Raw genomic sequence first — 72089 nt, 5'->3', positions numbered from 1 at the left:
CCTTTATAGTGAGTTTTATACCTTTTTATGTTTTCATATTGTTAGTGTCAATTTGTTTCAACTTAAAGGACTCCCTTTTATATTTCTCATAAGGTAGATCTAATGGTGATGAGCTGCCAGAATACTAGGATGCTGTTTTGGAAAGGGAATATTGTTTCTAATTTACCATTTCAATCTTGTACTGAGTTGGAAGTCAAGATAAAATCAAAAGATTGAAGTCTGAATATTGAAGGTAGAATATTGAAGTCTACTGCTATAAGACAAAAATTTCAAGACTGGCATACAGATCTAAGGTCTGTACATATCATCTTATGCTCATTGGCTTTGAATACTTGCCTGAAAGATTGGCATTTGGGATAAATAAACCCTGAAAACCAAAGGCTTGGTTTATTAGCCTCTATCCAGAGACCTCAAATTAATAACAATAGGAAAGAGCTGCTAATGTTAAGAGGATTTCTCCCCAGTGACTTCCTCAGAAGTGAGCTTCGAGAGCATTGACAGGAACAATCTTCCCAGGGAGTAGAACTAAGAAAGTCAGAGTAGTTGGCAGTCATTATTTATAGCTTTCTCCTTTCTGCTAAGTCAGTTACTAGTTTTATATACACTTTCTGCCTTTTTATTTATTTTATTTTATTTTTGATATGGAGTCTTGCACTGTTACCAAGGCTGGAGTGCAGTGGTGTGATCTCGGCTCACTGCAACCTCCACCTCCTGGGTTCAGGTGATTCTCCTGCCTCAGCCTCCTGAGTAGCTGGGATTACAGGCACCTGCCACTATGCCCAGCTAATTTTTGTATTTTTAGTAGAGACAGGGTCTCACCATGTTGGCCAGGCTTGTTTTGAACTGGCCTCAAGAGATCTGCCCGTCTCAGCCTCCCAAAGTGCTGGGATTACAGGCACGTGCCACTGTGCATGGCCTCACTTTCTCTCTTAAAAAATTTCTGATATCTCTAAATCATTCAAAGAAACAGTTACTGGAATTATTAGAGTATGTGTTCCATCAAAAGGAAAAAAATAAATCTAAGAGGATTTAAAAATTAAGCAACAAATGAAACAAAACATTTTAAAATAAAAAGTTGAATTCATTGAATTTTCCTTTCTTTTTCTTTTCTTTTATTGATCTTACAGATATATTTGTTTTATTGAAAACTTGTATATAAAACATTTGGCGCCCCAGATTTCTTACCTTATAAAAAATTATAACAGATGCTTATTGTATCAAAAATGCTGTATACTTAGAATACCAAATTCTGAATGGTAAAATCTTCAGTTCTTACCCACCACTTTGATTTTTGAACTTAACTAAAAGGCATATGTGCTCTCCTGCCAACTATATCCAGACAGGAGATTAGAGTATTGTTTTCTTGAGGAAAGACTGCCAGATATTCGGGGTGGCTCAATGAAAAGACTGGCTGACTTCTCATTCAACCCATAATGAAGCTCATGGGTTAACAAATGCCATCCACCATTAATGTGGAGCCTTCAAAACACTGTTTTAATATTTTACTCTGAAATATAAAATTAATTACATATCACTAGACATTCAGAGAATAACTCCAGACTGAAAGGCAGATTAAAACAAACAGGCAAACAAGTAGAAAAATGTAATCTTTAGATTATTGAGAAGAACTCTAAATAAATTTATAAATAATGTCCTCAGACAGGTAATAAAAATGCTGAGAACATGAAACAACAACAAGGTACCCTAAAAGATAACCAGTCAAAGAACAAAAATCTCCTAAAAAATAAAATAAGCAACAAAATGTAAGATTAAATAGAATGGTGAATTTAAAAGTTGAAGAAAAGTTCAACTTAAAAGTTAATGAAATTTTCTCAGAAATTTTCTCAGAAAGCTGGACAAAATGCCAAATAATTTGGAACATAACAGATAAAAGATAGGAAAATTTGAGGATTTATCTTGGAGGGCCAATAGCTTACCCCACTAGTAGTCATGGGAAGCAAAAACAGAAAAAAGTAGGGGAGAAAATTAAATGACAAAAAAGTTTCCAAAAAACTCTCAAGGGCATCCAAATCAAGATTGATAGGGCATACCAAATGCCAAAGACAATAAATTTTTAAAAGGTTTATATCAATTTTATATCATGTGAAATTTCAGAGAAACAAGAATAAGGTGAAGATCCTAAAAGCTTTCAATAAAATCAACCAGCTATATACAAATAAATTAGAATAGCTTTAGATTTCTCAATATCAATACTGGAAACTGGAAAATAATAAGGCCAAGTCTTCAAAATTTTTAAAGAAAATATTTTCCAAGCTTGAATTTTATACTTAGAGGAGCTATTAATCAAGTATAATGAGGGAAAATAAAGAAATAATTATATATGTTAAAACTCCAAGTTTAACTCATATTGCCCTACTCTCAGGGAGTTCCTAGATTAGATGCTTTAGCAAAATGAGAGCATAAACTAAGCAATAGGAAGACCTGGGATGAAGAAAACAGAGAATTCTGCACAGGAAAACAACAATGAAAATTTCAGGATAACAACTATGCTGAGGGTCAGAAAAAAAAAAAAACCTGACTGAAGTAGAAGGATGGATTATTCCAGGAGAAAGGACAACAAGGAAAAAAAGTGAAATTGCTGTATTATTTGATGTGTTTCAGCATTGGGGAGAGAATTCTATGAGTTCTATAAGTAAGGGAAAGTTCTATAAGTAAGGAATATGACTATTGATAATGTAAGCACTAACTATGACCCCATTGGGATGATAGGGAAAGGGTATGAGGTAAAGGGGGCCATATCAAGGAGTCAAAAAGTAATGACAAAACGGATAAATCCAGAAGTAGCAGCATACACATATTTAGAAGCACAGGGGAAATAAAAAACAGCAAAATAGTTGAAGAGTTACTGTCTGAGGGCAGTAACTGGGGGTGGCATGTGGTTGAGAGGAGAAGTGCTTTTTTGGATGTATCTTTTGGTAATATTTGATTTTTAAAAACCATGTGCAACTATTAAAACAGTTGCAACTATTTTTAAAAATACAGATATATTTGATATTATTCTAATATATATATAATGAAAAACTATTTTCAAAGACATGACAGAGGAATATAAAGAAACTCTAAGAATAAAGAGTCTGAGATAGTAAAAGTAAGACTGAATATATCAAAGAACATAATATTAACTTAATTTTATAAAGACACATGAGAGGGAAGGGGATAAAAAGCAAATTACCATTATCATAAACATTAAAACAGATGGAAGAAATAAGATGAGAATGAAGAAGTCTTTAGCTTTCAAGTTTAAAACAGAAACTCAGTTCTAAGCATCCTATTACTGACATATAATTAAAACTCGAAAAATTTTGTTTCAGCAAAATCACTGGTAGAAAAGCTGACATTTTATATTCTTTAAGTTATTAGATTATATTTTGATTTTGAGGAAAATGAAATTCAAGAGACTAAGAAAAATGATACAGAACAAAGCTACAGGCAGCTCACCAAAATGTTGCTGATAAAATTAATATGAGACATAAAATTCAATAAAAAGCATTATCTGGATAAAGAACGATTGCCAAAGGTCTCTAGAAAGAAAGTTCAGAAAATAGGAGAGTAAATAATAACGTTTAATAAATATGAAGAAGGCAGAGGAAAAAAAGGTGCAATGAGTGGTTTAGATATTGTATTGTACCTCAAAACCAAAGGCTCATTGGTAAGTGGGGTAGACCCAAAGAAGAAACGTTTTAATGAAAATGTTTGTAATTATTGATATATTTCGGTTTAAATCTACCATGTAGTTCTGTGTTTTCTTTTATATACCATTTTATTCTTGTTTCTTTTTTTCCTTTCTTACATTCTTCTAGATCTAGAATTATTACTTACTCCTGGACTTTTTTTTTTTAAGTGTAGAAATTTTATTAGTTTTTCTGCTTGTTTGTTTATGCAATCAGTGTTATCATCAGTTTATTTTATTTTATTTTATTATTATTATTTTGCTTTAAGTTTTAGGGTACATGTGCAAAATGTGCAGGTTAGTTACATATGTATACATGTGCCATGCTGGTGTGCTGCACCCATTAACTCATTATTTAGCATTAGGTATATCTCCTAATGTTATCCCTCCCCACTTCCCCCACCCCACAACAGTCCCCAGAGTGTGATGTTCCCCTTCCTGTGTCCGTCCACGTGTTCTCATTGTTCAGTTCCCACCTGTGAGTGACAACATGCGGTGTGTGGATTTTTGTCCTTGCGATAGTTTACTGAGAATGATGATTTCCAATTTCATCCATGTCCCTACAAAGGACATGAACTCATCATTTTTTATGGCTGCATAGTATTCCATGGTGTATATGTGCCACATTTTCTTAATCCAGTCTATCATTGTTGGACATTTGGGTTGGTTCCAAGTCTTTGCTATTGTGAATAGTGCCGCAATAAATGTACGTGTGCATGTGTCTTTATAGCAGCATGATTTATAATCCTTTGGGTATATACCCAGTAATGGGATGGCTGGGTCAAATGGTATTTCTAGTTCTAGATCCCTGAGGAATCACCACACTGACTTCCACAATGGTTGAACTAGTTTACAGTCCCACCAACAGTGTAAAAGTGTTCCTATTTCTCCACATCCTCTCCAGCACCTGTTGTTTCCTCACTTTTTAATGATCACCATTCTAACTGGTGTGAGATGGTATCTCATTGTGGTTTTGATTTGCATTTCTCTGATCAGTGATGGTGAGCATTTTTTCATGTGTCTTTTGGCTGGATAAATGTCTTCTTTTGAGAAGTGTCTGTTCATGTCCTTCGCCCACTTTTTGATGGGGTTGTTTGTTTTTCTCTTGTAAATTTGTTGGAGTTCATTGTAGATTCTGGATATTAGCCCTTTGTCAGATGAGTAGGTTGCGAAAATTTTCTCCCATTTTGTAAGTTGCCTGTTCACTCTGATGGTAGTTTCTTTTGCTGTGCAAAAGGTCTTTAGTTTAATTAGATCCCATTTGTCAATTTTGGCTTTTGTTGCCATTGTTTTTGGTGTTTCAGACATGAAGTCCTTGCCCATGCCTATGTCCTGAATGGTAATGCCTAGGTTTTCTTCTAGGGTTTTTATGGTTTAAGGTCTAATGTGTAAGTCTTTAATCCATCTTGAATTAATTTTTGTATAAGGTGTAAGGAAGGGATCCAGTTTCAGCTTTCTACATATGGCTAGCCAGTTTTCCCAGCACCATTTATGAAATAGGGAATCCTTTCCCCATTGCTTGTTTTTCTCAGGTTTGTCAAAGATCAGATAGTTGTAGCTATGCGGCGTTATTTCTGAGGGCTCTGTTCTGTTCCATTGATCTATATCTCCGTTTTGGTACCAGTACCATGCTGTGTTGGTTACTGTAGCCTTGTAGTATAGTTTGAAGTCAGGTAGCGTGATGCCTCCAGCTTTGTTCTTTTGGCTTAGGATTGACTTGGCGATGCAGGCTCTTTTTTGGTTCCATATGAACTTTAAAGTAGTTTTTTCCAATTCTGTGAAGAAAGTCATAGGTAGCTTGATGGGGATGGCATTGAATCTGTAAATTACCTTGGGCTGTATGGCCATTTTCACAATATTGATTCTTCCTACCCATGAGCATGGAATGTTCTTCCATTTGTTTGTATCCTCTTTTATTTCATTAAGCAGTGGTTTGTAGTTCTCCTTGAAGAGGTCTTTTACATCCCTTGTAAGTTGGATTCCTAGGTATTTGGTTCTCTTTGAAGCAATTGTGAATGGGAGTTCACCCATGATTTGGCTCTCTGTTTGTCTGTTATTGGTGTATAAGAGTGCTTGTGATTTTTGCACATTGATTTTGTATCCTGAGACTTTGCTGAAGTTGCTTATCAGCTTAAGGAGATTTTGGGCTGAGACAATGGGGTTTTCTAGATATACAATCATGTCATCTGCAAACAGGGACAATCTGACTTCCTGTTTTCCCGATTGAATACCATTTATTTCCCTCTCCTGCCTAATTGCCCTGGCCAGAACTTCCAACACTATGTTGAATAGGAGTGGTGAGAGAGGGCATCCCTGTCTTGTGCCAGTTTTCAAAGGGAATGCTTCCAGTTTTTGCCCAGTCAGTATGATATTGGCTGTGGGTTTGTCATAGATAGCTCTTATTATTTTGAGATACGTCCCATCAATACCTAATTTATTGAGAGTTTTTAGCATGAAGGGTTGTTGAATTTTGACAAAGGCCTTTTCTGCATCTATTGAGATAATCATGTGGTTTTTGTCTTTGGTTCTGTTTATATGCTGGATTACATTTATTGATTTGAGTATATTGAACCAGCCTTGCATCCCAGGGATGAAGCCCACTTGATCATGGTGGATAAGCTTTTTGATGTGCTGCTGGATTCTGTTTGCCAGTATTTTATTGAGGATTTTTGCATCAATGTTCATCAAGGATATTGGTCTAAAATTCTCTTTTTTGGTTGCGTCTCTGCCTGGCTTTGGTATCAGGATGATGCTGGCCTCATAAAATGAGTTAGGGAGGATTCCCTCTTTTTCTATTGATGGGAATAGTTTCAGAAGGAATGGTACCAGTTCCTCCTTGTACCTCTGGTAGAAATTGGCCATGAATCCATCTGGTCCTGGACTCTTTTTGGTTGCTAAATTATTTATTATTGCCACAATTTCAGAGCCTGTTATTGGTCTATTCAGAGAGTCAACTTCTTCCTGGTTTAGTCTTGGGAGAGTGTATGTGTCGAGGAATTTATCCATTTCTTCTAGATTTTGTAGTTTATTTGCATAGAGGTGTTTGTAATATTCTCTGATGGTAGTTTGTATTTCTGTGGAATCAGTGGTGACATCCCCTTTATCATTTTTTATTGAGTCTATTTGATTCTTCTCTCTTTTCTTCTTTATTAGTCTTGCTAGTGGTCTATCAATTTTGTTGATCCTTTCAGAAAACCAGCTCCTGGATTCATTAATTTTTTGAAGGGTTTTTTTGTGTCTCTATTTCCTTCATTTCTGCTCTGATCTTAGTTATTTCTTGCCTTCTGCTAGCTTTTGAATGTGTTTGCTCTTGCTTTTCTAGTTCTTTTAATTGTGATGTTAGGGTGTCAATTTTGGATCTTTCTGCTTTCTCTTGTGGGCATTTAGTGCTATAAATTTCCCTCTACACACTGCTTTGAACGTGTCCCATAGATTCTGGTATGTTGTGTCTTTGTTCTCATTGGTTTCAAAGAACATCTTTATTTCCACCTTCATTTCGTTATGTACCCAGTAGTCATTCAGGAGCAGGCTGTTCAGTTTCCATGTAGTTGAGCAGTTTTGAGTGAGTTTCTTAATCCTGAGGTCTAGTTTGATTGCACTGTGGTCTGAGAGACAGTTTGTTATAATTTCTGTTCTTTTACATTTGCTGAGGAGAGCTTTACTTCCAACTATGTGGTCAATTTTGGAATAAGTGTGGTGTGGTGCTGAAAAAAATGTATATTCTGTTGATTTGGGGTGGAGAGTTCTGTAGATGTCTATTAGGTCTGCTTGGTGCAGAGCTGAGTTCAATTCCTGGGTATCCTTGTTAACTTTCTGTCTCATTGATCTGTCTAATGTTGACAGTGGGGTGTTAAAGTCTCCCATTATTATTGTGTGGGAGTCTAAGTCTCTTTGTAGGTCACTCAGGACTTGCTTTATGAATCTGGGTGCTCCTGTATTGGGTGCATATATATTTAGGATAGTTAGCTCTTCTTGTTGATCACTTTACCATTATGTAATGGCCTTCTTTGTCTCTTTTGATCTTTGTTGGTTTAAAGTCTGTTTTATCAGAGACTAGGATTGCAACCCCTGCCTTTTTTTGTTTTCCATTTGCTTGGTAAATCTTCCTCTATCCTTTTATTTTGAGCCTATGTGTGTCTCTGCACGTGAGATGGGTTTCCTGAATACAGCACACTGATGGGTCTTGACTCTTTATCCAATTTTCCAGTCTGTGTCTTTTAATTGGAGGATTTAGTCCATTTATATTTAAAGTTAATATTGTTATGTGTGAACTTGATCCTGTCATTATGATGTTAGCTGGTTATTTTGCTCATGAGTTGATGCAGTTTCTTCCTAGTCTCGATGGTCTTTACATTTTGGCATGATTTTGCAGCGGCTGGTATCGGTTGTTCCTTTCCATGTTTAGTGCTTCCTTCAGGAGCTCTTTTAGGGCAGGCCTGGTGGTGACAAAATCTCTCAGCATTTGCTTGTCTGTAAAGTGTTTTATTTCTCCTTCACTTATGAAGCTTAGTTTGTGTGGATATGAAATTTTGGGTTGAGAATTCTTTTTTAAAGAATGTTGAATATTGGCCCCCACTCTCTTCTGGCTTGTAGAGTTTCTGCCGAGAGATCCGCTGTTAGTCTGATGGGCTTCCCTTTGAGGGTAACCCGACCTTTCTCTCTGGCTACCCTTAACATTTTTTCCTTCATTTCAACTTTGGTGAATCTGAGAATTATGTGTCTTGGAGTTGCTCTTCTCGAGGAGTATCTTTGTGGCATTCTCTGTATTTCCTGAATCTGAATGTTGACTTGCCTTGCTAGATTGGGGAAGTTCTCCTGGATAATATCCTGCAGAGTGTTTTCCAACTTGGTTCCGTTCTCCCTGTCACTTTCAGGTACACCAATCAGACATAGATTTGGTCTTTTCACAGATTCCCATATTTCTTGAAGGCTTTGCTCGTTTCTTTTTATTCTTTTTTCTCTAAACTTCCCTTCTCACTTCATTTCATTCATTTCATCTTCCATCACTGATACCCTTTCTTCCAGTTGATTGCATCGGCTCCTGAGGCTTCTGCATTCTTCACGTAGTTCTTGAGCCTTGGCTTTCAGCTCCATCAGCTCCTTTAAGCACTTCTCTGTATTGGTTGTTGTATTTATACAGTCGTCTAAATTTTTTTCAAAGTTTTCAACTTCTTTGCCTTTGGTTTGAATTTCCTCCTGTAGCTCGGAGTAGTTTGATCATCTGAAGCCTTCTGCTCTTAACTCATCAAAGTCATTCTCCGTCCAGCTTTGTTCTGTTCCTGGTGAGGAGCTGCATTATGTTGGATGAGGAGAGGCGCTCTGCTTTTTAGAGTTTCCAGTTTTTCTGCTCGGTTTTTCCCCATCTTTGTGGTTTTGTCTACTTTTGGTCTTTGATGATGGTGATGTACAGATGGGTTTTTGGTGTGGATGTCCTTTCTGTTTGTTAGTTTTCCTTCTAACAGACAGGGCCCTCAGCTGCAGGTCTGTTGGAGTTTGCTAGAGGTCCACTCCAGACCCTGTTTGCCTGGGTATCAGCAGTGGTGGCTGCAGAAAAGCAGATTTTCGTGAAATGCGAATGCTGCTGTCTGATCGTTCCTCTGGAAGTTTTGTCTCAGAGGAGTATCCGGCCGTGTGAGTTGTCAGTCTGCCCCTACTGGGGGGTGCCTCCCAGTTGGGCTACTCGGGGGTCAGGGTTCAGGGACCCACTTGACGAGGCAGTCTGCCTGTTCTCAGATCTCTAGCTGCATGCTGGGAGAACCACTGCTCTCTTCAAAGCTGTCAGACAGGGACATTTAAGTCTGCAGAGGTTACTGCTGTCTTTTTGTTTGTCTGTGCCCTGCCCCCAGAGGTGGAGCCTATAGAGGCAGGCAGGCCTCCTTGAGCTGTGGTGGGCTCCACCCAGTTTGAGCTTCCCAGCTGCCTTGTTTACCTAAGCAAGCCTGGGCAATGGCGGGCGCCCCTCCCCCAGCCTCGCTGCCACCTTGCAGTTTGATCTCAGACTGCTGTGCTAGCAATCAGCGAGACTCCGTGGGCATAGGACCCTCTGAGCCAAGTGCGGGATATAATCTCCTGGTGTGCCGTTTTTTAAGCCTGTCGGAAAAGTGCAGTATTAGGGTGGGAGTGACCTGATTTTCCAGGTGCCATCTGTCACCCCTTTCTTTGACTAGGAAAGGGAACTCCCTGATCCCTTGCGCTTCCCGAGTGAGGCAATGCCTCGCCCTGCTTCGGCTCGCGCATGGTGCGCTGCACCCACTGTCTTGCTCCCACTGTCTGGCACTCCGTAGTGAGATGAACCCAGTACCTCAGATGGAAATGCAGAAATCACCCATCTTCTGCGTTGCTCACGCTGGGAGCTGTAGACTGGAGCTGTTCCTATTCGGCCATCTTGGCTCTCAATCTATCTATTTCTGGACATTCTATAGTCACCCCTTTCTTTGTTTGGATTTTATTAAAAGACAAATTTAAAAATTAACGGTAATACTAACATTTTTTCCTGCCAATTAAGAACAAATATTGTTAACATCAATTTGAAGTAAATGTTATTTGGCAATGAATTCATTTATGTACTATCCCAATGTAATTTAAGAATTGTAGCACATATTTAAAGCCAATTTATTCTACATTGACTTTGAGTTATTGTATATTATTGAAAAAAAAACTAAAACGAAATCCTCAGAATTAAGTATTCAATCTCTGAGGTGAGAGTGAGCATCTTACAACTAATAATATTATATCTGTAATTTCTCTAACTTATGCTGTCACATTATCACTTTGAAATCTTTCAGCTGTTACTATTTTTTATAGAGCCTGACACTAATGGATCTGGACTATTCTTTGTTTATATTGAGTATTCTATATGAATTTCTCTGAAACAAATTGCATTAAATTTTACAATGAGAATATTAATGTGGAATGGTTTAATTTCTTAAGGATGCTTATATAGGCTAGAGTAGCTTCAACTTTACTATTAGGAAAGTCTATCGACTAAAAATCTTTTATGTTGAAAAAGTTCTTGAAGCTTCATTTGATCCAGTCTGATGCCTCTAGATAGGTACTATTATTCTCATTTTGTTTCTGGAAGAACTGAGACCTAGAGTAATCAAATTGCTAGCTTAACCTCTCACAACTAGTAAGTGACAGAGGGTAAAGGGGTATCTGAGAATCTTATAGGGACACTACAATTTTCTTCTAGTAAAATATGCTGATCCTTTTTTTGGTGCATGTTAGATCAAAAATCAAGATGAAAAGTAAATAATTTTAGTTAATCTGTTTTTCCATATCTTCAAGGTCAGTGTACCATAATTCATTTCTATCCCTCCACCAAAATCAGAGGAAAAGAGAAATACATAATCTTTAGTAGAAATTACTTCATGTGAAATGAGCGTTTCATGATTTCAATCTCCTCCTAACATTTACTGATTCAGTAGCAGAAGAGAGTAAGTTCAGGATGGAATCTATTTTCAGATGTCTTGACACAATTCCTTCAATCTCTTGGAGGAGACTTCCATAGTTAAATCCAACCATGTGCAGTTTAATAGTTCAACACATTCTAATATACATGTGTTTTAAATAAATACTGACAAAATAGCTCTGAAGGACAAGTTAATGGTCTTAATCTCACATTTATTTGCAATTACACATTAAATAGATATCCAATTTTAGTTTTCTTCTTCTCTAACATATAAAAATTCAACAAGAAAAACTAGGATGCAGTTCAAATATTGGTGATGAATAATACCCAGTTAGACTAAGCTTATTTACAAATGAAGACATTGACTTGGATTCCAGTTCTATTCTGTATTATGCTACCCTTGGGAAATTTGCTTTAAAAGAACTCCATTAAGTACTATTTGTTAGTGGCTTGCAAACTCGTATGTGTCAAAAGTTTTCACATGTGTTGTGGTCTGGAATGAGCAGAGCCAAGCCCAAATTGAGGCATGAATATCTTTGTAAAACTTTCTTTTTTTTTTTTTTTCAAATACTAAAGATTAACAAATAGGCATAGTGGATGATTTTGTATCTCTATGGTAAATCAGTGCTTAATAGTTAACACTACTTTCCCAAATACTGGTATTACTCATAACCATTCTCACAAAATCTATTTCAAGTATTTTGTTCACATTTTGGCTTTGGTTAGTCTTCAAGAGTATCACTTATGGATATAATAAAATATTTCAAAATTGATAATGACAGGAGACAGATAAATTCCTAGGCAGACAGGGATGGGTCCCTGGTGAAACCTGACCTGCAAGCCAAAGACAGTTTAAAGCCTGAAAACTGGGCTGCTGGTTCTGGATAGAGTCCATGACTGGAGTGAGAACTTTTTTCTCTGTCTTACCCTCTCTCTCTGGATTGTTTCCTTCTGAATGATGCCTTTTAACCAATTGAATGGTGCTTTTTCCAAAGACCACCCATGGACCAATCAGCATTCACTCCCCCATGCTGAGCCCATAAAAATCCCGGACTAGCCTTACAGGGAGTGACCCACTTTCTGGCCCCCTCTTGCAGCTGAGGGTGACCTGCTTTCCGGCCCCCTCTTGCAGTTGAGAGGTTTCCTTCAGTCACTCAATAAAATTCTTCTTTGCCTTACTCACTCTCTGGTGTCCATGCACCTTACTCCTCTTGGTCGTGGGACAAGAACCCAGAATTCGCTGAGCTGTGGGAAGCAGGAACGAGAGAGCTCTAATATGCCCCTGTTTGCCGGGCTGTGGGTGGCAGGAAGAGAGAGCTGTAAACACCCCCATTTGCCCAGCTGCAGGTGTGAAGAAGTGAAGCTGCTAGGTGCTGCTCCCTCCTGCTCACCAAGCAATGGAAATGAAAAAGCTGTTGGGCACCATTCCTTCCCACTCACTGAACTACAAAAGCTTCAATATTTCTTGGGAGTCCAGACCTTGGGACTCCCCAAGCAAGAGCTATAACATCCCTTGGGGCTTTGCAGTTGCTTGCATCTCTGAGTTTTCAGGTGCCATCACATTCCCATCTAGATGCTGGTGCCCAATGCAGAAGCTGCTCATAGCATGCCTGTTCCAGCCGCGGGTTGAGTGTGGAGCTGTGGTGGGTGCGAGATCAGGGCCAGGGAATGAGCTGAGTGCAGCCTGCCAGTTCAAGTGGGCAGAGTGAGCCCAGCAGGCCTGAATGAGGCCCTGGGCAGAGGTCATGGTGGCTGCAGAGATTTCTGGCTGGTGAAGTGGCACCAATGGAATCCTGTAACATAATTAGGTGTTTGCTGGTGTGACCTGGTATGGTGTTTCTCAAAGTAGAATCCCAAGCCTTTGTGGTCCACAGATATAATCCTATGAGAGTTTTTAAATTTTGTATTTTATGTGGATGAAAATCTTTAAAAAAAAAAAACAATATATTTGGGGTTATTTGCATGTCTGCCTTACCAATTGTGGTGATTTCAGTGCTCCTGTCTGCTTTTGTGTTGGTCAGGAGCTCATCTTAAGTAATGTTTGTGTATTCATAGGGCAATAGGCTCTTCGCATCACCGGACTCAGTGGATATATTTTCAAGGTTAAAGAATTCTCAAGTTTGAGATGTACTGGTTTAGTTCATTAGAAATGAGGACAAAGCTGAATTTTTAATCTGGTTATTTTATTGCTCTTGAGTCCCTTACATATTTTAGATATTAACCCATTATCAGATGTATGGTTTGCAAATATTTTCTCCTATTCTGTAGGTTGCCTCTTCACTCTGTTGATTGTTTCCTTTGCTATGCAGAAGCTTTTTAGTCTGCTGTAATCCCATTTATCTGTTTTTGCTTTTGTTGCCTGTGCTTTTGGGGTAAAATCCAAAAAATTCTTTGCTCAGACCAATGTCATGGAGCTTTTCCCCTATGATTTCTTCCAGCAGCTTACGGTTAAAAAATGGGCAAAAGATTGAAATAGGCATTTCTCAAAAGAAGACATACAAATGCCCACCAGACACAAGAATATATGCTCATTACCACTAATCTTCAGGAAAATGCAAATTAAAACCACAATGAGATATCACCTCATACCTGTTAGAATGACTATTATCAAAACGATGAAAAACAAGTGTTGGAGAAGATGTGGAGAAAGAGGAACCCTTGTACACTGTTGTTGGGAATGTAAATTAGTACAACCATTATGGAAAACAAAACAGAGGTTCCTCAAAAAACTAAAAATGGAGCTACCACATGATCCAACAATTCAACTACTGATTATATATCTGAAGTAAATATGATTAGTATGTTGAAGAGATATCTGCATTCCAATATTCATTACAACATGATTCACAATAGCCAAGCTATGGAATTAACCTAATTGTCCATCAGTCAATGAATGGATAAAGAAAATATGGTACATATACACAATGGAATACTATTCAGCCTTGAAAAAGAAGGAAATCCTGTCATTTACAACAACATGGATAAATCTGGAGGACATTATGTTAGTTGAAATAAGCCAGGCACAGAAAGACAAGTACTGCATCATTTTGCTTACTTATGGAACCTAAAAAAGTCAAAGTCATAGAAGCAGAGAGTAGAACAATGGTTACCAGGGGCCAGGTGGTCAGGGGATTAGAGAGATGTTGGTCAAAGGATACAAAATTTGAGCTAGGTAGGAGGGATACGTTCAAGAAATCTATTGTAAAACATGGTGACTTTAGTTAATAAGAATGTATTGTATATTTGAAATTTGTTAGGAGAGTAGATTTTAAGGGTTCTCAACATAATAAAAGGATAAGTATGTGAGATTTAAAAAAAAAAAAGAAATAAGGACAAAGCTGTTGCCTATTGCACAGACCAGTACTTCTTTGGAGAGGTCTATGACTTGGCAAATATTTAGTCATACATTTTTGGGGGGCTGTTGCTATCTTTTCTGATAATTGTCTGAAACACATTTTTTTAAATTGGGCCATGTAAAACTGCCTTGATTAAAAGCATGAGTCCCTGTTCTCAGTTTACACTATCTTCCCAATAGTATTTTCTCTCTTCCCTCAAAAGTCTACCTGTGATTAAAGACTACCTTTTGCTCTTAACCTTTCTAAATGACTCTAAGTAAAAGTGATTTTTTTTTGTTTTGTAACCATTTTCTTGATATTCTATATACCATTTTCTTTGGAATCCAAGTGTAGTCTTACTTATTTGTTTCCACTGTTATTGGTAATGATTCATGTTCTTCCTGGTGGCATCTATTCAGGAATATTATGGCTAGAAAGGATTCATCAAACTATCTGGTTTATTTCATTGTCAGATAAATTATTGCAAGTCTTATGAGAAAGTGAAAGACTTTCCCAAAGCCAAAAACTATCCAGCAAGAACTTACATCCATAGCTTTCTTTCTTTTTTTTAACTTTTAATTTCAGGTGCACAGATGTGGGTTGGTTCTATAGATAAACTGCATGTTACCAGGGTTTGGTGTACACATTATTTTGTCATGCAGGTAATACACATAGTACCCAACAGATGACAGTTTTTCAATCCTCTCCTTCCTCCCATCCTCCATCCTGTAGTAGGCCCTGGTGTCTACTGTTCCCTTTTTTGTGCCCATGTGTACTCACTATTTAGCTCCCACTTTTAAATGAGAACATGGCGGTATTTCGTTTTCTATTCTGAGATTAGTTTACTCGGGATAATGGCCTCCAGCTCCATCCATATGGCTACAAAGGATATTATCTCATTCTTTTTTTAATGGCAGTGTAATAGTCCATGGTGTATATGTACTGCATTTTCTTTATCCAGTCTACCATTGTTGAGCATTTAGGTAGATTCCATGTCTTTGCTACTGGGGATGGTGCTGGAATGAACATACATGTGCATGTGTCTTTATGGTAGAACAATTTATATTCCTTTGATATATAACCAGTGATGGGACTGTTGGGTTAAATGGTAATTCTGTTTTAAGTTCTTTGAGAAATCACCACACTGCTTTCCATGTGGCTGAACTAATTTACATTCCCATGAACAGTGTATAAGTGTTCCCTACCTCCGGAGCCTTGCCAGCATCTGTTATTTTTCGACTTTTTAATCATAGCCATCTTGACTTGTGTGAGATGGTATCTCACCGTGGTTTTGATTTGCACTTTTCTAATGATTAGTGAAACATACATAGCTTACTGGTACAGCAGAGCTCTTCCCTGGATATCAAGTATCTGGTCTAAATATCCTCAAACAAGGAGTCAGAACATCTTTTTCACAATAACTAACATACACTGCCACTTGCTGATGTTGAGATCCTGAGTTTAGTGCATTTTTGATATAATTGAATTTAGTATTCACCACAACCCTATTAGATAGGTACTCATTACCTGAATCTGTTCTGAATCATTCTAATCTCCCACATTTCCTACTCTTACTACTTTGTGCATAGACAGTTTTGCTTATAACTATGAATACGTGGTGGGGAAAAGTTCAGATCATGCTTGCTTAGTGATTGCTACTACTTTTGCAGGGCTTTCTTCCCCAACCCCTGCTTTTTTCCCACCGAATCCTAATTTAATATTCCTCTGAAGCTTCATCAGAGTCATGTAGAGTTCCTTTTCTTGTTCAATTTATACTGATAAGATGCAAAGTGTTAACATCTTCAAAGCAACATCATATTGTGAGATAACGATTTCTAAAATTTCCTATTGCTTAGCTGATTTAATCAGTTGTGTTGCAGCAGATGCATTGTCATGCTCCCAGACTGATAGAGATTAATAATTTACTTTTAAAAAATTGAATCACAGTTCATACTTACTGCTTACTTAGGACAAAATAGTGTTGCTATTTCTTTAGTGCAAAGTGTTATCTTCTAAGATGGATTCTTTTGTCAACATAATATGCTTTAAAATTGCCTTAGATATCAGTAATGACAAATCAGTAAAAGTAAATATTTTTCCAGTGTTAACAACTCTGATAACATAGACATTTGGCAAATATTTTCCTTTTACTAGGTTTGTATTTTAATATTAGCACATGGCTATGCTACTATACATGTCAATTGCAAACAATTTTGTAAAACAATCAAGATTTGAGGATACTGTTTTAACTTTACTTACTCAGTCTAAACTGTAGAAAAAATTTCATTGCTGTTTATTCTTCAAAAATGTCTTTAAAATATTTTTTAAGTGAAAGAACAAAAATAAACTCTTTAAAATATTTATTGGACTAAAAATTCACACTTTTTTTGCTGAGGCTATTGTAACAATGCTTATGATTTTATAGGTCCTTCTTATTACCTTTTAAACCTATTTCTTAGTATTGTTGTCTTCTTTAAAAAATTAAAGATTTCCATTAATAAGTAGCGTAATTAGCTAGTAATATTCAAAAAATTTTCATAATGTTTTAGAAATTTTAATTCATCAAATATTTCTTGAGTATATCCTATATGCAAGATTGTAAACTAAATACTGGGACTTCCTGGTATAATGCAAAAAAAAAAACTTTTCTCTGACTTCTGGGAGTTTTTGGCATCTGTATATTTCTCTTGACTCATCATTTTGGTGGATTAGAGTCTCTGTCTTCATACCACAAATGGGAATGTCTTAAGGGAAAATCTGCCTCTACCTTTGCTTTTGTCCCTCTGGAACATGAGTATGTGTAGTAGGTTGAATAATGGCACCCAAAGATGTCAGGTCCTAATCTCTGGAATCTGTAAGTTTGACATTATTTGGAAAAAGGGTATTTAAAAATGTGATTAAATGAAGAATTTTGGGATGAGATTATACTAGATTATCCAGCTGGGCCCTAAATACAATCACACATATCCTCATAAAAGAGAGGAAAATGGTGGTTTGAAACACACACACATACACAGAGGAGAAGGTGGTGTGAAGACAGAGACAGAGATTGGAGTGATGTGGCTACAAAGTAAGGAATCAAGAAGCCACCAGAAGCTGGAAGTTAAGTGGGGAAGGAGGCAAGGAACGGATTCTCCCCAGGAGCCTCTGGAGGAAGTGCGGCCTTATTGACAGCTTGATTTTAACCCAGTGATATTGATTTTGAACTTCTGGCTTGAAGAACTTTAGGAGGATGCATTTTTGTTGTTTTAAGCCATGTAGTTTGTGATAATTTGTTACAGCCACATAGGTAACTATACAGCAGGTAAACCACTGAATGGTAGTGGGCAGGCTGTGGGGTAGCACAGAAACAGCTGGAAGCTGTGGATCTCAACATACTTGAGTTTGTTTCCTGGCTCTGCCACTTTCTAGAATAATGCACTTAAATTCTATGAGTTTCAAGGTCCTTGTTTGTACAAATGGGGATAGTAAAACCTCTCTATGTGATTGTAGTAAGTTAATTATTTAAAAATAAGTTAATTATTTAAAAATCCTTATAAGAGCACCTGGAATTGAGTAAGTGTTCAATAAATCACAACTCTTATCATCATCAATGTTTAAAACCCGCTAGCATTGAAAATCTTACTTCCATGCTTAGAACGTAACGCTTTGTTTCTCACTCTCAAGTGCGTGAAAAATAGGAGCACAGAATAGAGCTACAGAAAATCATGTGCAAAAATATATCAAACTGGATACCAGAGCATTTTATTCTTTGCCAGACACTTGAACTACCCATTTTAACCCCCTCTCTACTTGTTAAGGAAACTCTTGTGTTCAGCTAAATCAAAATGTTATTGGCTAAGGTATGGATTTAATGAGTGTTAATTAAGGCGAATCATACTATTTCAAATGCTGTCATTGGCCCAGAATAATGAATTTTGTAATAAACAAAATTTAATGTTTTCTCAATTAAAAATTGGGAGCAGTGCAAAGGAAACCCAGGAACTGATGGCAACAGTAAAGCATGCAAAGGAAGAGATCCTGGTGATCCCTGACTCTACAAAGTGAGACCTACTTTAGGTGCCCTGAGAGGAGATGACTGGCTGAAAGATGTTACTTCTCCCAATTCCATTCTCTGCTCAGGAAAGGCTCTTTCGAAGGTTGAATTTCTTGGTGATTCTTCGTGTCACTTCTGAAATTATATTGCACCTAACTTTGAATTAAATTTGAGTAATCTAAGTTAATGGACAACGGCAGCAGAAGTAAAAGCACTATAAAATGTCCCTCTTCATCTCTGAAAGAAAGGGAGCAGCCCCAGTCAGGGGCTTATAGATAAAACTCCCATCTGCCTGGAACGGAGCACCTGGGGGAAGGGGCAGCTCTGGGTGCAGCTTCAGCAGACTTAAACATTCCTGCCTGCTGGCTCCGAAAAGAGAGCAGCAGATCTCCCAGCACAGTGCTCAATCTCTGCTAAGGGACAGACTGTCTCCTCAAGTGGGTCTCTGACCCCTGTGCCTCCTGACTGGGAGAAACCCCCCAGCAGGGGTCGACAGACACCTCAATAGGAGAGCTCCAGCTGGCATCTGGCCAGTGCCCCTCTGGGATGAAGCTTCCAGAGGAAGGAGCAGGCAGGAATCTTTGCTGTTCTGCAGCCTCCGCTACTGATACCCAGGCAAACAGGGTCTGGAGTGGACCCCCAGCAAACTCCAGCAGACCTGCAGAAGAGGGGCCTGACTGTTAGAAGGAAAACTAACAAACAGAAAGCAATAAAATCAACATGCACAAAAAGAACACTCATGCAAAAACCGCATCCAAAGATCATCAGCATCAAAGATCAAAGGTAGATAAATCCATGAAGATGAGGAGAAACCAGTGTAAAAAGGCTGAAAATTCCAAAAACCAGAACGCCTCTTGTCGTCCAAAGGATCACAACTCCTCACCAGCAAGGGAACAAAACTGGATGGAGAATGAGTTTGATGAACTGACAGAAGTAGGCTTCAGAAGGTGGGTAATAACAAACTCCTCTGAGCTAAAGGAGCATGTTCTAATGCAATGCAAGGAAGCTAAGAACCTTGATAAAAGGTTACAGAAACTGCAACTAGAGTAACCAGTTTAGAAAAGAACATAAATGACCTCATGGAGCAGAAAAACACAGCACAAAAACTTCGTGAAACATATACAAATATCAATAGCCAAATCAGTCAAGCAGAAGAAAGGATATCAGAGATTGAAGATAAACTTAATGAAATAAAGTGTGAAGACAAGATTAGAGGAAAAGGAATGAAAAGGAATGAACAAAGCCTTCAAAAAATATGGAACTATGTGAAAAGACCAAACTTATGATTGATTGGTGTACTTCAAAGTGATGAGGAGAATGGAACCAAGTTGGAAAACACACTGCAGGATATTATCCAGGAGAACTTCTCGAACCTAGAAAGACAGGCCAACATTCAAATTCAGGAAGTATAGAGAAGCCCACTCAGATACTCCTCGAGAAGAGCAACCCCAAGACACATAATTGTCATATTCACCAAGGTTGAAACGAAGGAAAAATGTTAAGGGCAGCCAGGGAGAAAGGTCAGGTTACCCACAAAGGAATGCCCATCAGACTAACAGTGGATCTCTCTGCAGAAACCCTACATGCCAGAACAGAGAGGGGGAACAATATACAACATTCTTAAAGAAAAGAATTTTCAACCCAAAATTTCATATCCAGCCAAACTAAGATTCATCAGCAAAGGAGAAATAAAATCCTTTCCAGACAAGCAAATGCTGAGGGATTTTGTCACCACCAGGCCTGCCATACAAGAGCTCCTTAAGGAAGCACTAAATATGGAAAGGAAAAACTGGTACCAGCCACTGCAAAAACATATCAAAATATAAAGACCAATGACACTATGAAGAAACTGCATCAACTAATGTGCAAAATAACCAGCTAGCATCATGATGACAGGATCAGATTCACACATAACAGTATTAACCTTAAATGTAAATGGGCTAAATGCCCCAATTAAAAGACACAGACAGGCAAATTGGATAAAGAGTCAAGACCCATCAGTTTGCTGTATTCAGGAGACCCATCAAAGGTGCAAAGACACACATAGGCTCAAAATAAAGGAATGGAGTAATATTTACCTAGCAAATGTAAAGCAAAAAAAGCAGGAGTTGCAATCTTAGTCTCCAATAAAACAGATTTTAAACCAACAAAGATCAACAAAGACAAAGAAGAGCGTTATATAATGGTAAAGAGATCAATGCACCAAGAAGAGCTAACTATCCTAAATATATATACACTCAATACAGGAGGAGCACTCAAATTCATAAAGCAAGTTCTTAGAGACATACAAAGAGACTTAGACTCCCACACAATAATAGTGGGAGACTTTAATTCCCCCTCTCAATATTAGATCAACGAGACAGAAAATTAATGATATTTAGGACTTGAACTCAGCTTTGGACCAAGCAGACCTAATAGACATCTACACAACTATAAACCCCAAATCAACAGAATATACATTCTTCTCAGCACAACATCACAATTTATTCTAAAATTGACCACATAATTGGAAGTAAAATACTCTTTAGCAAATGCATAGCAGACAGTATCTCAGACCACGGTGCAATCAGATTAGAACTCAGGATTAAGAAACTCACTCAAAACCACACAACTACATGGAAACTGAACAACCTGCTCCTGAATGACTACTGGGTAAATAGCAAAATTAAGGCAGAAATAAATAAATTCTTTGAAACCAATGATGAGAACAAAGACACATTGTACAAGAATCTCTGGGACACAGCTAAAGCAGTGTTTAGAGGGAAATTTATAGCACTAAATGCCCACAGGAGAAAGTGGGAAAGATCTAAAATCAACACCCTAACATCACTATTAAAAGAACTAGAGAAGCAAGAGCAAACAGTTTCAAAAGCTAGTAGAAGACAAGAAATAACTAAGATAAGAGCAGAACTAAAGGAGATAGAGACACAAAAAACTCTTAAAAAAAATCAATGAATCCAGGAGCTGTTTTTTTTGAAAAGATTAACAAAATAGACTACTAGCCAAACTAATAAAGAAGAAAAGAGAGAAGAATCAAATCCACACAATAAAAAATGATAAAGGGGATATTACCACTGATCTCACAGAAATACAAACTACCATCAGAGAATACTATAAACACCTCTATGCAAGTAAACTAGAAAATCTAGGAGAAATGGACAAATTCCTGGACACATACACCTTCCCAAGACTAAACCAGGAAGAAGTTGAATCCCTGAATCGACCAATAACAAGTCCTGAAATTGAGGCAGTAATTAATAGCCTACCAACCAAAAAAAAAAAGCCCAGGACCAGACGGATTCACAGCTGAATTCTACCAGAAGTTCAAAGAGGAGCTGGTACCATTCCTTCTGAAACTATTCCAAACCATAGAAAAAGAAGGACTCCTCCCTAATTAATATTATGATGCCAGTATCATCCTGGCCTCATAAAACCAAAACCTGGTTGATACCAAAACCTGGCAGAGACACAACAAAAAAAGAAAATGTCAGGCCAATATCCCTGATGAACATTGATGTGAAAATCCTCAATAAAATACTGGCAAACCAAATCCAAGCAGCACATCAAAAAGCTTATCCACCATGATCAAGTCAGCTTCATCCCTGGGATGCAAGGCTGGTTCAACATACACAAATCAATAAATGTAATCCATCACACAAGCACAACCATTAACAAAAACCACATGATTATCTCAATAGATGCAGAAAAGGCCTTTGATAAAATTCAACACCCCTTCATGCTAAAAACACTCAATAAACTAGCTATTGATGGAATGTATCTCAAAATAATAAGAACTATTTATGGCCAACCCACAGCCAATATCATACTGAATGGGCAAAAGCTGGAAGCATTCCCTTTGAAACTTGGAAAAGACAAGGATACCCTCTCTCACCACTCCTATTCAACATAGTATTGGAAGTTCTGGCCAGGGCAATCAGGCAAGAGAAAGAAATAAAGGGTATTCAAATAGGAAAACAGGAAGGCAAATCGTCTCTGTTTGCAGATGACATGATTGTATATTTAGAAAACCCCATCGTCTCAGCCCCAAAACTCCTTAAGCTGATAAGCAACCTCAGCAAAGTCTCAGGATATAAAATCAATATGCAAAAGTCACAAGCATTCCTATACAGCAATAATAGAGAGCCAAATCGTGAGTGAACTCCCATTCACAATCACTACAAAGAGAATAAAATACCTAGAAATACAACTTACAAGGGATGTGAAGGACCTCTTCAAAGAGAACTACAAACTACTGCTCAAGGAAATGAGAGAGGACACAAACAAATGGAAAAACATTTCATGCTCACGGATGGGAAGAATCAATATCATGAAAATGGCCATACGGCCCAAAGTAATTTGTAGATTCAATGCTATTACCATCAATCTGCCAGCAGCTTTCTTCACAGAATTAGAAAAAACTACTTTAAATTTCAAATGAAACCAAAAAAGAGCCTTTACAAACAAGACAATCCTAAGCAAAAAGAACAGAGCTGGAGGCATCATGCCACCTGACTTCAAACTATACTACAAATCTACAGTAACTAAAACAGCATGGTACTGGCATGAAAACAGATATATGGACCAGTGGAACAGAACAGAGGTCTCAGATATAACACCGCACATCTAAAACCATCTGATCTTTGACAAATCTGACAAAAACAAGCAGTGGGGAAAGGACTCCCTATTTAATAAATATGTGTTGGGAAAACTGGCTAGGCATAGGCAGAAAACTGAACCTGGACGCCTTCCTTACACCTTATACAAAAATTAACTCAAGATGGATTGAAGACTTAAACATAAGACCTAAAACCATAAAAACCCTAGAAGAAAACCTAGGCAATACCATTCAGGACATAGGCATAGGCAAAGACTTCATGACTAAAACACCAACAGCAATGGCAACAAAAGCCAAAATTGACAAATGGGATCAAATGAAACTAAAGAACTTCTGCACAGCAAAAGAAACTATCATCAGAGTGAACAGGCACCCTACAGAATGGGAGAAAATTTTTGCAATCTACTCATCTGACAAAAGGGTAATATGCAGAATCTACAGGGAACTTAAATATACAAGAAAAAAACAACACCATCAAAAAGCGGATGAAGGATATGAACAGGCACTTCTCAAAAGAAGACATTTATGTGGCCAACAAACTTATGATTAAAAGCTCATCATCACTGTTCATTAGAGAAATGCAAATCAAAACCACAATGAGATACCATCTCACACCAGTTAGAATGGCGATCATTAAAATGTCAGGAAACAACAGATGCTGGAAAGGATGTGGAAAAATAGGAATGCTTTTACACTGTTGGTGGGAGTGTAAATTAGTTCAACCATTGTGGAAGACAGTGTGGTGAGTCCTCAAGGATTGAGAACCAGAAATGTCATGTGATCCAGCAATCCCATTACTGGGTATATACCCAAAGGATTATAAATCATTCTACTATAAAGACACATGCACACATATGTTTATTGCCTCACTATTTACAATAGCAAAGACTTGGAACCCATCCAAATGCCCATCAATGATAGACTAGATGAAGAAAATGTGGCACATAACCTGGAATACTATGCAGCCATAAATAAGAATGAGTTCATGTCCTTTGTAGGGACATAGATGAAGCTGGAAACCATCATTCTCAGCAGACTAACACAGGAACAGAAAACCAAACACCGCATGTTCTCACTCATAAGTGGGAGCTGAACAATGAGAACACATGGACACAGGGAGGGGAATATCACACATCAGGGTCTGTTGGGGGGTGGAGGGCAAGGGAAGGGAGAGCATTAGGACAAATACCTAATGCATGTGGGGCTTAAAACCTAGATGATGGGTTGATGGGTGCAGCAAACCACCATGGCACACGTATACCTATGTAAAAAACCTGTGCATTCTACACATGTATCCCAGAACTTAAAGTCTAATAAAATAAATAAATAAAATGTCCCTCTTATATCTCTCTTCCTATATGCTATAAAATTTTTATTAAAGAGATGAAAGTATAACTGAACATGGAGCGAAAATGAATTTATATTTTTGCATGGGAAGATTCACCCCTGTAAATGTCAAGTCTTCTCAAAATAAGAGTCAATGCAACCACACAGACAAAACTTGGTGGGATTTAAAAATGGAATTTAAAAAGCTAATGCTAAAGGTCATCTGTAAGAGTAAATGTCTGAGAATTGTCAAAAAAATTATAAAAAGGGAAAAAGAAAAAGGAAGAAGTGATCTGATTAGATGTCAAATTGTTCCATAAAGCTAGAATTTTGTTTAAGTATCTATAGGCAATAGATGAATGAAGAAAAAAACGAGTAAAGAGAAACACACCTATGTATTTAAACCCTAAGTGTATGGTAGAGTTTGCATGTAGTGGTTAACTACTTAGCTAATAGCATTAAAACATTAGCTATAGATCTGAAAAGAAAATGCAAGATTGCTAACATACTATACATATAAGTGAATTTTAGATTGTCTGTACATAACAAAACTAAAAAAAATACAAAAAGAAAATTTAAAAAATTTACCAAATTTTGGATTGATAAAAGATCCTACTAAGCAATAAACACATCCCTGAAAAAATAAAGGGATGACCTAAATTTTTGGTTATCAAAAATTTTTATGTTTAAAGACTTAAACAAACTTAAAGGCAAACAGCAGAGACATATTTGTGACATTTGTTAGTAAAGGTAAATATTCATAAAATATAAACTTTCTAAGAATGAATAGGAAGGTGACAACTCAGAAAAATTAATAAATGATAAAGATTTAACACATGTATGTATGTTAACACCAGCAAGAGGGAAAGACTGATAATGCATGACAAGAGAGTGACCCAAGGTTTAACATTCTCTCTCTTTTTTTTAATTCAACACATTTTTATTGAGCATCTACTATATATTTAATTCAACACATATTTATTGAGCATCTACCAGTTAGTGTTCCAGGTACTGGGATATAGCTTTGAGCATGTTCCAGTACCTAGGACCTGGAGCAAGGAGATCTCATGGAGATTACATTGTGTTGGAGAAAAATAGACAAGTAGGCTAGTGTGTAAATGACCTGACTTCACATAGAAGGCTAAGAGGAAAATTTTTAAAAAATAAAGCATGGTAATAGGATAAAGTAGGTGGGAGGTTGTAGCTGAATTGGTGGTGGAGATTGGAGGATTAATTTAATGGTTACCATTTAATAATTTCTAAATGTTACCTTCTAGCAAATGCTTGCAAATTATTTAGCTACCTAGTGAAAAGATGCCATTCAAAATAAAATAGTAAGCTCAATAGATAGAAACATCAAAAAAGATTCCTTTCCATGGTACCATGTCCTACTTTTCTACTGTTTTTAAAATCAACACTTTTATTATAGAAGTAGCACATTGTAGTGAAAATAATTAGATCATATAAAAGATAATTAAGAAGAAAATAAAATTACCACAATAAAAAAATTACTCTTAAAATTTTACTATATATCTCAAGTTTTTTTCTGTGCATACAGAGATATGATTTTTACATAAGCCACTTTGTAACTAGCTTTTTGAAGAAACAGCATATAATGAACATCTTTTTTATTGTTTTTTATTTTTAATATTCTTAAAAAGGATACAAGTGATGAGTTCTACAAAAGATGAGAACTATTCCTTGCCAGATGTAATTGGTAGAAACATGGAGATGAACAAGTTTGCAGGTTAAATGTGTAGAGTTGGTGGTTGCAAGATGAAGGGATTGTCATCTTATGGCCTTAGTTTTTGTAATGATGTAGACTAGAGGCAAAGTTGCTAGCTGAGAATAAGGAGAAGGGAGGAAAAGTAAGTGGTGTGAGGGGAGTAAGAGAGCAGACTTACTTGAGAGAGAGAGTAGGATTGCTAGATAAATTTGATAGGTCATATGAGGTTTGAGATGACTGATGCGAAGTGAAATAGTTTACTCAGATGTATGGTTTTGTCCAACTATTTTCAGATGCTGAAATGTAAATAACAGAGAAGGCAGAGGATTCACAGACAACTAAAGAATGTGTTCAAATTGTCTTTGTTGGAAGCTTATCAGTTGACAGGTAACTATCTGTAGGCTATTCCATGTGGGGCAATGTTAGGCACTAAGAAAAATGCAAAATAGAAGAAAAGATTTCCTGTGAAGATATTAGAGTCTAAATGAGAGATAATGCCTATCCAAGAAAGAAGTCAACAACAAAGCATTGGTACAAGGACATCGTAATGAAAGATTATTTGAATTCCCTCATAGGTAAGAGAAAAAGTGAATTTGGGGAATTTGGGGGTTCAGTGCACAGTGAAGGGAATATTTACTGGAAATCCTTCCTGAATGATCTAGGAAGTCAATGGCATTGGGGAAATGCATGTAAGAACACAAACTTGAATCTCAAGGAGAGGAAATTGTTTTTAAAATGGCTCCATGATTTTTCCAGGACTAGTTTACTACTCACATTTAGGTACTGGTCAATTTACTTACATCAAGATTACTTTCTTACTGTCATCTTAGGATAGTGTCATGTATTGGTTAAGTGTACAGATTTTCAGTTAGAGAAGTCTAGGTTCGATAAAAGTTCCACCACTTATTAACTTACCAATCTTGTACCACAAACTGTGTCCGGAATTGGTGGGTTCTTGGTCTCACTGACTTCAAGAATGAAGCCGTGGACCCTTGCGGTGAGTGTTACAGCTCTTAAGGTGGCGCGTCTGGAGTTTGTTCCTTCTGATGTTCAGATGTGTTTGGAGTTTCTTCCTTCTGGTGGGTTCGTGGTCTCGCTGGCTCAGGAGTGAAGCTGCAGACCTTCGCGGTGAGTGTTACAGCCCTTAAGGCAGCACGTCTGGAGTTGTTCATTCCTCCTGGTGGGCTCGTGGTCTCGCTGGCTTCAGGACTGAAGCTGCAGATCTTCGAGGTGAGTGTTACAGCTCATAAAAGCAGTGTGGACCCAAAGAGTGAGCAGTAGCAAGATTTATTGCAAAGAGCGAAAGAACAAAGCTTCCACAGTGTGGAAGGGGACCAGAGCGGGTTGCCACTGCTGGCACCCACAGCCTGCTTTTATTCTCTTATCTGGCCCCACCCACGTCCTGCTGATTGGTAGAGCCCAGTGGTCTGTTTTGACAGGGCGCTGATTGGTGCCTTCACAATCCCTGAGCTAGACACAAAGGTTCTCCACCTCCCCACCAGATTAGTTAGATACAGAGTATGGACACAAAGGTTCTCCAAGGCCCCACCAGAGTAGCTAGATACAGAGTGTCAATTGGTGCTTTCACAAACCCTGAGCTAGACACAGGGTGCTGATTGGTGTGTTTACAAACCTTGAGCTAGATACAGAGTGCCGATTGGTGTATTTACAATCCCTGAGCTACACATAAAAGTTCTCCAAGGCCCCACCAGAGTAGCTAGATACAGAGTGTCAATTGGCGCACTCACAAACTCTGAGCTAGACATAAATGTTCTCCGAGGCCCGACCAGAGTAGCTAAATACAGAGTGTCCATTGGTGCACTCACAAACCCTGAGCTAGACACAGGGTGCTGATTGGTGTGTTTACAAACCTTGAGCTAGATACAGAGTGCTGACTGGTGTATTTACAATCTCTGAGCTAGACATAAAGGTTCTCCACCTCCCCACCAGACTCAGGAGCCCAGCTGGCTTCACCCAGTGGATCCCGCACCAGGGCTGCAGGTAGAGCTGCCTGCCAGTCCCGCGCCGTGCGCTTGCACTCCTCAGCCCTTGGGTGGTCGATGGGACTGGGCGCCGTGGAGCAGGGGGTGGCGCTTGTCGGGGAGGCTCCGGCTGCACAGGAGCCCAGGGCGGTGGGGCAAGGCTCAGGCATGGCGGGCTGCAGTCCTGAGGCCTGCCCCGCGGGAAGGCAGCTAAGGCCCAGGCAGAAATTGAGCGCAGCGCCGGTGGGCTGGCACTGCTGGGGGACCCAGTACACCCTCCTCAGCCGCTGGCCCGGGTGCTAAGTCCCTCATTGCCCTGGCCGGCGGGGCCAGCTGCCTGCTCCAAGTGCGGGGCCCGCCAAGCCCACGCCCACCCGGAACTCCAGCTGGCCCGCAAGCGTCCGCACGCAGCCCCGGTTCCCGCTCGCGCCTCTGGCTCCACACCTCCCTGCAAGCTGAGGGAGCCGGCTCCGGTCTTGGCCAGCCCAGAAAGGGGCTCCTACAGTGCAGCGATGGGCTGACGGGCTCCTCAAGTGCCGCCAAAGTGGGAGCCCAGGCAGAGGAGGCGCCGAGAGCGAGTGAAGGCTGTGAGGACTGCCATGCTGTCATCTCTCAAAACCATGGAGAGTTTGAGATTTTTATGCCACTTTCAAGCTAGCAAATTAGACTGCCACAGTTTTACAGAGACTGGCAGAAGACAAGAGACTCTGGAATCAGTGACAAAGGACTTTCTTACTCACAGCAAGCAGACGGTATGAGCTTCATGTCAGCCTAGTTTCCCCTTGCCCCCATGTTTCAGGGAAAGTGACACAGCCACCACAGTAGTTTGTGTTATAGCTGAGGGATCCTGAGTTTAGGAAACCTGAATCTTTTTTAAGGGGGCTGCCAGAAAGCCTGCCCAACTATTGCCCCAGAGGAGAACATTATTATTATTTACTATTTTTAAAAATTTTACTTTAAGTTCTGGGACGCATGTGCTGAACATGCAGGTTTGTTGCATAGGTATACATGTGCCATGGTGGCTTGCTGCACTGTCAACCTGTCATCTAGGTTTTAAGCATTAGGTATTTGTCCTAATGCTCTCCCTCCCCCTTGCCCCCCATTCCCCCAGGCCCTGGTGTGTGATGTTCCCCTCCCTGTGTCCATGTCTTCTCATTGTTCAACTCCCACTTATAAGTGAGAACATGCAGTATTTGGTTTTCTGTTCCTGTGTTAGTTTGCTGAGAATAATGGCTTCTAGCTTTGTCCATGTCTCTGCAAAGGACATGAACTCATTCTTTTTAATGGCTGCATAGTATTACATGGTATACATGTGCCACAGTTTCTTTCTCTAGTCTATCATTGATGGGCATTTTGGTTGGTTCCAAGTCTTTGCTATTGTAAATAGTGGAAGGACATTATTTTTATTATCCTGAAAAGCAAGCAAATCTATCCTCTTCTCCAGAAGGAGATACTATCGCTAACTTCCGTGGTTATTTGCTATACAATTATCCTAAAAGAGATAGTCCAGAACAAATGTTGCCAAACCTCTTTTCAGAAGAAGTGCAGAACTGCGAGAAACATTAACTGTCCCCCAAAAACTTTAGAAAACAACTTGACTTCTCAGAATGATCAAAACGTCCAATTAGTTTCCAACTAGAACACTGAGGCCTCAAGCAGCAAGTACTCAGAGGAATATATGAAGCTAGAGGCCTTAACACATCAATGGAATATTTTTTTCCTTGGTTCTCTGATCTGTGAAAATGGAGGTGATAAGTATTCTATAGTATTATTTAACCAGCTAATGTTAAATCATTAAATCAGCCAGTGTAGGAATCTGTCCTGAATTTATTATGCATCCTAAAATATTAGTGTTTCTTCCCTTCAACTAGAATTAGGACCCATTCTTGAGAAACTGAGATGAGCATATAGGTTTTTTGAATCTTCATGCCTCTTAAATTTCTCTCATATTTATCTTCATTTCCATTGCAGAGTTCTTACATGTTTGAGCCTTGGAGAATTTTATGTTCCCTGCGTTTAAGTAATTTTCACTTAAAGCCTGAATAGTGTACAGAACTGAAAAGAAAACCTAGATATAATTTTGTCCTAACTCACTATGTTATAGGTATGGGACTATTATCTTAGATTCAATAGGATAAAGTAAATTTTAAAAATTATTTTGTTTAAAATATTCATAATTTCCTAATATCTATGCCAAGTCTATTTGACAATTTAAAATATCAGGAGGACTAACTCAAAGTTAAGATAGATTAAAACATAAACATATATACATTGCCAAAATGTAGAACTGCAATAAGACACCATTTATTTGCTCACTTAAATAAAATAATTGTGATAGAAACAAGTGCAGTTTTCTCAGCTAAAAATGGGGAATATAATAAAACTTGCCTTAGAGCAAGAGTTGACTGAGATAAAAAGGACTTTGTAATTTGCAAATTGCAAAGTTTTACAAAAATATTCTTCTGTGTTTTTAGAAATAAATAATTGTGAAAAACAAGAAATACAGCATTAAATGCAATAATGAATAAGCAAGCATCTTGAAAAGTGTAAATTTGTTACATAAATCTAAGTTATGGAGACTGTAGAAATACCAAATGTCACCACTTTAAGTAATTGGTACCTTAAACTATATAAGAGAAGCCCCATTTTTTTTGGCTTACTTTCAAAAATTTTGACTATAACAAAATAACATTGTATAAGTCATAGGTTGGTCAGGAAAACAGAAACGTCTAGATGTTTCAAGCAGGAGTGGATTTGAAATAGGATGTTGCAGCACCAGGAGAAAGGCTGGGGCAATAAAAGTCAAAGAAAGTTGCAGTTTGCTTTTGGGAAATCAAAAAGATGCAGAGATAATTGAAAAAATGTCATGAATGATCTTGGTGGCCAGTACCATCAAAGTGAATGATTTGTAAAGCCCCTACTAGCTTAGCTGCTGCAGAGCTTCCTGTTGGCTATCTTCTAAAGCCCATACTTGTGTCTGCTGCTCCAAAGGAGCAACAATAGTTTTTGCTTCCTTTTTGCCTTCTGCACCTCATGGGTGTTTCTCATTGGAAGAATCTAAAATGAATTCTGCTGGCAAGGGATTCTAGAAAGTATAGCTGTTAGGTGTCCAGTGTTTAAAATTTGAAGGGCAGTATAGATGAAGTGGGAACAAATACTAGTAGAGGTGAACAAACAACTCACAAAAACATGCCGTCATCAAAACACTGATATAGTAAAGTGCATATCACATTGATATACACTCATTATCATAAACCGAATCCCATCCAACCACTGGTTTGAGCCCAGCCTGGGCAACGTGGTGAACCCCATCTCTACTTAAAATACAGAAAATTAGCTGGGCATGGTGGTGTACACCTGTAGTCCCAGCTACTCGGGAGGCTGATGTGGGAGGATTGCTTGAGCCAGGGAGGTGAAGGTTGTGGTGAGCTGAGACTGTACCACTGCACTCCAGCCTGGGCAATTGAGTGAGATCCTGTCTCAAAAAAAAGTTGGGGCATGGGGGGGGTACCAATTTATTTGCCAACAAGCAGAGTAGGATTTCTATTGCTCCACATTTTCAGCAACATATGTAAGAGTTTAAAATTACTGCTAATCTGCTGGGAGAGTAGTATAATCTAATTGTGAATGTGATTTGTATTACCCTGGCTGCTAATAAGTAAAAGTTAACCCAGTATGAAAATGAACAAAACATTTCACCAGACACTTCACTAGGAAGGAAGGCAAATGTCCTTTTTCATGTCCCAGTGCATGGACTCTTCCTGTCTCGCATCCTTTGCATATTCTCCTATCACAACCCAGGCTGCTCTCTCCCTGCTCTGTGCGTGGCTGGCTTTTTCTTGTCCTTCAGTGTTTAGCTCTCTCTCAAAGGCCATTTTTAGCCATCTTATCTAAATGTGTCCCTTCCCTGTTTTCTTCATCAGGATATCTATTGTTTTGCTTGGTACCATTTATCACAATTTTTGTACTTATCTATTTGTTTTCTTATTTCTTTCTTTATTTTGCTGAATTATAAGTGCTACAAGGGATAAGACTATGCCTATCCAGTTCGTGATGCTATCCCATTTTGAATGGCGCATAGTAGATGCTTCATAAATATTTGTCAAAAAATTGAATGAAATGACTTGTGATTGAAAACAAAGTTAAATTAAACTTTAATCTTTTTCTTATAATTTATGCTTAAACAAATTCCATATGTAGTAAAGAGAGTTAAATATTAATAGTGATATCCTCAAAGTGTTAGAAGACTCATATATAGGAGACAATTTTTCTAAGCAGCTGTCATGAAGGAAAAGGTTGATTAAATAGCCTAGCTAAAGATTAAAACTCTCTATTACATAAAAACTTCATAAATAACATTCAAAGACAGATAACTAAAAAAATTTGCTAAATATATAATGAGTACTATATAAATTATATCTATGATAACTTTAAGAAAATAAAAATCTCAGTATTCAGCAAAAAAAATGCTAACGACAGTTGTAAAAATAAATGTGGCCCAATAAAGGAATTTTCTACAAAAAGATATAGATTCAATGAACATATTAAGAGATGCTTAACTTCTTTTGGAATTACATATCTCAAGTGAAACAGAAAAAGTTCAATTAAAGGAAACAATATTATATAGGAAAGGATAAAAAGATAATTTTATTTGTTTTGGTGCAGTGAGAACAAAAATGGGTCCTTTTATATCTTTCTGGGAGTTTAAATTGTCATAACTTCTCTATATTAAAGTTGACTGGAGCAGTATCCTCTTATAGCCAGGCATTTATTCTTTGTATATATCAGACAAACAAATGATGATACATGTGTAAGGTTAACTGTAGGATTGTGTAAAATTATGAAAAATCAGGACTAAAACGATTATTAGGAGGGCATAGTTTAACTAAATTGTGGTATAGAGCTATAAGATAGAGTAGTATACAGCCACTATAATGTGGTTGTTATTTATGCCATGGAAAAATATGCACAATATATGTATATATAGTATATATACACAATATATGTATAGGTACTCAATATATATATACACACACACTGCAACCTCTTTTTTCAGCTACAACATATATATATGCATACATATACTGTTTATATAAATATATACACACACCACACACAATATATATTCAACAACATAGAATAGCTATACATACATACATACGTACATATATGTTTAGCTATTCTATGTTATTGCTGTTTTGTAAAGTAGCCATTTTGCTTGTCTAAGCATTATCATCCATCCATGTATTAAAAAACATGGTTATCTTTGGGTACTATGTTTATAGCTAATTGTACCATTTATATATGAACATTATATAATTATTATGTAACATAAGCAAACAAATATATAACATAATCCCCCAAACACAATGTAACTATTTTCACTTAAAAAAGAGAAGTGACAGTATAGAGAATACAAAATTGTTTGGCAGAAAAAGCACAAAATGTATACGTATATGAAAAATAATACCTAAAAACATTGGAAGATTCTTAACTGTTTAAGAAACAGAAGTTTTCTGTTTCCTTTTGGTATGTATTTAATCCACTCATTGCAGTTCCCTCACTGTAAAAAATACACTTGAAGTTTCTCATGAGAAAGCTGATTGTCAATTTCCTGTATTTTTTTGGCTTTAGTCACAAGTATGGCATACGTGACTATTTCAGAACTTCCATTTAAGCAAATAAGAAACTTCATAGATACTTAAGAACTATTACAAAGAAATCTTGGATTTTTTTCCAACCTTAAATACAGTCTTTTCAGTTTTATTTCAAATCTTAGAGAAAACCTATATATATATATGTATATATATATATATATATTTATTTTTTGTCTTAGGTGAGTAAGTTCACATCCTGCTGGACAATTGGGATGTTTATTTTTTCCAGATTTATAAGCAAAGTTCAGCTTCCTTGAACCTTGTGGGCTAGAGGTCATTTTAAATTTCCCAATTATGTTCCTTAATATTGTACACTCAAAAGCTAAATGAAACACACTGGGAAGCTTTGCTATCCCTGCTCTGAATGGTTGGTGAAAGTTGTCAGAGTGTGGTCTCTGGATCTGATTTTAAATATTGATCCTGAAACTGACTGTGAGATCTGAAGCTGGCTAGCTCCTTGAAGTTTTTGTCCCCTAGTTTTCTCTTTTTAAAGTGGGCATAATACTGTACTTATTTCATTAGGTTATTATGAGAATTAAGAGAGAAAAGGCCACAACAATAAGGAATTTCTGGAAGATATAAAACAGATGAAGAATACATAATCCCATATAAGTAAAGGAAATAAAAATGTGAGTTTTCCCAGAAGAATCCCAGAATAACCCCCACTCCAGTTGAGTGTGGATAAAGACCACGGTGATGGGCAGTCAACATTTTTATTAAAGAATGAAATAACAGTAGTGTTCATTCCCCCACTCTCAAGTCAAAGCCCACTAGTAAAAGTCCTCTGAAGTGGGAGTTTTGATGTCAGAAATACCCTGAAAGAGTGCCTAAGCCTCATTGTACAATTTAAATGTCCACCTATAAATATATAAATAGGATTAGGTAATTAAAAATTAGCAGTTATTTGAGAAAAGTCAATATCATGAAGGAGAGGCTCAGATTCAGGAAACAGGAAAAGAAATGGCCCAAGGGAACAGAGTTAATACAGGGAAAAGAGAAAATTTGAGAATAAACAAAATAAGTGTCCTAGAGATTGGAAGCATACTTTGCCCGTCAAAAAGAAAAGTATATTATGAGAAAGAAGCAATTTTCTTAGAAGTTAAAAACTTTTTGATAAAAAAGAAAAAGAAATGACTGAGCTAAATAGCAGAGTGGACATTACTGAAGACTGCATTACTGGACTGGGTGATGGTTTGGAGTGCTACATCCAGAGCTGAATGCAAAAATCCAAGGCAAACACATGAGAGCAAAGATAAGTGTCATGGAGGGTAGATCTAGAGAAATGTATGGTTTTATGGAGGTATTGAGAAAGAACAGCATGGGGAAGATGAACAAATAATCAAGGAAATAGAATAATGACTCTGATATTTAGATTGAAGAGATCCTCAGACTGGTGGGTAGAAGGATTCGGGGTGGGGGGGATGGGGACAGCACATCTATGCCTATAAAAAGCATGGTGACATGTCTGAACGCCAAAGATAAAGAAAATAGCAAGAGCCACAAGAAATAAAATGCAAAGTACCTGTCATAAAAATATCAGACTAAATCACAATATTCATTAATAACACCAGATGCATGAAGATAAGGCAGTTATACCCTCAAAATTTGAGACAGTGCTATTGTTTTAGCCTATACCTTTATACAGAAAATTGGTGTTCGAGTGTGAAAGTAAAATAAAGACATTTTCAGACTTGTTAGTCTCAGAAAGTTTACCATCTAAATACTCTTTGGGAGAATTCCTTGAGGCAGGAATCCAGAAAAATCCAGGAAAAGTAAAAATAAATTGAAAAAAGGGGAGTTTGTGATATAAAAATAATATAAAAATATTATTAAAGTGTTCAGGAGAGAAAAAAGTCAAAACCCCGCGATTTTTTTTCCCTCAAAACCTGCTCATTAATGTCTTTTGATAAAGAAAAGAGCGAGAAAGGAAGAAACAAAAAAAGAAAGTAAAAAAGGGAAATTGCCAGAAATAGAATGAATAATTAGAGACAACAAAGAACCAACGAATAACCCCCACCTCATCACAAAGTCCTGATTAATCCAACATGAAAGAAAAAAGAGAGCAAAACATAAACAATCAGAACATGGAACAAAATGGCAGGAATAAGGCACAGCTTAGACATTACAGTGAACAACGATGATTAAATCACAGAAATTGTCAAATAGAGTTAACAAACAAATGAGCAGGAAGTTTGAAAATAAAAACAGGTAACAATAAAACAGCAAAATGATAATAAAGTTGCAGTAATATTAAAATTAGAAAAAACATTCAAGGTGGAAAGGATTGCATGGCATCATGCCATTATGTTAATTATAATACAGTATGAGGTGTTTGTATCTTTATGCAAAAATTATAGAGCAAAAATGTTAGGAATACAAAGAGATTTTAAAAAGCCTTTTATGTTAGTTTTCATCATTGTTGTAACAAATTATCACAAATTTAGTGGCTTACAACACCACAAATTTACTATCTGTTTCTCTAGAAGTCTAAAATGGGTCTCACTGGGCTAAAAGCAAGGTGTCCTCAGGGCTGTATTCATTTTCCGCGGCTCTGAGAGAAAGTAACAATGACGGTATATTGTTGACAGTATTTTCAATAGTGCTGTTTCCTTGCCCTTCCCAGCTTCTAGCAGCCTCCCACATTTCTTGACTTATGGCCCACTTTTTCCATCATCTACTTTTCAGAGCCTTTGTAATTGCATTGGGCCTATCCAGATAATCCAGAATAATCTCCTTTTTTTTTTTTGAGACAGAGTCTTGCTCTGTTGCCTAGACTGGAGTGCAGTGGCAGTGATCATAGCTTATTGCAGCCTTGACTTCCCCGGCTCAAGCAATCCTCCCATTGCAGCCACCTGAGTAGGTGGGAGTACAGGTATGCACCACCACACCTGGCTGATTTTTTTTATTGTTTATAGAGACAGAGTCTCATTAAGTTGTCCTGGTTGGTCTGGAACTCCTGGGCTCAAGCAATCACCCACCTCAGCCTCCCAAAGTGCTGGGATAACAGGCGTGAGCCACCATGCCCGGCCAATCTGTCTATTTTAGGGTCAGCCTTTTTGCAATCTTAATTCCAACTGAAAACTAATTCTTCTTTGCCATGTAAAGTAACACATTTACAGTTTTCAGGGATTAAGATGTGGACATCTTTGGGGGACCATTATTCTGCCTACCCCAACTCTGTTCTCAGAAATAGTCAAATCGAGAAAATTAAAAATATAGGGGATTTAAATAACAAATTAAAAAAATTTGAATTAATATCTAATGAACAATTTTGTCTTGAACAGAGAATGAATATTATTTGTAAAAACCTATGAAACACAAATATATTTGATCATATATTGGTTCATAAAGAAAATTTCAATAAAAATAAAGCCCACATTCTCTGAACTCATAACAATGTAAGCAGATTAATAATAAAAAGGATAAAATGTATTCAAGTTAAAAAAAGTGAAACACTTTTCTAAATAAATTGTTGTTTAAAGGGGATGTAAAGGCTGATATTACAGACCATCTAGAAAACATGACAAATAAAAATGTATTCAGGGAAATGTCTATAACTTTATATGCAATTACTTGAAAACAAGAAAAATGGAATAGCTGAGCATTCTAATTAGAATCAAGAAAAGTAATTAAAACATGCTAGGAAAGCATTAATTATAAAAAAGAATAAAATAGAAAACAAACAGAAAAAGCAATCAAAGCTGGTTGGCTCTTTGCAAACATCAGTAAGTGAGACATTCTTTGGAACACACTTAGAGAAATAATAAAATAAAAAATATGAAAGAGAATATAAAGTACATAATGGGACTTCCTTTTCCATAGTGGCTTAGGTTAGTTCGCCAAATTTTCCTGCTGTAAACTATTAAAAATACTGGATGAAATATGTAAACTGTATTCTTTCTCTTCTCTTTTTTTTGAGACAGGATCTTGCTCTGTTACCTACACTGAAGAGCAGTGGTGTGATCACAGCTCACTGCAGCCTCAAACTCCTGGGCTTAAGTCATTCTTTCACCTCAACCTCCCCAGAAGCTAGGACTATAAGTGTGTACCACCACACCTGGCTACTTTTCAGAATTTTTTTGTGTGGAGATGGGGTCTCACACTATGTTGCCCAGGCTCTTCTTGAACTCCTGACTTCAAGCAATCCTCCTGCCTTGGCCTCCTAAAGTGTTGGGATTACAGGCATAAGCCACAGCATCTGGCCTACTATATTATTAAAAAGCACTAAAAATCTGACAAAATAGTAAAAAGATATCAGGCCAAGGTTGAAGAGGATTTGGGAAGTCAGAGAGTTAAGGGGAGTAGAGATGCTACTTTGTCCTCAGGGTTTTGCCCATTATTGTCAATTTGAATACTGACTTTGACAGCTTCCCAGGAAAAGCTAACAGAAATCAAAGCCCGATAATTGCTCAAAGTAGGATGTCGAATAAGTGATTGCCCTCACTTTAAATTGTGAACCCAAGGAGCCATACTCTCAGGGCAAAAAGGAACTAGTAGTATACTAGCACTCCAGAAGCTGGGCAGCCCCCAAATTGTATCACCCAGGAGGTCCAAAATATGTCAAGCCACAAATGTAATTTAAAATGGTACCAGACTAATATGCTCCAAGGACACTATAAGATCTTCTCTGGAGAAATATATTTTCATTCCATGCTTCAAGTTATTTCTACAGATAATACTTTATTTATTTATTTATTTATTTATTTATTTATTTTGAGACGGAGTCTCACTCTGTCACCCACGCTGAATGCAGTGGCACAATCTCGGCTCACTGCAACCTCCGCCTCCCAGGTTCAAGCAGTTCTCCCTGCCTCAGCCTCCTGAGTAGCTGGGATTACAGGTGCTGCTACCATGTCCAGCTAATTTTTTGTATTTTTTAGTGGAGACAAGGTTTTGCCATGTTGGCCAGGCTGGTCTTGAACTCCTGACCTCAGGTGATCCACCAGCCTTGGCCTCCCAAAGTGCTGGGATTACAGGCATGAGCCGCCATGCCCAGCCTTTTTAGGGTATTACATAAAGCATATAATAACATACAGCATACAGTCAAAGACAACACAAAGAAACAAAGTATTACAGATTAGAACCAGCAGACACTATAATCAAAAGAAATCCTGCAAATCTGTAGATACTGGAATTATGACAGTCTATAAAACAACACTATTTACTATTTAAATAAATAAAAGGCAAAATGAAACTGGATTCAGGGGACAGAAATCTATCAAATGTGATCTAGCAGATTTGAAAATGAATCAAATAGAACAAGTTAGTCAAACCTGGAGAAAATTTATGTACAGACAGATAAGGCAAAAAAAAAAAGCTATCCAGAATGAATCAGAAAGTGAAAAAGATGAGAGGGAAATAGGTGAAGAAACAATGCTAGATAAAATCGTAAGGACTAACATGAACTTAACTCAGCATTTCAGAAAGAGTGGAGAGAAATAATAGGTAGGAGGATATTCGGAGAAAAATTTTGAGAAATAATGAAAGCCAACAATCAACAAGTTTTTTTTTTGTTTTGTTTTGTTTTTTTTAAGACAGCGTCTCACTCTGTTGCCCAGGCTGGAGTGCAGTGGTGAAATCTTGGCTCACTACAACCTCTGCTCCCAGGTTGAAGTGATTCTCCTGCCTCAGCCTCCTGAGTAGCTGGGATTACAGGTATGTACTACCACGCCTAGCTAATTTTTGTATTTTTAGCAGAAACAGGGTCTCACCATGTTGGCCAGGCTGGTCTCGAACTCCTGGCCTCAAGTTATCTGCCTGCCTTGGCCTCCCATTGTGCCGGGATTACAGGCAATCAATAGGCTTAAGCACAACAAATCACGAGTAGGGTAAATACAATGAAATACACATTGTAATAAAGCAACAGAAAAAATATGATTTAGAGAAAAAAATGATTCTGTTTAGTGGATTAAGGGTTAGACTGACAGTCAACTTCTCGATAGCACAATAGAAACTGGAAGCTAGGAGGCAGTAGATCGATAACCTCAGTGCACAGAGAAGCAAATAACTGCCAGCTCTGAATGTCTGTACCCAGTGGAAGTATTTTGTAAAAGAGAAGGTGAAATAAAAACATTTTAAAATAAAAATATATAGTCTGTCACTAGAGAAATTTCTAAAGATGTCCATGAGATGGAAGGACAGAAATTCCAGAGGGGGGAGGGCTGGGATGCAGAAAAGAATGAAAAAGAAACAGGTAAATATGTCACTAAATCTAAAGGGGCACTGACTTTATAAACAAAAATAGTAATGTCTATGGGGCTAAATATGATTATTTATCATGTGTATATATAGTGATGATAATGGTGATGGTAATAATGACCATTATTTAATGCTTAGTACATGCCAGAGATTGTGCTAGGTGCTTCTATTACATAATCTCAGTGAATCCTCATACCAACCCCCGAGGAAGGTACAATTGTTATTTCTATTTTGCAGGTGAGGAACAGAAAGATAAACAGATTGCGACTTACCTGAGGTCACGCACCGGTAAGCAGTGGAGGTACTTTGGTTCCAGAATCTATGCTCCTAACTATGCTATGCTGCTTCTTATTTCATCTGCAAGAGTGTACATATACATTCTTAAAATTAATAAGAGTTTAGCAAGTTTGATGGATACAAAAATGAATTTATTTCTATGAGCAAAAAACAAATAGTTAAAAAATAATGACACAAGAGTGTTAAAAATTATCAATTATTCAGAATAAATCTATGAAAAGATACACAATGCTGCATGGAAAACATTTTTAAAAATGGAAGGATTTTAAAGATCTAAGTAAATGGTGACATAATTCATCTTCAAGAATTGAAGACTGCATATTGTAAAGATGTCAGTTTACCCGAAATGATATATAATTCAATGTAATCCCAGTCAAAATCCCATCAATGATTGGACGTGTAAATTGATTAGCTGATGCTAAAATTATGTGAAAATTCCAGAGGCAAAGAATAACCAAGTCAATTTTAAAGAAAGTCAAAACTGGAGGATTTTAAACTCCAGATATAGAGGCTTATTACAAAGCAATAATAATTGAGTGAGTCTGATATTGGAGACGTACAGAGAAGAGTTGACACACACAGCAGGACTGAGTGCTAGCCTTTGGTAGGACTGTTTAGAAAGGTTGACCTTGGCTGGTGTCTGAGAACTTGAATTTTGGGAGGGTTTCCACCACTTTAATCAATAAGAGTGGCTAACTATGCCTAAACTCTTTGTGCACACAATTTGGTTTATACTTAACACCTGTTCTCCTCCTGGAGCCTAGAATTTTTGCATATTCCAGGCAAAGCGTGCCCATTGACAAGCCACCAATAAAAACCTTGAGGGCTGAGGCTCTAATGAGCCTCCCTTTAACCCAACAATTCTACTCCTAGGAATATATTTTAGAGCTGCTTGTGAGTATCTGCATCAAGATACATGTATAAGAGTGCTCCCTTCAGCATTGTTTGTAACAGCATTGTTTTTATCAGCTTTATCCCAAAGCTAGAACCAATCCAAATGACCATGAAGAATATAATTGATAAATAAATTGCAGCATATTCACTCAAAGGATAGAATATGGCATTGAAATTGTACATATGATAGCTACTGGCAACAACACTGATGAATTTTATGAACATAATTTTGAATAAAAGAAGAAATAAATAGCATAAAACATATAGCATGATTCCATTTATATTATTTATAATTGGGTGAAACTAAACTTTATTGTTTAGGCATGCATGTATAGCCATAGGTCTAAAAAGAAAAGAAAAATGAACAAAAAAAATCTCAAGGGTTATAAGAGTGGTCCTTTCCCTAGGGAAGGTAAAGGTTCTGATTGGGAATGGACAAATGGAGAGATCCTTGGTGCTGGCAAGACGTGATAGTTTGAGTTGTGATGACATAGATGCCCATTTTATATTAAACTGAGAATTTATGTTTTACACATTTTGTTCTATTTTATAGTAAAACGCTTATTAAAATAATTTTCACATGGCTTTATTCCAATAAATTTCAATCTTTAGTTGAAACAGATGTGCTTCTTGGAAAATAAAAATTGATACATCAAAATAGAAAGCCCCTCTCAAGTCCAGCTGTGCCAAAAAGTACCATGCAGGAGGATTGCTCAGTGTGAATGAATCTTCCAACTTTTTAAAGGAAGCTAGAAAGCTGAATGTTTACATGAAAGCTCCTAGTTTCTTTCTTTCTTTTTTTTTTTGAGAAGGAGTCTCACTCTGTTGCCCAAGCTGGAGTACGGTGGAGTGATCTCGGCTCACTGCAGCCTCTTCCTCCCAGGTTCAAGTGATTCTCCTACCTCAGCGTCCCATGTAGCTGGGATTACAGGCGTGTGCCACCATGCCTGGCTAATTTTTGTATTTTTATTAGAGATGGGGTCTCACTACATTGGCCAAGCTGGTCTCAAACGTCTGACCTCAAAGGATCCACCCACCTTAGCCTCCCAAAGTGCTGGGACCACGGGTGTGAGCCACCATGCCGAGCCGAAAGCTCCCAATTTCTAAATGTAGGTTCAGACGAATTTTAAACGCTGTGTGAGCCAACAAAACACATCTTCAAGGTTAAAGTTGGCCTGTGAGCATACACCTGTAATCACAGAGGTTTGGCCTCAAAGGTAAAATAGAAAAGTTAAAAGACTATCAAGGTTTCCAAGTTAACTGGGAGTGAGAGTTAGGTATATTTTGAAAATTATTTATATACTCTTTTCCCCTCTGCCTTTCTGAGCACATAACATTGACCCCATTCTACTTGAAACATCAAATCATTCATTGGCCTGTGGGAACAAATTAGGAATTTTTCACTGAACAAATTTAAAGAGAAAGACCAAGATAATATTTAGCTTCTGATGTTTAAAAGCTATTTTCTTTTGTGTACTACATCAGCAAGCAGTAAGTGGCCATGAGTGGATCTGGGAACCAGATAATAGTCTTATATTCCAAATAGTTAAGCTCCCCGTAGGTAAATCTAAATAATCCACAGAGAATTCAGCATGTTCTTGCACTCAATGATACCTTTTCTATAAAACAGAACTCTCTTCTAATGAGAAAAGCCTAAATAATTACTTGATGTCATGCCAGTATGTAGCAGCAGGACAATGTTAGTCAGATAGGGAATAGGTATTGAGAGAGCCAAGCAAAGTGTCCATTTCTGGAATCAGAGATTTAGGAGTTAAAAGTTCAATGTGAACAGCAGCTTAGAAATGAGAAATCGCGTCAGAATCTAGACAAGGTATTTGCAGCACAGTCACTACGGAACAAGATACTGTGAGAATCATTAGATCTCAAAAGTCCATGGAGGTAAGATCTAGAACTGCCCTGTTTGATATGTTAGTCTGTAGCCATGTGGGGCTAGTGAGCACTTGAAATGTGTCAAGTTTGAATTGAGATGTACTGTAAGTGTAAAACATGCACTGGCTTAGCAGACATTATTTACTAAGAATGGAAAATGTCTCATTATAAATTTTAAATTTTGATTACGTGTCAAAATGATAGTATTTTAGATATATTGGGTTAAATAAAATATATTGTTAAAATTGAAAAGCAAATTGATAAGATGTACAAAACCCAAGGAGACAAATAAATATAAAACAAATAATAGTGATTGTTAAAAATCTAGCTCTTTCTCCAGTCAGCACCACCAAAGCATCAGGCCAAGGGAGTTTTATGGGCCAGTGATATGAAATATTCAAAGAATAGATGTTTTAGACTTTTAGAGACTATAGTAAAAGATGGAGAGATTCTTAACTCTTAAAAATGCATCTTACTGTGGCAGTGAATACAGTAATAGTATAATTCTATGTGTCCATATCCTATTTTTTCTATGAGATTGTAGAAATACACATACACTATGATATACCCATACCCTTGACTTGGAGGTCCAAACTATCGTTAGAGTCATCTTTCTGTTCTCCAGGGTTAACTACCACAGTGCTTCCAATAGATTTACTCATGGAACATTAATTAAAATAACTTGTCCAGGAATATACTTAGTAGTTGAGTCTCTTGGTGAGTGCTTCAGAGATCATTCTGCTACATTACCTAAGCTTGTAGTGTTTTGCTCGGAAATGTTTCACTCTTAAGGGATTCACATAATTTATAAGAATGATGTGTAGTTCTGCATGTGAAGAGAGCTGGAATCAGCAGATAAAGATGTATGAGGTAAATAAGCAGGCCAATGATGAATCTCATTAGCAGGATTTCAGCTGCTTGGCTAAGGAAGGTCTTAGTGTTTTTATTAGACTGAAATGTAAATTACTTGCCTTCATGATTATTATTTAAAACTATAATCACATTTTGTGTCGGGTGAGACTAAAACTATGCCTGTGATGACACCACTGAATCATCTATGGCATGGATGCCCACTCTTCTGTCAGAGTGCACATGTCAGCCAGTACCAAGGTGACAGGAGATTTCTATTACCAAGATACTCAATATCTTGTGAATTGTTAATAATATCATTTTCTTTTTCTCTCTCTCTTTCTCTTTTTTTTTTTTTTTTTTTTTTTTGAGATGGATTCTTGCTCTGTCACCCAGGCTGGAGTACAGTGGTGTGATCTTGGCCCACTGCAACCTCTGCCTCCTGGGTTCAAGCAATTCTCCTGCCTCAGCCTCCCAAGTAGCTGGGATTACAGGTGCACGCCATCATGCCTGGCTAATTTTTGTATTTCTTGGTGGAGACGGGGTTTCACCACGTTGGCCAGGCTGGTCTCAAACTCCTGACCTCAGGTGATCTGCCCACCTTGGCCTCCCAAAGTGCTGGGATTATAGATGCGAGCAGTACTGGGATTATAGATGCAAGCTACTGCGCCCGGCCAATAATATTATTTTCATACTCAACTCTTTTTTCTGTGGGACTTTTGGGTAAGACATCTAAAATATGGTATGTCCAGGATTTTAGAGACTTCTTTTAGGAAACTGAAGTGCTTCTGCCCTGGCATTTCCTCATCAGAGGAGTTGTTGATTGTGTTTATTTAAATGAAGAATAAAGATGCATGAATTGTGAACATCGAGGAGTTCTCTTCCCTAGATATTGGTCTGAACAATAATAAATTGTGTTTAGAATCCCTGTGTGTGAGAGTAAACAATGCAGAATTCAGCATGTACATTATAATGAAAACTGCTAAAATTTCTTCTTATCATCTAAAAGAAGCTACAGAATGACGAAGTTGAGTGTGATTCGACTATGTGGAATAATGCCAGGATCGCTGCTCTGACAACTATAAATGATGAAAAAGGAAAAATATCAAAGAATGAATGTTGTTGTTCATTCTTGCCACCAAAATGGCACTTCAGTGTTTTTCTGTAGTGAGCAAAGTGAAAAGCTGATTTCTTGTCTTGGCAGACCCATGAAATTAGCATGAATGTGTTCTCTTTTTACAGGTCAGGAATCATAACTTTTCATAGTTTTATATTACCAGCAGATACTTATTTTATATATGTATATACGTATGTATATATTTTAAAAGCCTGTTAGTATCTGGGAATTTCTCTTTGATGTAATTTTTCTTAAGAGAGTCAAAGTTTTTATAAACTAAAAATTGCTAACAGAACATACCTAAAAATATCAATCATCTGACTCTATCTTTTGCGTAGTTTTCCATGTTTTGATTGCTCTGACAAACATTTCTAATGATTCAGAAATTATATTTATTTTGGTAGACATAGTTCCCTTTTCTATAAAATTAGATATAAGGCTTCAAAGACATATAATAAGGTCATCATCCTACGAGTAGTGATTTTGCAAGTAGTAGCAAAACAGTACCTTTTCTCTTTTATGTCTTGATATTCAACTGGTAAAATAAGATTCATTTATTCACCCATTTAATCAATATTTATTTTGTGTCTGCTATGTGCTTAGAACTGTTGGGGATATAATAAGAATAAAATAAAGCTTCTACCTTCATGGATGTAATTACTAGTTAGTAGACCAAAAACATACGTATATACACATACACATATACACATGCACACACATGTCATAACATTACAATAGGATGACAGGTGGTGATACATGCTATATAAGGAAAAATACAGAGGAATGAATAGAGTAAGGTGTTATTGGAGGGCTGACTGGACACAGAGAGTGAAGAGGTGTCATTTTAGGCAAGGTGATCATGGATGATATCTCTAATGAGGTTACACTTGAGCAGAGACCTGAATGAAGTGAGAGAACAAGTGTCAGGCATTTGGCCTGAAGGAGAAGAGCATGCTAGGCAGTTGGAACAGGGTGTGAAATTTGCCTTGGAGGGCTCAATAGGACTGTGTTGGAACCCATAGGAAAAAAAACAGAGGATCTGACTTTAGGGAAGAAAGTCAAGGACATTCCGCATGTTTCTGAGTAGTGAAATCTGGCTTATTATAGTAGAAAACCAGCTCAAGAGATGCCTTAGCCAGAAATAAAGCAAGCGCATTTAGCTGGAGCATTCTGGTGTTAAATCTCTTGGGAACCAAAAGTGTATAGATATAGTATCAGAAGTTGATGTGCATCTGGCTGTATAAAGCAGACCATCCAACATTTGGTGAAGTCAGTAGGACAAAATCCCAACACCTGACACATGACTAACAAATATTAATTAATTCATCATTTCTATTCCTCACTTTATTTCTCTTTAAGGTTCCACTTCAGTTTTAAGGTAGCAACATATTCATATGTTAAAAATATGCAAGTTTCTTAAACATATTCACAGATTGACTCACACTCATCACCAACTTTTTTCCCAATCTTTTAACATCAGCCAAGAATTTGCAAGATTTGTTATCTATAATTTGTCTTTATTTCATTTTCTGAATTTGAATTTGCATAAAATAATATGGTTTTCTTATTTCATATCCATTATCTTCTACCCAGTATACTGAGAATCCTCTCCTATCTTCCAGCTCCCCAGGTTGAGAAATCATTATCTTAAGGCATTCTGTCCCTGCTCAGGTTTGCTTTGGTAATATTTACTTACATGAAGTGGTCTGGTATACTTACAGGGGATGCTCTGGATAAACTACATATAGTTTCCATTAGTAGATGGGATTAAAAATGTTTTCTCCATCTTGATAGTTTAGTCTTCTGTTTCTTGTTGTCCACTGACACTGAAAAGTTCTTTTATTAAAATAAGCAGAAAATCTAGATAAGGTTTGTTGACTCCACTAAAGAGGAATTATCACAGAGGAAACAAAGTAAATTTGCAAGAACAAGTATTTACTGAATACCTATGGTGAATTGAGGATGTAGCAGTGAATATAATATCCACAGTTCTGCTCTTTAGATCTACTTTAATCTGATTGGAAACAGATGAAGAATAGCTTTAGTGACCCTGGAAGGTAGCTTTGAAATGTAACTTAATTCATTCTCTGGCTTCTAGGAAGATAGAAATTTTAGTCAGAATACCATTTGTCTGTTTGCTGGTTAAAAAATTATAAAGTAATAAATTAATTCTGCAAACACACTCTTGGACCACAACACAATAAAAATAGAAGTCAAGAGTAAAAAATCAATGAAAATCATGCAATTACATGGAAATTAAATAACCTGCTCATGAGTGACTTTTGAGTGAATAATGACATGAGGGCAGAAATCAAGAAGTTCTTTGAAACTAATGAGAAAAAAGATAAAACATACCAGAATATCTGGGACACAACTAAGGCAGTATTAAGAGGAAAATTTATAGCACTAAATGCCCACACCAAATAGTTAGAAAGATCCCAAATTAACAACCTAATATCACAACTGAAAGAATTAGAGAAGCAAGAGCAAACCAACCCCAAAGCTAGCAGTAGTCAAAAAATAATCAAAATCAGAGCTGAACTGAAGGAAATCAAGACATGAAAAACCATTCATAAGATCAACAAATCAAGGAGTTGGGTTTTTGAAAAAATTAATGAGATAGGCCTCTAGCTAGACTAATAAAAAACAAGAGAAGATCCAAATAAACACAATTAGAATCAACAAAATAGATGTTACCACGGATCCCACAAAAATAAAAATAACCATGAGAAACTATTGTGAACGCCTCTATGCACACAAACTAGAAAACCTAGAAGAGATGGATACATTTCTGGACACATATATTCTCCCAAGACTGAGCCAGGAAGAAGTTTCTTCCATGAACAAACCAATAACGAGCTCTGAAACTGAATCAGTAATAAATAGCCTACAAACCAAAAAAAGCTGAGGACTGGATGGGTTCATAGCTGAATTCTGCCAAATATACAAAGAAGAACTAGTACCATTTCTACTAAAACTATTGCAAAAAATTGAGGAGAAGGGACTCCTCCTTAACTCATTCTATGAGGCCAGCATCATGCTTACACTGAAACTGGCAGAGATACAACAACAAAAAAGAAAACTTCAGGCCAATATCCTTGATGAACATTGATGCAAAAATCCTCAGCAAAATACTTGCAAACTGAATCAAAAACTGAGTCCACCATAATCAAATAGGCTTCATTCCTGGGATGCAAGATTGGTTTAACATATGCAAATCAATAAGTATGATTTATCACATAAACATTACTAAAGATAAAAACACATGATTATCTCAACACAGAAAATGCTTTCAATAAAATTCAACATCCTTTTATGTTAGAAACTCTCAATAAGCTACATACTGGAGGAACATACTTCAAAATAATAAGAGCCATCTATGACAAACCAACAGCCAACATTATACTGAATGGGCAAAAGCTAGAAGCATTCACCATAAAAACTGGCACAAGACAAGGATGCCCTCTCTCACTACTCCTATTCAACATAGTTTTGGAAGTCCTGGGCAGAGCAATAAGGCAAGAGAAAGAAAGTGCATCTAAATAAGAGAGGAAATCAAACTATCCCTGTTTGCAGACAACATAATTCTATCCCTAGAAAACCACATAGTCTTGGACCAAAAGCTCCTTCAGTTGATAAACAACTTTGACAAAATTTCAGGATACAAAATCAATGAACAAAAATTACTAGTGTTCCTATACACCAATAACAGCCATGTCGAGAGCTAAATCAGGAGTGTCATCCCATTCACAATTGCCACGATAAGAATAAAATACCTAGGAATAAAGCTAATCTGGGAGGTGGAAGATCTCTACAATGAGAAATACAAAACACTGCTCAAAGAAATCAGAGATGACACAAACAAATGGAAACACATCCCATGCTCATGGATAGAAAGAATCAATATTATTAAAATGGCCATACTGCCCAAAGCAATTTATTTCTATTTAACAACCAATGACATTCTTCACAGAACTGAAAAAAACTTCATATGCAACCAAAAAAGAGTCTGAGTAGCCAGGGCAATCCTAAGTAAAAAGAGCAAAGCTGGAGGCCTTGTGTTACCTGACCTTGAACTATACTACAGGGCTGCAGTAACCAAAACAGCATAGTACTGGTACAAAAACAGACACGTAGACAAATGGAACAGAATTAAAGAAATGCAAATCAAAACCACAATGAGATACCATCTCACACCACTCAGAATGGCTACTGTTAAAAATTTAAAAATAACAGATGCTGGCAAGGTTGTGGAGAAAGGGTAATGTTTATACATTGTTGGTAGAGTGTAAATTAGTACAATAATTGTGGAAAGCAGTATGGCAATTCCTCAAAAAGCTGAAAACAGAAATACCATTTGACCCAACAATCCCATTACTGGGTATATACCCAAAGGAATATAAATCGTGTTACCATAATGACACACACATGTGAATGTTTATTGCAGCACTACTCACAATAGCAAAGACATGGAATCAACCTAAATGTCCATCAATGATAGACTGGGTCAAGAAAATGTGGTACATATATACCATGAAATTCTATGCAGCCATAAAAAAAGAATAAGCTCATGTCTTTTGCAGGAACATGGGTGGAGCTAGAGGCCATTATCCTTAGCAAACTAATGCAGGAACAGAAAACAAAATACTCCAGGTTCACACTTATAAGTAGGAACTAAATGATGAGAACTCATGGACACACAGAGGGGAACAACAGATGCTGGTGCCTATTTGAGGATGTAGTGTAGGAAGAGGGAGATGATCAGGAAAAAATAAATATTTGGTACTAGGCTTAGTATCTGGGTGATGAAATAATCTGTACAAAAACCCCCTGTGGCACAAGTTTAGCTGTATCACAAACCTGCATAGGTACCCCGACCCTAAAATAAAAGTTAAAAAAATTTTTTAAAAAGTAATTTTGGTTTAGATACTTAAAGGTTGCTGAGGTTTTGTGCTTTAATTCTTTTTCTGCTAAAATTGATGTGAGGTATTTTCAACTTATTCCACTGGTTCTTTTTGTAAGTCTTTTCTGCCTAAATCTTAGAAAAAAATTTGCTGATTTCAACAAATATTAAATAAAAATTCTCTATAGCCTCCATTTTACATAAATGTAATATTTTAGAACTACTCCTAAATTCTATTGGCACAATCTAGTAAATGTGAAGAAGGGTTATTAAAAAGAGTATATCAGTTTTTTTAAGTTTTAGAATAAATTAACAGCTAATAGAAAAACAAAACCTATCTCAATCAAAAAGCCTGTCTCAATAAAAAAAAAAAAAAACAGGAAATGGAAGGCTTGTTTAGAATTGAAAGGTGAATGATGCTTCTTTCTTCTCAATGATTTTTTAACTAACAGTAATAAAGTCTTCTTTGAGGTGCAGTAATAGTGTGACATAAATAAAACAACAAACTATTATCTAAAAAGTATTTTTCTTCCCCACTCATTTTTTTTTTAATAGCAACTTCCAATTCCCCAACGGAGAGTTTCTTTTCAGAGAACTGCTGGGTTTCTTAAAGTTTGTAATGAGTTCTTTTTTTAAATTTAATTTTTTAAATTTTTCCATAAGTTATTGGGGTACAGGTGGTATTTGGTTACATGAGAAATTTCTTTAGTGCTGATTTGTGAGATTTTCATGCACCCATCACTGGGAGCAGTATACACTGTACCATATTTGTAGTCTTTTATTCCTCATCCCCTCCCACTCTTTCCCCCCAAGTCCTCAAAGTCCACTGTGTCATTCTTTTTTTTTTATTATACTTTAAGTTTTAGGGTACATGTGCACAACATGCAGGTTTGTTACATATGCATACATGTGCCATGTTGGTGTGCTGCACTTACTAACTCGTCATTTAACATTAGGTATATATCCTAATGCTATCCCTCCCCCCTCCCCCCACCCCACAACAGGCCCCGGTGTGTGATGTTCCCCTTCCTGTGTCCATGTGTTCTCATTGTTCAATTCCCACCTATGGGTGAGAAAGTGTGGTGTTTGGTTTTTTGTCCTTGTGAGAGTTTGCTGAGAATGATGGTTTCCAGCTTCATCCATGTCCCTACAAAGGACATAAACTCATCATTTTTTATGGCTGCATAGTATTCCATGGTGTATATGTGCCACATTTTCTTAATCCAGTCTATCATTGTTGGACATTTGGGTTGGTTCCAAGTCTTTGCTATCGTGAATACTGCCGCAATAAACATACGTGTCCATGTGTCTTTATAGCAGCATGATTTATAGTCCTTTGGGTATATACCCAGTAAAGGGATGGCTGGGTCGAATGGAATTTCTAGTTCTAGATCCCTGAGGAATCGCCACACTGACTTCCACAATGGCTGAACTAGTTTACAGTCCCACCAATAGTGTCAAAGTGTTCCTATTTCTCCACATCCTCTCCAGCACCTGTTGTTTCCTGACTTTTTAATGATCGCCATTCTAACTGGTGTGAGATGGTATCTCATTGTGGTTTTGATTTGCATTTCTCTGATGGCCAGTGATGATGAGCATTTTTTCATGTGTCTTTTGGCTGCATAAATGTCTTCTTTTGAGAAGTGTCTGTTTATGTCCTTCACCCACTTGTTGATGGGGTTGTTTGTTTTTTTCTTGTAAATTTGTTTGAGTTCATTGTAGATTCTGGATATTAGCCCTTTGTCAGATGAATAGATTGCAAACATTTTCTCCCATTCTGTAGGTTGCCTGTTCACTCTGATGGTACTTTCTTTTGCTGTGCAGAAGCTCTTTAGTTTAATTAGATCTCATTTGTCAATTTTGGCTTTTGTTGCCACTGCTTTTGGTGTTTTAGTCATGAAGTCCTTGCCCATGCCTATGTCCTGAATGGTATTGCCTAGGTTTTCTTCTAAGGTTTTTATGGTTTAAGGTCTAACATTTAAGTCTTTAATCCATCTTGAATTAATTTTTGTATAAGGTGTAAGGAAGGGATCCAGTTTCAGCTTTCTACATATGGCTAGCCAGTTTTCCCAGCATCATTTATTAAATAGGGAATCCTTTCCCCATTTCTTTTTTTTGTCAGGTTTTTCAAAGATCAGATAGTTGTAGATATGTGGCATTATTTCTGAGGGCTCTGTTCTGTTCCATTGGTCTATATCTCTGTTATCGTACCAATACCATGCTGTGTTGGTTACTGTAGCCTTGTAGTATAGTTTGAAGTCAGGTAGCGTGATGCCTCCAGCTTTGTTCTTTATGCTTAGGATTGACTTGGCAATGCGGGCTCTTTTTTGGTTCCATATGAACTTTAAAGTAGTTTTTTCCAATTCTGTGAAGAAAGTCATTGGTAGCTTGATGGGGATGGCACTGAATCTATAAATTACTTTGGGCAGTATGGCCATTTTCACGATATTGATTCTTCCTACCCATGAGCATGGAATGTTCTTCCATTTGTTTGTATCCTCTTTTATTTCATTGAGCAGTGGTTTGTAGTTCTCCTTGAAGAGGTCCTTCACATCCCTTGTAAGTTGGATTCCTAGATATTTTATTCTCTTTGAAGCAATTGTGAGTGGGAGTTCACTCATGATTTGGCTCTCTGTCTGTTATTGGTGTATAAAAATGCTTGTGATTTTTGCACATTGATTTTGTATTCTGAGACTTTACTGAAGTTGCCTATCAGTTTAAGGAGATTTTGGGCTGAGACGATGGGGTTTTCTAGATATACCATCGTGTCATCTGCAAACAGGGACAATTTGACTTCCTCTTTTCCTAATTGAATACCTTTATTTCCTTCCCCTGCCTGATTGCCCTGGCCAGAACTTCCAACACTATGTTGAATAGGAGTGGTGAGAGAGGGCATCCCTGTCTTGTGTCAGTTTTCAAAGGGAAGTCTTCCAGTTTTTGCCTATTCAGTATGTTATTGGCTATGGGTTTGTCATAGATAGCTCTTATTATTTTGAGATACATCCCATCAATACCTAACTTATTGAGAGTTTTTAGCATGAAGGGTTGTTGAATTTTGTCAAAGGCCTTTTCTGCATCTATTGAGATAATCATGCGGTTTTTGTCGTTGGTTCTGTTTATATGCTGGATTACGTTTATTGATTTGCGTATGTTGAACCAGCCTTGCATCCCAGGGATGAAGCCCACTTGATCATGGTGGATAAGCTTTTTGATGTGCTGCCACCAGGCCTGCCCTAAAAGAGCTCCTGAAAGAAGCACTAAACATGGAAAGGAACAACCGGTACCATCCACTGCAAAAACATGCCAAATTGTAAAGACCGTCAAGGCTAGGAAGAAACTGCATCAACTAATGAGCAAAATAACCAGCTAACATCATAATGACAGGATCAAATTCACACATAACAATATTAACTTTAAATGTAAATGGGCTAAATGCTCCAATTAAAAGACACAGACCAGCAAATTGGATAGAGTCAAGACCCATCAGTGTGCTGTATTCAGGAAACCCATCTCATGTGCAGAGACACACATAGGCTCAAAATAAAGGGATGGAGGAAGATCTACCAAGCAAATGGAAAACAAAAAAAGGCAGGGGTTGCAATCCTAGTCTCTGATAAAACAGACAAAGAAGGCCACTACATAATGGTAAAGGAATCAATTCAACAAGAAGAGCTAACTACCCTAAATATATATGCACCCAATACAGGAGCACCCAAATTCATAAAGCAAGTCCTTAGAGACCTACAAAGAGACTTAGACTCCCACACAATAATAATGGGAGACTTTAACACCCCACTGTCAACATTAGACAGATCAACAAGGCAGAAAGTTAACAAGGATATCCAGGAACTGAACTCAGCTCTGCACCAAGCAGACCTAATAGACATCTACAGAAGTCTCCACCCCAAATCAACAGAATATACATTCTTCTCAGCACCACACCACACCTATTCCAAAATTGACCACATAGTTGGAAGTAAAGCACTCCTCAGCAAATGTAAAAGAACAGAAATTATAACAAACTGTCTCTCAGACCACAGTGCAATCAAACTAGAACTCAGGATTAAGAAACTCACTCAAAACCACTCAACTACATGGAAACTGAACAACCTGCTCCTGAACGACTACTGGGTACATAACAAAATGAAGGCAGAAATAAAGATGTTCTTTGAAACCAACGAGAACAAAGACACAACATACCAGAATCTCTGGGACACATTCAAAGCAGTGTGTAGAGGGAAATTTATAGCACTAAATGCCCACAAGAGAAAGTAGGAAAGATCTAAAATTGACACCCTAACATCACAATTAAAAGAACTAGAGAAGCAAGAGGAAACACATTCAAAAGCTAGCAGAAGGCAAGAAATAACTAAGATCAGAGCAGAAATGAAGGAAATAGAGACATAAAAAAACCCTTCAAAAAATCAGTGAATCCAGGAGCTGGTTTTTTGAAAGGATCAACAAAATTGATAGACCGCTAGCAGACTAATAAAGAAGAAAAGAGAGAAGAATCAAATAGATGCAATAAAAAATGATAAAGGGGATATCACCACCGATTCCACAGAAATACAAACTACCATCAGAGAATACTATAAACACCTCTACGCAAATAAACTAGAAAATCCAGAAGAAATGGATAAATTCCTCGACACATACACCCTCCCAAGACTAAACCAGGAAGAAGTTGAATCTCTCAATAGACTACTAACAGGCTCTGAAATTGAGGCAATAATTAATAGCTTACCAACCAAAAAAAGTCCAGGACCAGATGGATTCACAGCCGAATTCTACCAGAGGTACAAGGAGGAGCTGGTACCATTCCTTCTGAAACTATTCCCATCAATAGAAAAAGAGGGAATCCCCTCCCTAACTCATTTTATGAGGCCAGCATCATCCTGTTACCAAAGCCTGGCAGAGACACAACAAAAAAAGAGAATTTTAGACCAATATCCCTGATGAACATCGATGCAAAAATCCTCAATAAAATACTGGCAAACCATTGTATCATTCTTATGCCTTTATGTCCTCATAGCTTAGCTCCCACATATCAGTGAGAACATACAATGTTTGGTTTTCCATTCCTGAGTTACTTCACTTAGAATAATAGTCTCCAATCTCATCCAGGTCACTGCAAATGCTATTAATTCATTCCTTTTTATGGATATGTAGTATTCCATCATCTGTATATACCACAGTTTCTCTATCCACTCATTGACTGATGGGCATTTGGGTTGGTTCCATGATTTTGCTATTGTGAATTGTGCCGCTTTAAATTGTGCAAACATCTTTTTCAAATAATGACTTCTTTTCCTCTGAGTAGATACCCAGTAGAGACATTGCTGGATCTAATGGTAGTTCTGCTTTTAATTCTTTAAGGAATCTCCACACTGTTTTCCATAGTGGCTGTACTAGTTTACATTCCCACCAGCAGTGTAGAAGTGTTTCGTGTTCACTGCATCCATGCCAACATCGGCTGTTTTTTTTATTATGACCATTCTTGCAGGAGTAAGGTGGTATCACATTGTGGTTTTGATTTGCATTTCGCTGATCATTAATGATGTTGAATATTTTTTCATATGTTTGTTAGCCATTTGTATATCTTCTTTAGAGAATTGTCTATTCATGTCCTTAGCCCACCTTTTGATGGGATTGTTTGTTTTTTTTCTTACTGATTTGTTTGAATTTGTTGTAGATTCTGGATATTAGTCCTCTGTCAGATGTACAGATTGTGAAGATTTTCTCCCACCCTATGGGTTATCTGGTTACTGTGCTGATTGTTGCTTTTGCCGTGTGCAAGCTCTTTAGTTTAATTAGGTCTCAGCTATTTATCTTTGTTTTTATGTCATTTGCATTTGTTTTTGGTCATGAAATCCTTGCTTAAGCCAATGTCTAGAAAGGTTTTTCAAATGTTATCTTCTAAAATTTTTATGGTTTTAGGTCTTAGGTTTAAGTCCTTAATCTATCTTGAGGTGATTCTTGCATAAGGTGAGAGATGAGGATCCAGTTTCATTCTCCTACATGTGGCTAGCCAATTATCCCAGCACCATTTGTTGAAAAGGGTGTCCTTTCCTCACTTTATATTTTTGTTTACTCTGTTAAAGATCCATTGGCTATATTTGGGTTTATTTCTGGGTTCTCTATTCTGTTACATTGGTCTATGTGCCTATTTTTATACCAGTACCACGCTGTTTTGGTGACTATGGCCTTATAGTATAGTTTGAAATCAGGTAGTGTGATGCCTCTGGATTTGTTCTTTTTGCTTAGTCTTGCTGTGGCTATGTGGGCTCTTTTTTGGTTCCATATAAATTCTAGAATTTTTTTTCTAATTCTGTGAAGAACGATGGTGGTATTTTGATGGCGATTGCATTGAATTTGTAGATCACTTTTGGCAGTATGGTCATTTTCACAATATTAATTCTGCCCATCTGGATATATTCTGTAGTTGTTGGATGAAATGTTCTGTATTTATCTGTTAAGTCCATTTGTTCCAAGGTATAGTTTAAATCCATTGTTTCTTTGTTGACTTTCTGTCTTGATGACCTGTCTAGTGCTGTCAGTGTAGTATTGAAGTCCCCCACTATTATTGTGTTGCTGTCTATCTCATTTCATAGGTCTATTAGTAATTGTTTTATAAATTTGGGAGCTCCAGTGTTAGGTCCATATATGTTTAGTATTGTGATATTTTCCTGTTGGACAAAGCCTTTTACCATTATATAATGTCCCTCTTTGTTTCTTTTAACTGCTGTTGCATTAAAATTTGTTTTGTCTTATACAAGAATAGTTACCCCTGCTTGCTTTTGGATAAGTTACCCCATTTGCATGAAATGCCTTTTTCCACCCCTTTACTTTAAGTTTATGTGAGTCCTTATGTGTTAGGTGAGTCTCCCAAGGCAGCAGATAGTTAGTTCGTGAGTTCTTACCCATTCTACAGTTCTGTGTCTTTTAAGTGGAGCATTTAGGTAATTTACATTCAATGCTAATATTGAAATGTGAGGTACTGTTGCATTCATTGTGTTCTTTGTTGCCTATGTACTTTTTTGTTTTGTTTTGTTTTTTGCTTTTTAATATGTATTTTTGTTTTATAGGTTCTGTGTGATTTATGTTTTAAAGAGGTTCTGTTTTGATGTGTTTCCAGGATTTGTTTCAAGGTTTAGAGCTCCTTTTAGCAGTGCTTGTAGTGGTGGCTTGGTAATGGCAAATTCTCTTAGCATTTGTTTGTCTGGAAATGACTATCTTTCCTTCATATATGATGCTTAGTTTCATTGGATACAAAATTCTTAGCTGATAATTGTTTTATTTGAGGAGGCTGAAGATAAGGCCCCAATCCCTTCTAGCTTGTAGGATTTCTACTGAGAAATCTGCTGTTAATCTGATAGCTTTTCCTTTGTAGGTTACCTGGTGCTTCTGTCTCACAGCTCTTAAGATTCTTTCCTTTGTCTTAACTTTGGATAACCTGATGACAATGCCCCTAGGCAAAGATCTTTTTGCGGTGAATTTTCCAGGTGTTCTTTCTGCTTTTTGTATTTGGATGTGTAGGTTTCTAGCAAGGCTGGGGAAGTTTTCCTCAATTATTCTCCCAAATATGTTTGCCAAGCTTTTAGAATTCTCTTCTTGCTCAGGAATACCAGTTACTACCAAGTTTGGTCATTTAAAATAATCCCAGACTTCTTGGAGGCTTTGTTCATATTTTCTTATTATTTTTTTCTTTGTCTTCATTGGATTGGATTAATTAGTAGACTTTGTCTTTGAGTTCTGAATTTATTTCTTCTACTTGTTCCATTCTGTTGCTGAGCCTTCCAGAGCATTTCACATTTTTAAAAGTGTGTCCAAAGTTTCCTGAATTTTTCTTTTTGAGATGGAGTCTTGCTCTGTTGCCCAGACTGGAGTGCAGTGGCACCATCTCAGCTCACTGCAACCTCCCCCTCCCGGGTTCAAGTGATTCTTCTGCATCAGCCTCCCAAGCAGCTGGGATTACAGGCACCTGCCACCATGCCTGGCTGATTTCTGTATTTTTAGTAGAGTCAGGGTTTCACGCTGTTGGCCAGGCTGGTCTTGAACTCCTGACCTCAGGTGATCCACCCTTCTTGGCCTCCCAAAGTGCTGGAGTTACAGGTGTGAGCCACCATGCCTGGCCAGTTTCCTGAATTTTTTATTGTTTTTTTCTTTAAGTTATCTATCTCCTTGAATATTTCCTCCTTCACTTTTTGTATCATTTTTTGGATTTCCTTGTATTGGGCTTCGCCTTTCTCTCGTCCCTCCATGATTAGCTTAATAACTAACCTCCTGAATTCTTTTTCAGTAAATCAGCAATTTCTTCTTGGTTTGGGTCCATTGCTGGTGAACTAGTGTGATTTTTTGGGGGGTGTTGAAGAGCCTTGTTTTGTCATATTACCAGAGCTGGTTTCCTGGTTCCTTCTCGTTTAGGTAAGCTCTGTCAGAGGGAAGGTCTAAGGCTGAAGACTGTTGTTCAGATTCTTTTGTCCCACAGAGTGTTCCCTTGATGTGTCCCAAAGGGTCCCACAGAGTGTTCCCTTTTCCTACGGATGTGGCTTCCTGTGAGCCAAACTGCAGTGATTGTTTTCTCTCTTCTGGGTCTAGCCACCCAGTGAGTCTACCTGGCTCTGGGCTTGTACTGGGGGTTTCTGCACAGAGTCCTGTGACGTGAACCATCTATGGGTCTCTCAACTGTGGATACCAGCGCCTGCTCCAGTGGAGGTGGTGGGTGGTGCAATATACTCTGTGAGAGTTCTTAGCTTTTGTGGTTTAATGCTCTATTTTTATGCTGGTTGGCCTCCTGCTAGGAGGTGGTGCCTTCCAGAAAGCATCAGCTGTAGTAGTGTAGAGAGGGACTGGTGGTGGGCCTGGCCCTAGCACTCCCAAGATTATATGCCCTTTGTCTTCTGCTACCAGGGTAGGTAGGGAAAAACCATCAAGTGGGGGCGGGGCTAGGCATGTCTGACCTCAGACTCTCCTTGGGTGGGTGTTGCTGTGGCTGTTGTGGGGGATGGGGGTGAGATTCCCAGGTCACTGGAGTTGTGTACCTAGGAGGATTATGGCTGCCTCTGTAGAGTTATGCAGGTTGTCAGGGAAGTGGAGAAAGCTGGCAGTCACAGACCTCACCCAGCTCTGACACAAACTGAAAGACTGGTCTCCCTCCCACGGTGCCCCACTCCAACAGACCCAAGTCTGTTTCCAAGTGGAGGGTGTGATGGGCTTGAAAACTTGCCCTGGGCTACCCACCATCCAGCTGCAAAAGAAAAGGGCTTGGTTCTTCCCCTGCCTATGGAGTTTGCACACTGGATTTGTGCCCTCCCCAGGGTTCTGGCCAGAAGGCTTCTCACACCATTCAAATTGTTATGAAGTTCAGATAGAGATCTCCTTCTCCTTGTGGAGTTTTACCTCCTACTCCTCTGGTCACCCTTCTGATGGATCCCTGTGGTGCCAGGCAGGAATGGCCTGCTAGGGGATGCAGTGAGCTCCCGGGACTTTCTGCTGCTTCCTCTACCCCTGTATTTCACTGGGCTCTGTAAATTGTCTCAGCTCCAGGTAAAGTCAGAAACTTCTTCCGCAAACAGACCTTTAGCTTCTCCAGTGGGGGTGTGTGTTCGGGAGAGGAGGGTTTCCCTTTCCCACTTCTGCAGTTGGGGCACTCACAGTATTTGGGGTGTCTCCTGGGTCCCACAGGAGCAGTCTGCTTCCTTCAGAGGGTCTGTGGGTCCTCTTGGGATTGCTGGTTTGTACTTGCAGTCGATCTGTAGCTAAAATTCACAATGTGAGCTTTCAGAAGCTGCTCTGTCTAGAGCTGCAATCTAGTCCTGCCTCCCGTCCGCCATGATGATCTGTAATGAGTTCTCTTCCAGATGTTTAAAGAGCTTAAAGACAAAAGCCCCCCAGTTGCTCCCAGTGTAGCAAAGAGCAAGAAAATCTCTATTTTTCCTCCCTCTGTTGAGAATTAATGAAATGTTAATTATATTACTTTTCATTTATTGTCGAATGAGTTTTATTTTCTAGAGTGACAGATCATTCTCTCTGAGCAAATGATACTAAATTAAGGCTTTATAATTCTCAGAAGTGTGAAAGATAATGTTGTTTCTCCTTGTTTGGGCAGTCAATATTAACACCCCAGATTTAAACAACACTTACACATTCACACACAAGTCTACTCAGAGTTATTGCTTGAATTGTCATTTTTATGAGGCAGTAGGACTCAATTCAAGTTCCCTATGTCTGTCAGTATTTACCCAAACTAGAAATGCTCCACGTGATACATGGCCTTAAGCATTTTATATAAAGATTGTTTATTGAGAACTGTGCTATGCAATATAATAGCTAATAGCCACCTGTGGCTATTTTAATTAATTAAAATAAAACAAAATTAGATATTCAGTGTCTTAGTCACACTAGCCAATGTCGAGTACTCAATAGCCACATGTGGTCTATGGTTTATGGCTGCTGTATTGGACAGCACAGATGCAGAACATTTTTAGAGAAGTCTGTTCAACAGTGCTGATTACAGGACTATCCAATTAGTAGGGTTTTTTTTTATTTTAAACAAACGGCATCATTATTTACTTTTTCTGTTCCCTTAATCCCTGGAGGACATATCTATAAAATTGTTTCTAAAAATACATTAGTAAGCTTAATAATGCATTTGCTATCATGTACATTGTATGACCTCATGCTCTAGAGCAAAGATCTTCCCATTTTGTTATAAAAAATTTACTTCTTGCCTCTTGAAAGTGAAGAGGTTTTGGATGGTGGGATACTGACAGGCTGGGTTGGCCAATGGGGTGAACGTTCTAATGTGACTAACTGTTCCAGTTTGTCTGGGACCAAATGGAGTTCCTCCCATGTGGGCATTCAGTGCTAAAACTTGAAAAGTTCCAGGTGAACTGGGATGAATTAATTACTTTAGGTGGGGCTGTAAGCCTGAGCTTGAAATAGGACAGCCCTGTTGTTGAAATCTTGGCTATACTGTTTACCATGTGATCTTGGAAAAAACAATTGGACTCCGATGAGCCTAGAAAATGAATTTCTAAATGCTTGTACTCAGTTTTAGATGAATATATTGAATGCCTTCACTGTGGAAATGTTACTGTAATTAATGATAACAAAACTCCTGAAATATAGTACTTGCTTGTTAAATGATAGCTTTATTATCATTGATGTAGAATTGATGGCAAATGTAATATAGCGATAGCAAAGATCCTTGAGAAAGAAGTTCTCTATCTGATCATTAGCTGCTCAGTTGTTACCATATGTTGAGATGGTCATTTTGACTGATTTGGGTCATGCATGTCTTTACATCAAAATTCACTTAGAATCAACAGAGATGGTTATCAGCAACATAACTGACTGGAAAGTTAATGACATGGAGACCTCTGATTTATGATATTAAGGAAATTAGGTTGAGGTATTTAAAAAAGAGGGCAAACATCCTGTCTAGTAACTTTCCTATTTCCAAGGATTAGTATATATAATAATTATTTGAGCAATGCTTACTAAAATTGAAATTGAGGGCAAATAATTACAGAATCTTCAGGATCCTAATACTACTAATAGATAACATAATTGTAGTAGAGAATGGCCATGGTCTTTCACTATATGTTCTCTCCCTTTTCCTTTTATGACAGACCTTTCAAATTTCAGCTGAACACATGGACACTCAGAATAAAAACCATAATTACTCACCTTCCTTGCAGCTAGTTGTGGCCATCTATATTTGGCCAATAGTATGTAAGCAGGAGTAATGTATGCAACTGTTTTTTCTTCCCCTCTCCTTCTGGGTCCTTGTGGGTGAAGATGACCCTCAAGTTCTGGCTTTGCCTCAGGCTTTGACACTGTAATACTTCTGAATTGCCCATGCTCAGATACAGAAAGGGAAACTAAACTTCTATCTTAAGTCACTATTATTTTGAGTTTTGTTTTAGTAGTTCATAGTAGTAGTTAATACAATAGAACTAATACAATAATCAATATAGTACTGGAGTAGAGGGTGAATATAATGGAAACATTTTCAGATTTTAAAATGCATTTACCCTCATTGTTCTGTATAGATTTCATTAACCAATTTATGAAAGAGAATCATTTCATCATGTGGAGTTTTCCAGTGTAAATATCTGTTTGCTCTTCTATCAAGGTAAATATGTTTTATTCATGATAATACAGTATGTACAGACATAATTTTTTATAGTTTAAAAAGGCATTTTACATTTGTTATTTTAATCTTTGTACAAGTTCTATGAGATATTATCATTTCCTTCATTTTGTAGATGAGAAATCTGAGATTGAGTAACTAAGGACACATGTTGCCAGTAAGTGGTGGGTGTCGAATCCAAATTCAGAGATGAAAACCCACCAATGAATCCAGCATGTAATTGCATTTCTCTTTTCTATAGGCAAATGTATGATTGTGAGTAACAGCTGTTATTATTTGGTGAAAAACTAGAAAACTTTCTAATATGGAGCTCATGGCTTCTATCCCAATAGTTAGTATTCCTGAAAAGGATCCTTGGATCATTAGTGACTACCTTAAAAAGAGATTCTGTGTCAATTGCTCAGAAAGTGCTGCAAACTTTTCCTGTCCTGAAGTTTCACATTTGTGTATTAAAGACCTTGAGAAATTCCATTGTAAAGAGGCCTGTTTAACTTAAACTCTGCCTTGTTCAAACTCATTCACTACAGAACCACCTTTTATGTATATTTTAAGCAGAACACCCTTTAGTAAGTCCTGCCATACTACAAGGCAGTTCTTTTTCTGCTAGAGACATATATAATAGTGGTCTAAAATTTGAAGACATTTTATACACAATAATTTAATGAGCTTCTAGCCATATGCGCAAAGTCCTATACCCAGAAAGATGCTTAGGGATTTGAGGTATGTGGGAAGCAGACAGCTCATTCATTCTTGGACTTTTATGTTCCCCAATTCTTGGAAAGTTCTTTTTATGGATTTGGCAATATCAGTTATTCCTCAGGGAAATTGTGTCTGCTATAGATCCCATTCTGTATTACTAATTTTTTAGAGTTCTCTGACTCAGGATAAGGCAAATGTATTTTAAGTTGCTTGATGGGAAAATTTTATAATTATATGTACACTACATAAGGCCATGAGACGGGGCACTATAGTGATTATGAGAAAATAAAAAAATACTGTTAATAATTTCCCAGTTTCCTCTGTGGAAAAAACTAGAAGGAGACTGCTAATTCCTTTCAAGATTTTCCAAACTGAGAAATGCTTATTGACTTTAGATTTTTAGCTTTGATGTATTATTTACATATTTGATTGTCACCAAAGAGCTTGGAGTTTCTGTATTTTAATGTTAGAGGACATGGAAGCCAACCTGGACGATTAAAAAACCCGATATGACTGTTATAATTATTATACTATTACTATCTTTTGCTGTAATGGGACATACATGGCAATGGCCATGTTTATTAGGGCTGGAGACAGGACTATGAAATATTCCCTGGGAAGCCTCGAGTTCATAAAAATATTCCTGATTTTAATAAGATGACTTAGGGTTTAATAACTATAAGAATACCAAGGAGACCAACTAAGAATATAATTCTCTGCAAAATAATTTGTATGTTTAATGTAATTTTAATACAAATCTTCACAGACTTTTTTGTGAGATTTGACATAATCATTTCTAAGATCATCTGGAAGAACAGATGAGAATGTCCAAAAACATTCTGAGAGAGAAAAATTTTGTGTGAAATTGAACTTTCACTTGCAAATACTAAAACATATTATAAAACTTAAGTTATTAATGTACCATAGTAGTGACAAAAGAATAAATCATAGATGTAGAATAGAAAGGCAAGAAATAGACTCTAAAATATATAGAAGTTTATACCAAGCTAAGGGTGGCATTTTAAGTTGATGGTGAATGGCAAGATGATTTAATAAAACAGGAAATATAGCATTGTCATTTGGACAAAAAAAGTAGATTTTCCCTCATCCCTTTGTTGAAATAAATTCCTGAGAGTTTAAAGAGTTCAAAGTAAAATTAAGAAGCTATAAAAATTTAAAAGTATAAAAATTTTTCCAAGGCTAAAAGCAAGACAAAATAAAATATTGATACATTTTACTACATAAAAAATTTCAAAATTAGAAGGCAAACTGGGGAAGTATTTGCAACATGTATGACTGACAAAAGTTTCCTATCTTTAATATAACAAAAACTCTCACAAATTATTAAGTAAAATATGCGCTCATTAATAGAAACATGAGTAAAGGAGTGAATAGGACATTGGAAAAAGAAAAGATGATATATATATATATAAACTTAGTAGTCATAAAATAATTAAAAAATAAGACAAGTTACAACAGAAAAATAAAGATTTTTTTCAAAAAAACTATTTTTTGGTGGGGGTTAAGTAAAATGAAAATCACTTTCATTGCTGGTTGGAAAATAAATTAATATCATCTTTATGAAGATATATATTTGGTAATATATATCAAGTATCTTATATATATATGTCAAGTATCTTATACATGCTGAACTCAGATTCTTAATTCTATTTCAAACAATTAATCGTAAGAAGATACTTAAATGTGCACAGAATTTATGTATAGAGGTTTTTATTGTTAATTTAGATATTCTCTAAAAGATGAGTTTTTATTCCATAGAATATTGTCCTTAAGACTATTAGCCTTGGAGGATGCAGGTCTGGTTTGAATCCCAGTTTCTAATAAACATTATGCCCTTGAGCAAGTTACTTAACTTCAAAAATGCTTGCCTCATGAGGCCGTTCTAAGGAATAACTGATAATATATGTAAGGTGCTTTATACAATACCCAGAATTCCTCAATAGCAGAGCTCAATAAATGGTAGTTACTGTTATCATTACTGTTATACATAGATGAATATATAATTTTAGAGAATATTGTCATTGAGAAATACCTATGATAAAATATTGTGGTGAAATCTAGACACGAAACTGATTCAGATGCACACATACACCAAATGAAGGAAATACAACAAGTGTGGTAGAATGGTAGATGATGATTTGTTTTATTTATACTTTACTGAATTCTCTTTTTTTCTCTCTCTCTTTTTTTTTTTTTTTTTTTTTTTTTTTTAGATGGAGTCTCACTCTGTCACCCAGGATGGAGTGCAGTGGTACAATCTTGGCTCACTGCAACCTCCGCCTCCGGGGTTCGAGCAATTCTCCTGCCTCAGCCTCCTGAATAACTGGGACTACAGGTGCTGGCTACCACACCAAGTTAATTTTTGTATTTTTAGTAGAGACAGGGTTTCACCATGTTGGCCAAGCTGGTCTCGAACTCCTGATCTCAAGTGATCCGCCTGCCTCGGCCTCCCAAAGTACTGGGATTACAGGTGTGAGCCACCGTGCCTGGCCTGAATTCTTATTTTTTAAAACAATGTATCAGTAGCCATTTTATGACCTGGAAAAAAATTCTCTTAAATAACCTTTAGGGAGTGTCCTCATATTGTATTAGATGGAATATGTTCAGATAGACTGGAACACTGTATCTAAGAGCTCCATAAGCAAAGATTAAATCTTTTGGTTTTTTTTTTCAGTTGTAGTGGCATTCATTTTCATACAATATTATTGAACCAACTTACGTATTATGATTTACCTTTTTCTTATTGACTCTTAGAATAGATTTTGATGAATATTTTGGCTGCTTTGAAGAGAAATTTAGAAAGCTGTATCAAATTTAGATGTAGGCAAGAGAAGATGTACACCATGTGAACATATGCACTGGGAAGGACACAAATATCCTCTGTATTCAGCCAGTTTACCCCTAATTATCCATGGGTATACTGTAAGGTATTTGAAGCCTTTTAAACAAAAATCATTAACTAACTTCAATGCTGTTCATTATACTATAACTGAAATATGTTTTGAAATACAAAAGGCATTTTTTTTTTAATTTTAAACATTTTAAATGTTATGTAGTAAGAGTGCATAACATGAGGTCCGCCCTTTTAACAAAATTTTAAATGTACAAGCAATATACTTAACTATTAATAAGTGAACTATAGGTTCAGTATTGTATAGCAGATCTCTAAAATGTATTAATCTTTCATAATTAAAAGTTTATGCCTATTGATTAACAATTTCCCATTTCCCTCTATTCCTACCCCTGTTAACCACGTTTCCACTGTCTGGTTCTGAGTTTGATGCTTTTAGATTCTTCATATCAGTGGGATCATGTGCTATTTGTCCTGCTGTAACTGCCTTATTTTGCTTAGCATAATGTCTTCAAGGTTCAGCCATGTCATTGCATATTCTTTTTAAGCCTGAATAATATTTCATCGCATATATCACATTTTCTTTATCTATTGATCTTTTGATGGACATTATGTTTCCACATCTTAGGTATTGTGAATAATGCTGCAATGATCACCAGGGTGTTAATCTCTTCAAGATCCTAATTTCAATTCTTTTGGATAAATACTAAGATCACATACTAGTTGTATTTTTAATTTTTTGAGGAAGCTTCATCCTGTTTTATGTAGTGGCTGCACCATTTTGCATTTCCACCAACAGTACACAGGGTTTCAATTTCTTCACATCCTTGCCAGCACTTGTCTTTTCATAAGTTGCTGGTTTTCAGAAATTTAAGAGATTTCCACACTTGTTCACATGTGTGTCAAGATGGGCACTTTTTTCTATTAGCGTATTTATCATCTTTGTCCAATATCAACACATAAGAAACAAAGAAAGAAAATATATTCCCATCCTCAAATTCCCTTAAATTATTGTACAAAAAAAAAAATACCTAGTTAAAGAGTCCTTTTACATATTTAAATCAGTTAAAATAAATTATGTTATTCAGTAGTAACAAACATCCTCCAATATTTCAATGACTTAAAACCACAGAAGTTCATATTTTTGCCCCTGCTACATGTCCAACGAGGATCAGCAGAAGTGACTTCCTCATTAGTCATTCAGATTCCCAGGCTTTTGGGGTCTTCTGCCCGTCTAGTACATGGGAAAAAATGAAGTGGAATACAAAAAATTAGCTGGGCATGGTGGCAGGTGCCTGTAGTCCCAGTTACTTGGGAGGCTGAGGCAGGAGAATGGCATGAACCCAGGAGGCAGAGCTTGCAGTGATCTGAGATTGCGCCACTGCACTCCAGCCTGGGCGGCAGAGCAAGACTTGGTCTCAAAAAAGAAAGAAAAAATGAAGTGGAGCATTGAGGACCAGCAATTAAATACTTCCACACAGAATGACATATGTCACTTTGTTCAAGTTCATCGGCCAAACAAGTTAGCCATGGTGGCAGAAAGGTATAATTCTCTTGTGTGACCAAAGGAGAGTGAAATTCCAGATTGCTGAGAAGTTAGTAATGTCTGCCACACACGTCCAGTAATATTATATCATCTCTCTTAAAATGAATTCTAATCCCCAAAATCACATAGTGAAAGACTTATTGTGAGGAAGTAAAAGATTGCTTTTCTATATTCATGGCCAACTATAAAATGAGATTAGTTTGTGATGTGCCTAATGAAATGATACTATCATGCATTCCAAAATTAACAGAAACTTTTTTTTTATATTGTAAAAGTACATGTTATCCATTCTGCAGGAAGAGATTGCTCAAATTCCAAATTCAAGCAAGAGAAAAACCAATATACTTGCAGTCCAGAGAGTACAGCAGTTTTTCTTACTACTTTTTGTATTTCCTTTCTGTGAGTTCCTCATTTGCCTTCTAGCTGTTTGAAACCAGGAGATGGAGCCACACAATTGAAGACATTCTAGCACCCAACTTCTCTGGGTGCTTCTGAGCAAATGCTTCCCATTATTCAAGAAATGGAGTTTAACTGACAAACTTGCAAAGAGAAAAGAGGTTTATGCCACTGTCTCATTCTCTTTATAAATAGATTAATTTACAATAGATATAAAAGAAATATAGTTGGGTCATATGTTCAGGACTATTGTTTTACAAGAATAGTTTATATTCCACAAATGTTTCTTCTGTACTCCTAGCTATGTGATAAAAAAATACATATTCTATTCTACATATCCGTTGTTCCAGGAAAGTGTGCATCAGTCTGTACTCATCATTAAGATCCTTTTGGCTGAAACATAACAAAATCTGATATTTTAATCAAGCCTTAATCAAGGGTGAAGTATCTTATATGCTAACAAGGGCCAGAAATGTACACTGATGAATGACATCAGCTGGGTGGGAACTGTTGCAAATGGAGACTGCATGAGTATGTATGGTGATGAGGACTTTAATTCATATCTAGCTGATTGTCTGATTGTGGCTATGGGAAAATGCAATTCTGTATTGCCGGATTTCTTATTTTAAAGAGATACCCAAATCCCATATTTTACGTGACATACATAGATTTTCAAAATTTAAACAACAGTATTTTCAAAAACTTACAAAAACTCTCCAGGCTAAACAAACACCTTGGGGCTGCCAATTTATGACCTTGTTTTAAATAGTTTAAAGACATTTTTACATCTTTTGTCTCATGAGTCCTAATAAGAAATGCTACAAAGTAATTTTTATGATTGCTATTTTACAATTCTAGATTATGAGGCTAAGAGCATCAGGTAATTTTCCTGAAGTCACAAAGTCAATATGTGCATCTTTTGATCCAATTCTATCTAGTTTTCTTTCCACTTTGATTTTTTTTGTTTTTGTTTTTGTTTGTTTTTTTTGAGACAAAGTCGCACTCTGCTGCCCAGGCTGGGGTGTAGTGGCAGGATGTTGGCTCATGGCAACCTCCATCTCTCGGGTTCAAGTGATTCTCCTGCCTCAGCCTCCCAAGTAGCTGGGATTACAGGTGTGAGCCACCACACCCAGCTGATTTTTTTGTATTTTTAATAGAGACGGTATTTCATCATGTTGCCCAGGTGATACACATACCTCGGCCTCCCAAAGTGCTGGGATTACAGGACTGAGCAACCACGCCCAGCTTCTTTCCACTTTTTAAAGCTTTTTTTTCTGAATATTGAAATGCATATGGGATCAGACATCTGGATATTTTTCTGTCCCTAATTTCTGCCATTTCCATGTGACTTTGAATTTGATCTTTCTTATTTCAATTCATTTGTTAGATGGGGGACTACTAGACCTCAGCTTCTATGGTCACCCCCAGCTGTGAAACCCCATTGTTTCCAGGCAACAACCTCATTGCAGACACTCAGGTCACCAAATTCCATTATGGCCATGCTAGTTTTGTTTGTAATGACTAGTCAGCAGATGTAGGTTACCCTTCTGGCCTATGCTATTTACATTTTTGTGACTCTCTTTCTTGTCTCCACATGGTCTAAGAACACCACATCTGAGATCCTGAGTGAATTTGGTCTCTCTTTTTAAACTAAGAACTTTGATATTGATCTTTTACTTTTTCTTAGATATATATATTTTCATAATGTTTAAGTATACATTTCAAGGGGTAGAGAAGAGATAAAGGGGCAAAAAGGCAATTCTTGCCTAGAGCTATCCATTAATTATAAGCTTTAATCTATGACTCTCTCAATGAGTTTCTCTACTCCTTAATTAAATAAGGGGCCATTAAATCAGTAACTCCAAGGGCTATTAACTCCTTATAATACTTTTAAATATAAATACCTATTTTCTTGTCTCTTGAGAAAATTCTTTGAATAGCTATTTAGTTTTTAAAGAGGTTAGGAGATACAGTGGGAATTCACTTGAACTGAAAATGCACTCTGCCATTTGGATCACATCAAAGGGGTTGCCATAGATTTCCTCTCATACTTTCTTCTCGGCTACCACCACACCTGAAGGACTCAAGACAGTCATGCAGAATTAAGCTTTAGAGTGGCTAGAGAAGGCACATTTAATTAGAAGCCAGGGTTCCATAACTGTCCAGTATGGGCCTAGCACTGCTAGGCACTTTGTATATACCATCTTACAGACTCCCCCAGCACCAGATGACAGATGTCAGGTTTCTAGGTTTAGAATGGTTAACTAACTTTCCCAAGGTCACATGGCTACTTAGTGATGGAACTTGAATTAGAATTCAGGACAGGTTCAAAGCTCTTTCTCCTTGTGATGGTTAATTTTATGCATCAACTTGACTGGGCCGTGGGGTACCTAGATCAGCTCTCCTGGGTCTGTAGCTTACTAGGTGAAGATCATGGGACTTCTCAGCCTTCATAATTGTGTAAGTCAATTTCTTATATAAATCTTTTTCTGTCTTTGCACAAATATGTCTATTTTTCTTGTTTCTCTGGAGAACCCTGACCACCACACCCCCTTACAGGTCAAAGCTGTATTATTATTCTCATTCCACATTTGACTGTGTGTCAATCACTTTGATTTCTGTCCATTTTTTGCTTTATTTATAAGAATTATTTGAGACTCATCAAAATGAAACTAATTGTAGTGAAAATAAAAAGTTTTGAAATCTCAGGCAAATTTATTAGTTTATGTAAACTTAGAACACTGCCAGAGATATACCAATAAACGAGAGTTTGCTTTTAAAATTATTATTATTTTTGTTACCCTTGTACCATTGCAAGCACAATGTTTTGCAACGACAAGGTATTCAATACATATTTGTTAAATAAATGAGAAACAATTTGAGGACCTAATTATTACTAGGGCATGTTTCATGTTCATTTAGTTAAAATCTCTGCCACCATGGGAAAAAAGCCTTTATAGGCTAGTATCTCTAAGTTTACAAAACTCACATATTCATTCTCTAAAAATAGTCTTCAATTGCAATTTGCCTCTTGCCACATTAAGATAGGTTTCCCACATCACACAATGTTATAGAAACTTTGTGGCTTCCTATTTTCATTGTAAAGACTTCCCAATGATTTTGGAATCCAAATCTTATGTCAGTATTTTCATACATGAGTATGGATGGAGCATATCATTTCAATAGAGATTCAGAATAATTCAGCGGTGAAAAACTTGGCTTAGGAGTCAGAAAGTGGAGTATGTGTGAGTCCCAATTCCACAACTTTCTAATTATGTTGTTAACCTGAAAAACAGGAATGACAACATCTACTCCATGGGCTGGTTGTGAGGGAAGAATGAGTTAGTTATGAAAAAAAGACTTTGTTAACTGTAAAGCGTTGTATTAGTATAAATATTAATAATTCTAATATGTAATTTTCTGAAATACATGTAGAATATGTTGCATTAACCATCAAAGTTATTCACAACAACTGCTAGAAATGACCACTGCCATGCATTTTGTCTTGCCTGAATGTCTTAAAATTTAGCTCTTACAATTGATAACTATAATAGCCCATGTGATGTTTTCTTTAGCTAGTTTTAAATCTCTAGAAGTATTAGCATGTACATTTACTAAAAGACAATTCCACACGCTAGAATGGGATGATTTTTAGTTTAGAAAATACAGTGGCCAAAGATTTCTGGTTCCTAAAATATATTCTGAGAATTTCTTTGTTACACAATTTTACCTTGCCAAAGCCATGAATCATGTTATCTTGTTGCTAATTTGTTGACAAATTGGTTGAAAGATATGTTGATCATTTGCAAAATTTAGAACTTTGATGAAGAACAAGTGGGTTTACATATTGAATCTAATTTGTCTTAGTGAAATTGATTGAATGGATTTTTATGTAAAATACAGAGATTTTTAAAAAGCACAGATTCATTGGTTGATGCTGTTCTTACACACTCATATGACCAAGTTTCAGCTGAGAAAAACATTCTATCTAAAACGGACTGGTTTTATAAATCTTTGAAACCAGCACAAAGTTAATATCTAAACTCCTCTTGGCCTCATTTAAAAGATCTTAAAGTATTTCTCACAATAAACACACACTGCTGCTCTATAAAGGGCTTGTTTACCAGTATGATTTCTTGTAAAAGGAGCAAAATGTTTTATTCAGAACAACCAAGCCACATAATATCCTAATTTTTCCATTTTGTTTCCATTTAAAAATTTAATAGCTGCATAGCTATTAAAGTAAAATATGTAGTATGCCATGCAATGTAGACAAACTTAAGCAGGAATTAGTCCAAACAATTCAAGTTATATAACAAAGCAGCTTAAGTTGAATTTTTATTTAATTTATGTTTTTAAATATTTATTTCAGGTTCAGGGGTACATGTGCAGGTAAATTTCGTGTCATGGGGATTTGATGTACAGATTATTTTGTCACCCATGTAATAAGCATAGTGCCTGATAGGTAGTTTTTTGATTCTCTCCCTCCTCC

This window comes from Pongo abelii, chromosome 10 (genome assembly GCF_028885655.2).
Source record: "Pongo abelii isolate AG06213 chromosome 10, NHGRI_mPonAbe1-v2.0_pri, whole genome shotgun sequence".
Classification (NCBI taxonomy): Eukaryota; Metazoa; Chordata; class Mammalia; order Primates; family Hominidae; genus Pongo; species Pongo abelii.
The sequence above is the reverse complement of the archived record's forward strand: the minus strand, read 5'-3'. Positions refer to the sequence as shown.